The sequence below is a fragment of the Dasypus novemcinctus genome, chromosome 17, assembly GCF_030445035.2.
Source record: "Dasypus novemcinctus isolate mDasNov1 chromosome 17, mDasNov1.1.hap2, whole genome shotgun sequence".
NCBI classification, from domain to species: domain Eukaryota; kingdom Metazoa; phylum Chordata; class Mammalia; order Cingulata; family Dasypodidae; genus Dasypus; species Dasypus novemcinctus.
In genome coordinates, this window is record NC_080689.1 from 63,625,706 (window position 1) to 63,697,794 (window position 72,089).

Below are 72,089 nucleotides of genomic sequence, written 5' to 3' on the forward strand. Positions count from 1 at the left end.
ATGCTGTTATACCTTTCTCCAGAGTGTGTTTACTTTCTTCCCTTACAAAGTGCTTCCCACCCTAGAAAAGCAGGCCTGAGAGGCCATTTCTTGGCAACCATAACGTCTATGTCTTCCTTCCCCCATGTGAGGGTCAGGCTCTCCCCTAAATCACAATGTGTGGGACCCCAACCTGAAAGTTGGGTCATCACACTCAGAAAGACTGAAAAACATAGGTCTGGGAGAAAAGACTGTGGACACCAGGGTGGTGGCCTATGTCCATCCACCAATGCAGATTCACAGAGGGTGACAGCTGTGCAGGCTTCCCACAGAGGAGGCAGGGCAGAGCAGGCATTCCACAGGACAAAATGATAACTTCCCTCCAGGTCACCTGAGAGGTCACTGTCTCCTCAGATGGCTCCAGTCAGGCTAGAGAGAACTTAATTATGCCTTTTGGGCATTCCCTATGGGACAGTGAGAAGCTGCAATCCTGCCCTTGGTACCCATGGCAATGACTCCAGTCCCGGGAAACAATTTAGCAATGAAAACTCCGTATACATATCAGTCAGTCCAGAGAGATTCTGAAAAGAGTGATGCCAAATCTTCAATAAACTTAAACTTGTCCTCAAGGGGAAATATAATATAGCCTGTGCATGAATTCAAAATTATTTAATTCTGCCACCACAAGTGCATAGAAATCCAAAGAAGTAATACATACCCTGTAGACTTGGAATGTTCAGAAGGGATGTGTATTCAAGGGTGCATCAAGTTCCAATGTGGGTGATATGTTAGTTCAAAACCTATCTGGTACTCAGGCAAACACTTAGCTAACAAAGAAAGTCTTTTCCTTTCATAAAAGCACCATTTGTCTCCCCATCCTGTATAAAAGGAACTTGAAAACCTTGTTCAGAGCTCTGGTTTTGAATAGAAATGTCCTGAGTCCTGCTGGCCATAAATCTTTTTCCTTCCCAAGATCATTCCAGAGTCCTGGTCTTTCTATATGCAAATAATTGAACCTCTCTCCACTTCTACAATATTTTGGGGGGCTTGTCTGGAATTGCAAATGAAGGCCAGAGATGGTAGCATTTCACTACCCCATCCGGATCCCTGAGGAAGCTGGTAGGACTCAGGAGAACCCCAAATCTGGGTGCCCCTGGGTTAAATTTAGTACAGAAAAGATGTGGGCTCCACTGGAATTTTCCTGATGAAAATTGAGGGCAATGGAAGGTCTGAAGAAAATTCTGGGAACGAAAAAGACTCCAAACATGGAAGTAAGTAAGACTCCCCGGGGGAGCTTAGTCAGGAAAATCAGGGCTTTAATTGCTAAGTAGTGGAACCTGATCACCTGAGAGACAGCCCCAGGACCTCCGGAAATGTAGGGGGAAGCCATTCTTTTTAGGTCTGAAAAAAAAAAAAGGAAAAAAGCATGGTGTTTGGGTTTTGTCTAACTGCATGTTAGAATATGGTACTGGTCTTGTCTCCACTGAGGTAACAAAGGCTTAATTATAATAGGAAGCGATGTTTATAGGTTCGAGTCCCAACATACTGGAACTTGGTCTGGATTTTGAAAAACTTGGTTACAGGAAAATGAATCGGCCCTTTTTTTAGTGGTACTTGGTCTGGGTGTAAAATTAAACAGTGGAAAAGGTCTAGCTAGAAACTTTTGATATGGTGCTGAATTGCAAATGAATTCGCTTTATATCAGATGTTAATGTTAGGTGTTCTCTCTTTCTAAAGTTTGTAATGGCTGTGGGGCAGCCATGCTGAAGAAGATATATATAGAACTTATGGGTCAGATTAATGAGGTTTGTGCTTCTGTCTGTGTCAGCTCAGTGCTGGTGTTGGAGTTGTGTGGTTATGTAAAGTGGAATCTGGTTGAGCTGGAGCCCTCCCTTGCCGTTGGTGGACGAGTGAAACGATTGTAGCTTGTGAAGCAAAACCGCATGCAAAACCAGGTTCTTTTGGGCTAATTTTAGCAACTGGAGCTCACCACCACGATCTTCTCTCCCCTGGTCCCTGGGAAGGGGGAGCAGCTTGCCCCTTTGCAATCAGTCCACACCTTCTATTCATAACCAACATTCCTATCAAGTCACTGACCAACTTGGAAGTGGGGAGGTAAGGGAAATATCTCTCTTTGTAAGTCTATGCTTTGAAATGTTTAAACTCTAAATGGGTAAAAAAACCTTGGTCTAAGGAAGGAGGTTATTGCTTGAAAACGATAAACCTTTAATTACCTGATAGCCCTTTTGAAGGTTTGGATAAAAGCAGTCAGCAGTAAGGGTTGTAAAACTGCAGGGAAAAAAAAAGGGATAAACCTCAAATTTAAAATCTGTGTTGGACTTTTGTCAGTTGCTTGTACCAAAGAATTCATGGTAAAAGGTAGTTTAAAAATGAATCTTTAGATGCCAATACTCTGGTATTGCTGGTAAATTAAATGCATAACTCTCATATGAGAATTTGTTCTGTTACTAGGAAAAGGCAGAATTTCACAGAATTATTACTGATAAAATTCTTGTAACTTAATAAAGGTGTCCAATTCGCCTTAAGGTTAAAACATAATGAAAACTGTAACTAACAATTAAGATCATTTATAGATTCATTTATATTATAAAACAGTATAAGGATAATAACTGAAATTATAACTGGGTGAATTTAGCCTGAACCTACTATTCTAAGTGTAAATTCTAAACTAACCATACCTTCGTTTATGATCACTTCAAGCCTCGCCTCACCCCTTGCCTTTGCTTATGGTTATTTCATAACAGCTTCTGCCCCAAAAGTCCAGGGAAAAGCAGGTATGAGACATCCCGTCTCCTGTCCTGCTGGTATTAGTAACCCTGCTTTCTCTCATGACTCCAAGGGTGAACTAAATTGCTGCCTGGTGGAATTCTTGACCCTCAGGGTTGAATGTCCACTGGGATCTTTTGATCTTCTTCCTTGACTGTCAGGGCTCCTAAGAGTGGTGATTCATGAGAGAAACCAGTCTCCATGAAGCTCCAATAGCCTCTGTGACTATACATAGAATCAGTCTTGCTCATCCAAGAAATCTACTAAAGTCAAAGTAAAATAGAAAGTTCTGAAACACAAGAAAATTCTATTAAAGCATTGGGAACATTCTGGTCACAACCATTAGTTAAGAAGCAAAATTCTTGTGCAAAACTGCATGATCATAGTGCAAATTTAGAAAAAACTTTTCAGGAATCTTTGATTTCTTTTGCAGTCACACTTATTTTGTAAAGAAAATTAAAGTTTTAAAGTGACTAAGTTGTATTTCTGTGTCAAACTATTCACGTCTGCCTATTTGCTCCAATTGTTGGGGTTAAATATGCAGTTATATAAGTAATATGTATTTCTAAAACCCAAATTAAACTAAACAGTATATATTGTAAATTATAAGTAACATCAGTGATTTGTGTCGTATGCCTAACTCTATTTGGGTCTGCCTTATTTGCTCAGTGTACATTTTCATACATTGGGATAATAATATCAAATTAACAAATGAAAATTCTGAAAAGAGCTCTATTCAAATGGTTAAAAATTAAATATGCAGTTATATATATGACTAAATATTCCTGGAGTCCAAATTAGACTAAGCAGGATGGAAAGATCATATAGAAATCTGAGTATAGGAACTATTGGGAAAGGGCCATCTCTTTGCAAGAGTTTTGAGGGCAGGACTAGGTGTGGCAGATAAAAATTATATTCTAAGCTGGGGAATTAAGAATCGGTTTGCCCTGTAATTCCCCAGTTTAAACCTTTTAACAACCTTAAAATAAGGGTCGTTAATAATTCTATTACTAAATCTGAGTAAGTAAAAGAAAGTCCATAAAAGTTATGGAAAGATCTCTGCTAAATTATGATTAAACAAATTAAGCAATTATAATATATTTTGGAACCTAGTAGTCATAATGCCTTTAAAATTATTCACAGCTTCAGAACTTAAACAAAGAAAAGAGGTTTTAGCCTCCTGTAAAGAAAGGAAAGAGAACATTCCTTGTATAAACTGTAATGGTTTCAATTTTATTCAGCTTGGGCATAATCTCTCTTATATATAAATTACTCATTAAATAAATTAACATTATATGTACAAAACCTTTGGGGTAATGAAAATTGTTAAGTTCATGTGAACGAAATTAAGATAAAGAAAATTGTAGATATGCTCTCTTAAATGAATAGAGTAAACTTCTTTGGTTGGTATTTGTAATTTAATAAGTGTATTTAAATGTAAGGTAAGTAGTCTATGTGGTTGTGATTAATTGCAAAAAAGTTTGTAAAAACATCTTCCAAACTGAAATATCTAAATGGTTCTAGTTCTAGAAGTCATTGGAACTAAAAACCTAGATTGGTTGATGGCAAAAGGTAACCTGGTGCTAATAAAACCTGTCTGAAAGTCACCGCAAGGCGCATATTTAAGTAAATGGTAATGTAAAGTTATCTTGATTTAATCAGGAATCTTCCATTTTCATTTTAACAATGAAAAATAGTTTTTTTTCCTTTATTACTACGGTACAATACCTACTATTTTCTTCATGGTAAAATTGAATAAGTAGACAAATTCATTTGATATATGATATATAGATCAGCAGATCTAAGCATCTGTCCTCGGGCCTCTTGGCTGCCAGAGGTGAGGCCCCGCCAGTGGAGTCCAAGACTGCTTAAACAGCAGGGCGCGCCTCCCTGTCGTCCACCCCAGGGGTCCGCTCTCTGAAGCCTCAGAATCCCGGAGAAGCCCCCAAAGCTGTTAGAAAGAAATCTTCTTCTGGAAGAAAATAAGGCTCACCCGATTGTGGAGAAGAAAAGAATTTATTCTCAATCTTGCAAGAAGGGGCGCACAACCAGAAAACGTGGCTGGTGCAACAAGCAAAGAAAAATGATACAATTTATAGCCCTAAGCTTAGCACGCAAGCCCTTCCTCTGTTACTCCAGATTGGATACTTCAGAAGTTACAGCCTATCCGAGAAGATCTAACTTTCCCGTGCAAAAGTTTGTGATTCACTGCTTCCTCCATCACATTCCAACCATTTTAGGTTTACCTGCTCCCCTTTGCCAAATAAGGAGTGGAATTTAGTGCTGAATTGGTATTGACTTAGCTCTTTCTTGGGCATCTTTTTGACTGCCTGTAGGACTGGCTTAAGCTGGTTTCCTTTGTTTCTGCTTAACCCGGGAGTGGGAGACTGAGGCAGTAGGCTGCCATGTTACATTAAAAAATATTTTCTTCATGTGGAAACTAAACTAATCTTCATTTCTTACATTAGGTAATGACTACAACCCATGGCCAGCAGGAAGTAGTTATAGAGAAGAGAGCATCGCCCTTCAGCACCTTTTTAAGACTAAAGGTATAAACTCTTTAAGGGTAAAATAAAATTAATAGATGGATCTGGAGCAACAAGAAATCAGTGAGCTCTGGGTGGGAGGCTGTTTATCTCTTTGTAGATAACCCGAGTTGTCCCTATGGGACAGTGAGAAGCTGCAGTCCCGCCCTTGGTAACCATGGCAATGACTCCAGTCCCAGGAAACAATTTAGCAATGCAAACTCTATATACATATCGGTCAGTCCAGAGAGATTCTGAAAATAGTGATGCCAAATCTTCAATAAACTTAAACTTGGCCTCAAGAGGAAATATAATATAGCCTGTGCATGAATTCAAAATTATCTAATTCTGTATCCAACTATGCCTAGAAATCCAAGTAAGTATTATAGGCCCTTTAGACACTGAATGTTCAGAAAGGATGTGTATTCAAGGTTGCATCCAGACAGAATGTGGGCGATATGTTAACTCAAAACCTATCTGGTACTCAGGCAAACACTTAACTAACAAAGAAAGTCATTTTCTTTCATACAAGCACCATTTGACTCCCCACCAAGGTTTTAAAAGGAACTTGAAACCTTGTTGGGGCTCAGGGTTTGAACAGAAAGCTCTGAAGTCCACTGGTGTAAAAAAATCTTTTTCCTCCCCAAGATCATTCCAGAGACCTGGCCTTTCTATATGCAAATAATTGAATCTCTCTCCACTTCTACAACAATAAATGAAAAAACAAAAAACAGGAATGACTAAACTATCAGGAATTCAAATCCAGCAGCATACTAAAAGAATAATATACCATAACCAAATAGGTTGCTATTCAAGAATTGCAAGGATAATTCATCACTAGGAAATTATTAATGTGATCAAGTATGTTCACAGAGTAAAGGATAAAGATTATTATTTTCATAGACATTGAAAAACCATTTGGTACAATTCAACATTCAATCCTAATTTTAAAAATACACTCTTATTGATTTGGAACTGAAGGGAATTTTCTTTACTTTATAAGGGGTAATTATCCAAAATCAACAACAAGCAATAAGCAATAGTGCAAAACTAGAAACAGCCACATTAGTGGAAGGAAGGAGACAGGAAGGTCTGCTCTCCCTGCTGCCAGGCAACACTGTTCTGGAAGCTTTACCAATGCAACAGCAAAAGGAAAAGGTCTAAATTCTGGAAAAGAACAATCATCATTATCATTGTTGGCATAGAATTTTATTTATAAAGAAAACTCAATGCAATTAACTAGAAACAAATATGAGAATGAATAAGAATTATGATGTCTATATTGGTTAAAGTGAGTACATATGAGATACACAAAAATCACTAGCTTTCCCTAGTATCCTAATATCTTATTAGAAAATATCATGAATTTCCAGTTAAAAGGGCTAGATTAAATATATACTTCATACCTGCTTCCTCCCAGAAACAATTATAATGACAGTAAAGGAATAAAGAAGAGAATACCCCATAATGATGAAGACAATGGGAGAGGAATCAACAGCAGACAAGAAATGTCAACAAAAGTTTGGAGGCTAGCAATGGGTAAATGAATGGTAAGTGATTTAGCAGTAATGGGGGGAGTGAGTAAAAAGTGGGACAATCCATGCTGTAGAACACTGGCAAGCTCACAACTCACAAGTACCCATAACCTCTAAAGGCAGGATAGGCTGAAAACAGGAAAATTGTTTATAAGAGTTTTATGGAGACCATTGAGACATACCCATCCCCTCCTCTACCTCCCATAACCAGGCATTAGCCCCTTACAGAAGAGAAAGGAGGTTTATACCAGGAGAGGTTTGTACAGCCAGGCTGAAAGCGGAGGGATTCAGGAGACATCTCTATACCAAACGGTAAAATGCCGCATCTCCTTACCCCACTAGGCCAGTAGAAGACTGGCAGCTGAGCTTCTATCTTTCTAGCAAAAGACTGGAGGACTCCTTTGTGATGAAACTGACAGACTTAAGAAAAAGGAGCAATAAAGAATAACATGTAGGAATGTTCCAGCCAGCCACCTGTGGCCCTTCAGTGAAATTCAGCAGTCACCAAGACCTAAACCCCAGTGGAATCTAAGCCTCTTCTTGACATCGAGGTGCAATGGACACAACCAATCCAAGGTCCACAGAGAAAATGTGGCATTGGTGTGGGAAGTGGCCATGGTGGCTGCTGGGTGTGGGGGAATGGGAGGAAGAGATGAGATGTGGAGGCGTTTTCGGAACTTGGAGTTGTCCTGGGTGGTGCTTCAGGGACAATTATGGGACATTGTAGATCCTCCCAGGGCCCACTGGATGGAACGTGGGAGAGTATGGGCTATGTTGTGGACCACTGACCATGAGGTGCAGCGATGCCCAGAGATATACTTACCAAATGCAATGGATGTGTCCTGATGATGGGAGAGAGTGTTGCTGTGGGGTGAGTGGTGGGGTGGGGGCCGTGGGGTTGAATAGGACCTCATATTTTTTTAATGTAATATTTTTAAAAAATGAATAAAAAAATTAAAAAAAAAAAGAATACTTTAAGAACAAAAAAAAAAAAGACCTAAACCCCAAACAGAGCTAGAAAGTTTTGAAAAAGCCAAAGGGGCTTGCCCCAGGTGATAACAAAACATAAAGCTACGATAATGAAAATAGTGTGGTTCCAATAAAGAAAAAGTGAGCTCAATGAAATGCAGTCAAGAATCCAGAAACAAGCTCATACATTTCATATTAGATAGAGTTAGTGTTGGAGGAAAACAGTGCTCACTGGGACACGGAGACTGATATGACCACAGGCAGAAAATTTACTGAGGAGCTCTCCCATCGGAGGGGGTCTGAAGAACAGACTTCAGCCCCAACACCACCATGGTGGGGGTCTGAAGAGAGACCTGAGCCCACTCCTGGAAGGGGGGAAGTTGAATTTTTGAATTGATACAGAACTTTCCTAGGTGGGGAAATGATGGTCAGTGGGAGAGGGTTGAGGGACACAGTGAGGTGCAGGGGTCAATAGGAAGCCCTAGAGGTGAAAATTTTCCCTTGTATGGCTAGAGGGTAGTGGCATAGGGAGTTAGGTTTTCTTGGAAAGCTGGAGGACTGGCTGTTTCTTAGATCTGTAGGGAGTAAAGGGTTTCTTTATCTCCCTTTGACATGCAGGCACTGAAGGTTTTCATCTCCCTCTCACATGCACATCGCCAAGATCTCTGTCTCCCTTTACTGCCCCCTCTACCTGGTTCCTTTGTTTAACCTGTGGGGAAGTGCTGTGCCCTTAGACACATAGGCTTATGGGGAGGGGGCAGCCTTTCCCCAGTGCATATGAGGGTAAATGAGCTACAGCTTTTTAATTACTGCAAACCTCTAACAGTTGGCTTTCCAAATGAGTGAAGAACAGGTTATGATTTAATGATATTTGAGAAAAAGTAGATGACAATCTCACAATAGTCTCAAAAACAAATTCCAGGTGATTAACCATATAAAGGCAAAAATAAACAAACAAACACTTAAATAAAGGTACTAGAAGAAATATAGCAAAGTGTTATTTCAAACCTGGGACAGAAGAGGAGTTTCTAAGATTGATAAAAGAAAAATCCAAGAAGCCATAAAGTAAAAGATTGATAAACATGAATACCATAGAATTAAGTTTCTGTTCATCAAAAGATATCATAAAAGACAGAATATTTTCCACTCCTGGTTATGGTGGAGTAATTGAACTAGCCCGTTTGCTGTGAGCAACTAGGAACTAGACAAAACAGATGAAATAATTGTTTTTGGACATTGAACAGAAAGAGCAAAACTGAGACAAGGAAGCCTTCCAACCCCCTGCGTTTCTTCCTGGAGGCTCTTTCTGGATCAGGTCGTGCAAGAAGGGGGTTTCCAAATGGGGCATGACAGTCTCGCTGAGCTGAGGCAAGGGCCAAGTGGGATGGGAGCTTCAGGAGACGAGAGCAGTGGAAGTTTACAGAGGAGGAACGCTGCAGAGGCTTGTCTCCAGAATTCTTCATAGTGTTCCCTGTGCATGCACACAATGGCTATAAGAGAGAAACAAGCAAAAGCCAAGGGGAGGAGCTAGAATCTGGAAGTATATGGAAGCTGTAAGACAAAGGAGAGAGCATCTCCAAAAGATCAGAAAACCAAGGAACCTGAGGATTGTCAGCCAGCCAGAGTGCTGCTGACCCCGGGAGGAAGCAAGCCTTCTAACCTCTTTTACTAGAAGTAGTGAGAAGTTCAAAATGCTGATGCATCTGCTTCCTAGTGAGCCTTTTACCTAGACAAGGTGAGAATGTCACCTTAGTTCAACCCCAAGTTATATCCCACTTAGAATTCTGCCTTAAGCAATGGAAACAAGGAACTGATTTAGGGAGAGCATAGCCAATTTTCCTGAGAGTGTATCCAAGACTGTTGTGTTTGGAACAAAGAATGATCCTTCTTTAATCAGAATAAAGTATCATGTCCTAACAGAGATGTGCAATGTCTGCATCAACAATAATGAAATGAAAACAAGAAAAACTGCATTTTCAGTAAGGACCCAAATGTTTTTTCATGTCTTTTCTAATAAAGAGAAATAGAATAAAAAATAAATAAACACACAAAGGGCTTTCATTCACTCATCTAGTGTACTGAGGATCTGCTGTGTGACAGCCTATGCTGGTTCTGGAGGTGGACACTGAGGAGCACACCAGGGCACACCACTGGTCCCCCTGTTTACATGGGGTCAACGTCTTGAAAGTGTGATCAGAGCCAGTATCGACGTCCTAAGCTTCTTCTCGAGAAAGAATTCAAGGATGAGCCACAAATTAATCAGGCAAGCAAAGAATTTATTGGGGGTGAAGCAAGAGAAGGAAAGTGCACCTGCAGGGGTGCAGGCAAGGGGGTGAAATGCGAAGTTCTGCCCTGGGGTCCCATGATATATGGGGGTACAGGTCTCCAGTTGTGCCCTGATTGGCATACTTGAGACACAGCAGGGGAACTCTACTAGGTGATCCAATTCCCTTAATGGGTTAGGGGCTGGGTTAGGGGATGCTGGTGATTGGTGATTGGCTTCTGGCTGTTGTTCTCGAGCTCTGCAGGCTGTGCGGACCACCGGTGATTGGCCTCTGGTCACTGTCCACAAGGCAAGAGGTAACCTGAAAGTGAGTGGGGGTGGGGGTGCTGCCCCCCTCGCCCTGTCCCTCTTTCCGCCATGTAATGAGGTTGCCTCCTGATCACAGAGCCGCTGGGTGTGTGCTGTGTGCTGTAAGCTGCAGAGTGTGTGCTGTAAGCTGCCCCTTCCTAATTTGCCCCTGTGCTCAGCACATTCATGCTAGCCAGCAGGCCAATGCCTCAGTTTCTCTTGCCAGGCTTATTAGGTTTTTCTGCCCCTTCCTCCTTAGGTCCCTATTCTATCCTGACTGCAAAGGGTTAAACAACATTTCAAGGCAGGACACCCAGGAGGCCAAGTGGAAGCCCCAGAGAGCAAGCAGAGGCCAGAGGCTGGAGGCTCACAGGCAGCACAGAAGAGGCCCAGAGCTGGCCGCAGGGAGGGACCTGTCAGCTCTGCTCTGCCCTCAGGCCACATTGTGGCCCACGGATTTCTTGCAGACCCACTGGTAGGTGGCATCACATTATACATCACTCCACATCTGCTGAGGATGGACACAGTCCTCCGTGTGCCCGTTCCCGTTGTCCAGTTGTCCAGCTGCTCCTTGCTCAAAAACCTGGAAACAGAGGGACATTATTCAGCTAGACACAGGCAGTGGCCCTTGTCCCTGCTGTGGCACATGGAGCTAAAGTGACACAGCTCCCCAGTCCCCTTGCAGCCCTAGAACAGGGACAGAACTGCGATGCCTGCAGGCCTGGGTCTGCTGAGGACATCCTGAGTCACTGATGATCCAAGGATGGGGAGGGTGTCTGTGAAGCAGCAAGTTGGGGAAAGGAGAGGGGAGGGCCTTTCAACTTCCACCCCAGAACTCGCACTCAGATCCCTATCAGACAGGGCCCCTTTAGATTGACTTGCACCCCTGTGGAACAGGGGGTGTCTGGGGGGGTGCTGGTGCCACCCGGACACTGCGCACCAGCCCATTTTGCTCTCAGGGCAGAAATTCCCAGGCAAGCATGAACAGATAACAGCAGAAAACAGTGCTGGAACGCGGGACTCGGCAGTTTTGCACAGGAAGCTTTGGGACATGTGTTCTCTCTAGTCTTCTCAAAGTTGGGACAAAACTGAACAAATGAGATGAGCTGGGTGCTTCAGAAAATGCAAAAGCTACTAGCGAACTCTATTCTCCTCTATCAGGAGAACCAACAGAAATTTATGAAGTGTTGCAGAAAATCCAGGACTTGTCAACAAATCTTGTTACCCAGGTGGTTTGCTGATCAAGAAGATACTGAGTAAACTTCAGAACTTGTTCAACTAAGGAGTGAAGGAGCATTTGAGAAATACGTAAAATCTATGTAGGAATGAAAATAAACTAATCTGAAGCAACTTATTCCAGAATAGTTATTTTAAATTGTGGTGGATAGAGATTTAAAATGGCGACTTGTAGCAATATCAATGGAAAAGCTACATGTTGCAGTTACATTATTGAAATAAACTTTCAAATGATTGAAGATAACCATAATACAGGGTGTTTCTTTTTTTTTTCCACAGCACTCTGTGACTTAGGCTACAGTCTAGTTATTATATTCACAATTCACAATATGACCTGAAAACAAAAAATACTTCTGAAAATTATGTAATTTAAGGGTAATACTGTTATCATAAGCCTTATATAATATTGTAACTATTGCTTATTATCCTACTAATAGAACATTCAACTTCTTCATTTAAAAAAGTCAAGACTGGGAAAGCAGGTGTGGCTCAATCAGTTGAGCTTCCATCTACCATATGGGAGGCCCTGGGTTCATGTCCTGGGGCCTCCTTGTGAAGGCAGGCTCACCCACACATCACCGAGAGCACTGGCCTACAAGCACTACAGAGAGCTGACTCAGCGAGGTGACACAGCAAAAAGCAAGGCAAGTAAAAACACAGAAAAGCACTCAGCAAATGGACACAGAGAGCAGACAACAAGCAAGCCTCAAGGATGGGGTGGGATAAATTCAAAAATAAATACAGAGATGCAGAAGAATGCACAGAGAATAGACACAGAGCAGACAGCGAGCAAGCCTCAAGGGGGATGGTGATAAAAAAAAAATCAAGCCTGATGACTGGAGAGGAAGCCCAAAGGGACCTGAGGGGCTGAGGGAAAAGCATGCTCCCTCACGCTCTCAGGGTGCTGCCCCGCCACCCGCCTCTGCCCTGCCCTGCTGCTGGCATCTGTCCACCTCTGAGAATCTCCCCGCTCATTGAGGACAGTGGGGTTTGTTGTCCAGGTTTCTGCCTCCAGTGCAAGGTGCTCAGAGGAATTTAATATTGTTCCCTGCCTGACTGGAGACATGAAGGTTATAGGCTGTGCCCTACCCTAGAGGAGGAAGGTCAAAGCACCAAAGTCTCTTGTCACTCACCAACCCTGTCAGAACCACCCCAAGCCCCCAGCTCTGACCTGCTCTTCCTCAGAGGACACCGATGCCAGGTGAGCTCCTTGGGATGCACAGAACTGCTCAGCCTCCTCCGAACACTTCTTGACATCAAAAAAGTAATGCAAGCTCCGACAGTAGAACTTACAGCAATCCTGGAGAAACTGGACATACTGAGCTGGAGCAGAGGTGGGAAGAGAGGGAACCAGGGGCTGATGGTAGATGTCCCAGAGCTGGCCTTCCTGAACCCGCCAGCGGCTGGCCACTGAGGCCCACGTCCTTGAGGCTCAGTTCCACAAGGGTAAGTGCTGCTGAGACCACGCCCCTGTCCCACTACCCAATTCCCCAGGGAGCAGCAGCTCAAGACGCCTGGCTCAGTACTCCTGGGACACTCAGCTCTGCTACCCAGAAAAACTCTCTTCTGAGACATGTGCTTTCTGTCACTTTATTTCCCATCTCACTGCTGCCACCGTACAGTCCTACCATCTCAATTCCCACCATCTCTCGAGGAAGTTGTCCATCCATCCAGAGTCTTCCTTACTTCCTTGACTTGATCTTCATCCACTCTGGCTGCCCACACCCAGGACTGTCCCAGGACTTCCTCATCACCTGCTCTACCTGCCCTCACAGGTGTCACACACTAAGAGCTCATCCTGTCACCAGGAGCCCCAAGTCTCAGCTCTTTCCTCCCTCCTTGTCACCACATTCTGCTCTTTAGTATCATCTCTATCGCAGCTATTGAAATGGAGCCACAACACTCATTTCTTCATTCATATCTTCAACATTCATACATTCATTGTTCGACATTCCTTAGCTTCTATGAGCCAGGGACTGTTATAAAAAGACCAATAAGACAGGATTCATGCCCTCGAGGATTTTACAGTCTTGTGAAATGAGACAGATGTAAGAAGGGGATGGAAGATGCACTAAGTAAATGCCACGTGCAGGTTAGAATAGAGGCATGAAACAGGGTGTCGTCTCTGTCACCTGGGCTGGAGGGGGGGGCTTAGCAAGGGAATCTGGGATGAGATGTTCCTTGAGATGAGTCTTTAAAAAAAAAACTGAGGGGTGGGGGATGGGGAATTAATACTTACTTGGTAAAGTTTCAGTTTGGCTGAAAATGGGAGGATTGCATCCAGCATCCAGGTGGAATCTGAGCCTCCTCTTGACATAAAGGTGCAATGGACACAACCAATCCAGTGTCCACATAGAAGAGGTGGCATTGGATTGGGAAAAGTAGACATAATGGACAAAGGGTATGGGGAAAGGCAGGAAGAGATGAGAGGTGGAGGCATCTTCGGGACAGGGAGCTGCCCTGGATGGTGCTTCAGAGGTAATCACCGGACATTGTAAATCCTCACAGGGCCTACATGATGGAATAGAGGAGAGTATGGGACATGATGTGAACCAATGTATATGAGGTGCAGAGGTGCCCAAAGATGTACTTACCAAATCCAATGGATGTGTCATGATGATGGGAACGAGTGTTGTTGGGGGGGGGAGAGGGGGGGTGGGGGGGTGGGGTTGAATGGGACCTCACATATATATTTTTAATGTAATATTATTACAAAGTCAATAAAAAATAAAAAAATTAAAATAAAAAAAAGTTTCAGTTTGGGGCCAAGGAAAGCTTCCAGCCAGAAAAGATCATGATGGTAGCGCAATATTGTGAATGTATATACTGAAGCAGTTAAAATGGGAGCTTTTATGTTATATATATATTACCACAATAAAATATTTTTTAAGAAAACATAGAACTGTACAATACAAAGAGTGAACCCTACTCTAAACTATGGACTATAGTTAATCATAAGATTATAATAATATTGGTTCATCGATTGTAACAAAAGTACCCACTAAGGGAAAACGTTAATCATGGTCAAAGCTCTCTACCTTCTACAGGATTTTTCTGTAAACCTACAACTGCTCTAATATTTTTTTAAATTTTTAATCAGAAAAACACTAAAAAAAACCCAAAAATACTGAGGAAGAGTTTGCCAGGGGATCAGGTCCAAGAAAAGCCTTCCAGACAGGGGAAATGGCAGGTGCAAAGGCAGGCAGGCAGGAAACGGCATGGCACAAGCTGATCTGTGCAAAACCTGGGGTGTGGCCGGCATGCAAGGGGTGGGGGAAGAGCCTGGAGAGGCTGCCAGCACTAGATCTTATGCCCATGACAAGGAATTTGGATTTTTCCCTGTGAGCAATGGGAGGCTCTGAAGGGTTTTATGGATGGTGCAGATTTGCACTATAAATATTTCAATGTGGTGCAATGTGAAGATACAACAGGGAAAAAAGACCACCCTGCTTGGACCAGAAACATCCATCAGAACCCAGCTGCAAAGATCTCAGGAAGAGACAGGCCACGTGGACCACGCGTTCTCAAAGTGTGTTCCCTGGAACAGCAGCATCGCGCCAACTGGCAACTTGGTAGAAATGCCCCTTCTCAGGCCCAGCGCAGACCTGCTTTTCCAGAAATTGCATCTGAACAGTCTGTTTTACCAAGGCCGCGTGTGACTCTTATGCTCTCTGAAGCCTCAGAACCAGTCATCTAAACCCGGGGAGGATCAATTATGGCCCAACACCAGCCTCTTTTTATAAATAGTGTCATTGGAGCAGCCACGCCGATTCATTTACACGTTCTCTTTGGCTGCTTCAGCAGTGCAAGATGCAGCACTGAGGAGCCCTGACAGAGACTGTGGCCCACAGGTCTCAATTTTACTATTTGGCCCTTTAAGAAAAAAGTTAAATAATACTCCACCCTGACTGCCCATGTTTTAAAACTTCGTGGTGCTGAGGCTGCATCCCAGACCAAAGTCCATAACATTTTGTACATGAGCCCCAGGCATGTACTTGGGTGACCCCAATGCACAGCCAGGATGGAGCACCTCTCAGTCCATACTAAAGCAGAAGGGCAGCAGTGGAGCTCGAGGAGAGGCAGGAAGGAGGAAAGACTTCCAGGAACTGGTCCGCATGGCCAATGATTCCTTAGACTCGACTGGAAACAGGGGCCAAGAGCAGGGGCTCGGCACTGCCTGCCAAGTCCTCATTTCTCAGCTCCCATCTCTCCAGCAGCTTCTCCCAACCATCCCTTCTCTCCCCCAGCTCCCTACAGGCATCCTCCTCCTTAGCTAGTGACCTCCTATGCCACCCAGAAACAGATGTGGTTAACAGCAGCTCTCGCAGTCTCGTGTTCCCACATCTGCACAGTAGGGTGCTCACCAAATTCCACACCTGCTCCCTTCCCAGCCTCAGAGATTCAAGTACCATCCCAACCCTCTTCAAGGGCAATCACTCATCGTGCATTTCACTCTCCTCCCTCTCTCCTCCCCTATCTTCAACATCCACCTCTTTGCTGTTTCCTTTCTGTAAACCTCAGCTGAAGCCTATGTGATTCTAGAAACACTCTCTCAAGTTCACCAAAATATTAGCAGGGGTTCACATGGAAGTCTTGCAAATTTTCATGGCAATACAGATGCTTGTTTTCTCATCTTGCAATTTTTCAATATTTGCCACACTGTTTATAATTAATAGAAACATGTTGTAATGGAGAAATAGATGATGTGCATTGTTTTTTACTGTTCCCTTCGTCTCTCCTTCCCTGTCAGCTCTGTTCCTTGACAGACTCATATACCTGATCGATTCACGGCCAACAGCAGTGGTCTGGCTTCCACTGAAACTTCATTCTAATGACTTATTAATTGCTCAGCCTCAGTGGATGCTTTTCAGTTCTGATTTTACATGGCCTCTCTGGCATGTGCCAGAACTGACTGCTCCCATTGGAATTTCTTTCCTCTTTTGGCTTTCCCACATGCACATCTCCCAATTCCCCTGTCCTCAGTTGGTACACACACACATCTTTCCCTTCTTGCCTCCTGAAGGTTGATTCCTGGCCCCACCCTCAACACTCTTCTGCATTTTGTCTCATGCAATCCCCCACATCCACTGCTGCAACCAGAACCCCCACACCCAGGGCACCCAAGCCTATGTCTGCAGCCCCGGCCTCTCTCCTCAACTCCAGACAGCCTGCAGGTGACGTCCACTTGGCTGTCCCCTAGTGCACCACAGCCAGCATGTGCAAATCTTGCTGCTCCTCTTCCTCCATTATTTCTCAGTTGGGGACCCCTCCATTTGACCACTCAAGTCAGAACCTCAGGGTTCTCCTTAAAACCCTTCAGTGGCTCCTCATTTCCTGGAGGATGAAAGCCAAGCTCACTCAGAGCCCTTCCAATCTAGCGTGTGTCTCTCCAGCCCTGGCCACCCCTCTACCCAGTGTTTTTCAAACTGCAATCGCTGACCCATTAGTGGGTCATAAATTTGGTTTATCAGCTTTTACATGCTTTGCTCTTTTTTTTTAAAGAATAGAATATAAAATGTCTGAGTGAGTTCATGCAGTTAAGGTTTTGCTTTTTAAACTTGCATAGATAGATTACATAGATGATTAGATAGATAGATAACAGATAAGTAGATTTCCTCCCCCCCCTTCCACAAAAGGTCCCTTCTCCCCTTTCTATTTGACTCCCCCCTCTCAGTTCCCAGTACTTGCTTCTAACTTAACACCTCTTTCACCAATCTATATGACTTTGCTTACAGGTTTGTCTCCATCTTGCATCTCCCAACCTTCTCAAGAGCAGGCGTCATGTCTTATTCATCTTTAACCCCTTGACACGTGGTAGATGTTCATGAAAGTTTGTCAGACACATGCGTGAATGCTGCCTACTAGCTTAAGTGTGTTACCTGTGTTGATTCATTTGATCCTCCCTGTGAAGCAAATCCTATTGCCCCCATTGTGCAGGTGAAGCTCAGCGAAGGTAGGGAACTTGCTCAGGTTCACACCGTTTGTGATAGCTGGAAGTCACAAACAGGTTGTCTGGCCCCACAAGCGCACTATGCCATTACCACATGCCTTCATCACAAAGATCTGCTTTGCCAAAGGAGAAATTTGGTGGAGAGATTATAAGCCACCTGAGAGTAAGGACATAGATTCTCACATCTTCTGTGCTACCGCCTGGGCAACAGAGGAGCCGCTTTCATTGGATTTGTCCTCTCTCCACCACCCTTGCTCTTTCCCAGAAGGGACACATGCTTGAGGCTAAAGGGGCAGAAACATCCCAACCACTCCGCCCTCCCCATGGTGGACCCTCCCTACCACTTACTTTGGGTCCTTTGTAGCTGCTCCTGTGAAGCGCAGGCTGTGCGGAGGGTCTCCAGGCTGCTCTCCTGCTCCTGGATTTTCACACTTAGTGAGTTGGTATTACTCACATTAACTTTTAGCCTCTGGATCTCATCCTGTGCCTCCTTCAATCTCTTTTCTAACATCTGGGTCTGGGAATTAAAGGCAGCACCCTTCATTCCTTGTTTTAGGGTCTCTAAAGCTCTCCTAGCATTTTCCAACTCTGCTCTTACTCCTGGGGGCTCAGCTTTTGTCTGCTCCACACCGCCCTTTGCCATTTGGGTCTGGGCAATGGCAGTTTCCAAATCTCTTTTTAACAACTGAATCACTTCATCAGCCCTGTCCAAGGGACCTCTTAATAACTGGATCTCAAAAGTGCTGTTGTCTACACTGCCTTTTATACAGGGCTGGGTCTGCAAATTGAAAGCACTTGCATTTCCCAGAGCTCCCCAGAGCCTCTGGATCTCGGCATTGGGCCCTTCCAAACTGCTGCTTAACACCTGGTGCTGGGTCCTTAAAACTTTGACACTCCCCAGATTGCCTTTCAAAAGTTGGGTCTGAACACTGGCATTCTGTAAGCTCCTATTTGCCAAGTGTAAACCTACCTTTAACAGCTGAATTTCAGCATTGGCATCTTCTAGGTCTTGGCTTAACATGTAGAGTGCAAAGCTGGTGTTTTCTGAACTGCTTTGTAAGAAATCTTGGGTCTGGGAATTCAATGTGTTTGCCTTTTCCAGAGCTCTCCTTAGGCCCTGGATCTCAGCAACAGCCCCCTCCAAGGAATTCCTTAACATCTGGGTCTGGATATGGCAGGTGCCAGCATCCTCTAGAACTCCTTTGACCATCCGGATGTCAGCACTGGTGTTTTCCAGGTGGCCACTGAGCATCTGGATCTGAGAACAGACATTGTCCACCTTGTACTTCAGCATCTGCATCTCCACAGCCAAGGTGCTAGAATGTTCTTTAAATAGCTGGAGAGGTTCCTTATCTCGGCCACCACGCCAAAATGGTTGGAACCTGCAATGGAGGAAATGGAGAGGTCAGGCAAAGAGGCCCATTTCATGGTGAAGCATAAAGATCTACCAGCGTGTTCTTGAAGATTTCCGTGGGGAGATGCCTACACCATGGCCCTGAGAGCACCCCTAGTGGCCTGTGGCCCCCTGACCTTGGACCAAACAATAGCCAAAGACCTAATTAGCCATCACACCAGAACTAACAGATCGAAAGAATTGAAATTCTTGCTTACAGTAAACTACCTACCCCACACATACCCCAAAGTCATGCTGGTGAGACTTGGATTCTTTTGCCATTGTAACAACTTGAGAATAACTCATTATACAATTTAGAGCTGTGGAAGTTTAATTCCACAGAAACTTCACCATTAGAAGAGTTATTGAGGAAAAGAAGATGTGAATAAGGCCCCTGTTTTGTTCTGAGCTGTATTTGTAAAACAACCATTGAGCCTCTTGATTCGTCATTGTTACTCCTGAAAACCATGTAGACCACAAACATAAATTCTCTGATTACGAATTCCAGGGGGGTCGGGGGTGGGAAACCATAGGAACAAAATAGGTGCTCCTGGCAGAAGGCCCCGTTCAATCCACAGTACTATGATAGAGGCGTGCCACACCTTCAGGTCACCCGGGGCCTCTGAGCTGTGATTGCTTCTGAAAGGGCTGGGCACCCCTACAGAAAACGGAGGACAAGAGTCCCTTCAGAGCAATTTGGGGATATGAGAGCCCTGAGTGAGAGATCTTGGCCGCCAGGGCCGTTCAAGGAAACTGCAGCCCTTTCCTCTGCAGGGTCTTTCCCAGCAAGCCCAGCGGCCACTGCCCCTGGTCTTGCCATCACCCTTGGCTCTCCTCATGAGCAAGAACTCAATTTCACACATCCATGGTCACCGCCTGGTTCCATCCTCCCCTCAGGACCCCTCCCCTATTCCTCAAGCCCTGGCTAGGGGAAGTGGGAGACCACCTGGCCTTTGGAGGCGTGAGAAGAACAGAAAGGAAGTCCAGGTTGATCTTCAACAAAGAAGCAAAGGCAATTCAGTGGAGAAAGCATAATCATTTCAACAGATGGTGCTGAAACAATTTAATAGTAATATCCAAACAAATAAAAATGAACTTCAGGGAAGAGGCCTTGGCCCAACAAATAGGGTGTCCACCTACCACACAGGAGGTCCACGGTTCAAACCCCGGGCCTCCTTGACCCATGTGGAGCTGGCCCATGCTCAGTGCTGATGCGTGCAGTGAGTGCCGTGCCCTGTAGGGGAGCACCATGTGTAAGGTGTACACCCCGTAAAGAGAGCCATCCAGTATGAAAGAAAGTACAGCCTACCCTGGAGTGGTGCCACCCACACACAAGAGAGCTGACACAACAAGATGATGCAACAAAAAGAAACACAGATTCCTAGTGCTGCTGATAAAGACAGACCTGGTCACAGAAGAACAGGCAGTGAATCAACACAGAGACAGACAACTGGGAAGGTGAAGGGGGGCGGGGGGAAGGGGAAATAAATAAATAAAATAAATCTTGAAAAAAAAAAAGGAACTTCCCTCCAAACTTCACACCTTTACACAAACACTAACTGAAAATGAAAATTTAACCTAAACTTTAAAATCTTTAGAAGAAAATGGGAGAATATCTTCATGACCTTGGGTAAGGCAAGCAGATTGAGAGAAGATATTTGCAAATCACACATTTGATGAAGGACTTGTGTCTAGAATACATAAAGAACTCTCAATATTCAACAAAATAACACACCCATTTTTTAATTAGACAAGAGTTTGAACAGATAAATCTTTTTTCGATGAAGTATTTAACTACATGAAATAAAATGCTCAAAATCATTAGTAATTAGAGAAATGCAAACTAAAACTACTGTGAGATATCACTACATACCTACTTATTAGCCTGGCTGAAATGAAAAAGACCCATCACCCCAAGTGTTGAAAAGGATGTGAAGGAGAAGGAAATCTCATCTCTGTGGGTGGCACTATAAATCCTACAACCGCTTTGCAACTTGGCAGTTTCTTAAAAAGTTAAACATGCACATACCCTGTGACCCAGCCATTCTACTCCTAGATGTTTACCCATGATAAAATAAAGATTATTCAATAAAAGGACTTATAGATGAATGTCCACAGCAGCTTTATTTGAAATCAAAAACTGGAAAAAACCCAAATCCCATCAACAGCTAATTGGGTAGCTCGTGGCGTAGCCATAAAATGGAACACTACTCAGCAATAAAAAGAAATGAGCTACTGTGCACGCCACGGCATGGGGGAAACTCAGGATAGTTATGCTGAGTGGAAGAAGCCAGAGGAGAAAAAAAAAAGAGTATGTCCAGTTGATCCCTTATATGTTTATAAGGAGAAAATGCAAACTAATATACAGAGACAGAAAGTAGAGCCGTAGTTGCCTGGGGAGGAGGGAAAATGAAGCAGAGGGATTACAAAGGGTTAAAACTTTGGCAGGGGGAGGGCAGGTGGTGAATGTGTTCAGCGTCTTGACTGTGGTGATGGTTTCATGGGTGAACACATATCAAAACAGGTTGTGCACTTTATGTGCACTTTGTAATGCACATTACACTTAATATAGCTACATTGAAAGAAAAAAGATTATGCCCTCCTCTAAAGAGGTCAGACCCACTGAGGGGCCTGGGGATGGCAGGGGAGAGTCTTGTCCTGGGTCCTGGGCCTCCCAACACCGGCTCCCTTCCGGCCCTCCCTCCCTCCACTGTGGCTACTCACTGTCTGGTTCCACAGGTGGCGGCCAGGTGGTGTCTCCCAGGTGGGACTGAAACTCCTGGAATGAGGAATCTGCCCGAGGTTGTTGAACTGAAAGACCCCACTCCTGGGTCAACACCACCTCTCACCTGGGGCCTGGGGACAGGGGGCACACACACCCTAGTGGTTGGATTCCAGAAGGAGGGAGTTGGCTCCAAGCCCGTCTCAGGGTCTTCCTTCATGAGCTTTGGTTCTGGAGAGGAGCCTCCCTCCTTGGATGGTGGCCTCTGTCTGGTCCCAGGAAGCATCTGGCCCAGACCTGGGGCTGGAGGTGGAGTGACCCTCTGGGTGCATTCGGGGTCCCTAGAGGGCTTTATGCAGGACGAGGAGGAAGAGCCATTGGGGTTCAGATGCACGAGGGGCTCGCCCACAACAAGGAGAGCCACGAGGGGGGAGAGCACGGCCACCACCGCCAACACCAGCGTGGCCTCAACTCGCCTCCTCATCTTGGGGCCACAGAAACCACTGCCGCGGGGCCTGTCCCTGTGGGAGAAGCCAGTGTCCAGGACGAGTGTGTGCTCCGTGCTCCTGCCCCCTCAGTCTCCTTGTCTGTCCTGTGGGTGAGAACAACGGCCATGCTTATCACACAGGGATTCTGGAGAAGAAAAAGGAGCACCTGAGACGAGAGGGGCACCTGGGGCATTGTGGCATCACACAGCCAGGTAGTCCAGCTGGGAGCACAGCACCCAGCAATGGAGGAGGATGGCGGGGGCGGGGGGACCCACAGAAGAGGAGTTCTGCAAGCCTGTCGGAAGGAAGGATGGAGGAAATGAACAAACAGGAACAAAGCTGCTTCACGGGTCCTGCCCACAGCAAGCTCACACTCTGTGGGGCTGCCACCACCCCACACCCCGGCACAGGGTCCCTGGATCCTGAGAAAGAGCCTCTGCCTCAGAGTGTCAGCCCTAGAGCCTCCCTGCTGGAGGTCACAATGCCCCCTGGGCTGTGAGATGGGCCGGGCCTGCAGCTCTAGCTTCAGAATAAAGCGTGTTCAGGGAAACCTGCTAAGGGTGGAGAGTGAGCGAGTCCCAGGACCCTGAGGTGAGCAGCTGCGATTTAAAACCAGGTCCATCAAGTTTACAGTTCACCCCCTTCCTCTTACCAGGGTGTCATCCCCAAGGGAATGGGTCTGGGGACTGGGTGTGTGCTCCAGGGTCCTCGGCCTGACCCTGTTTATTCTTCAGGCCAGAAGAGCAACAAGCCAAGCTCTGACAAGCCAGGGAGGGGCTCAGAGAAATGGCAGAAGGCTGGGGACACCCCAAACCATGGAATGGGCTTGTGAAGCTCTTGTCTACAGCCCTTTTATCTGGTGGTGAATCTAAGCAGGCATATTCTGAAGAGCAGTAGTTCCACTGGCAGAGACTTTCAGGGCAAAAGGAGCAGCAGAACTCAGCACTGTGGGTGAACCAGGGGGTACGTCTACATCATCCTTTGACCGTCCCCCACCTACTGGAAAGGGCACCCACTGCCCTGTGGTAGAGAAGCACTAGGAAGTCTTTGTTAAAAACTCCAAGTCAACTACACCAGGATGGAAAACCCCCTCCCCCATTCGCTACCTTATAAAGCCTGTAGGGTGTTTAATCACTCAGCCTCAGGTTGTTTATCTGCAAAGTGGAGGACACCAACCCTGTAGTTTTTTGTGGTGAACAACGTAATGGACACATAGAAATACCTCACCAAGCATCGCACACTTAGAAAGTAATCAATAAATGGCACTGATGACTAAAATCGACACACACTTGTCTACTCAAGCACTGTGCCACCAACCCTTCAAACTTTTCCAGCTGAGCTAATGTTATAGTGGCCAAGAATCTGTAGTTGATGACACTTGAAACGTAGAGTGAGGTCAATCATTTTCTTGTCAGACAGGCCAGAGGCCCTGGGCTACCAGCACCTCATTTCTCTGGAGTGTGACACCTCGCCCCCTTCTTTCCCAGCTCTAAAGTCCTGGAACTCTTATGACCTTGCCCCTGGAGGACACAGGCCCTAGAAGAACTGGCTCCCCCTGGGAACCATGCAGCCAAGATCCTTATTTATACTGATCCCCTTCCACCCCAGAGTGGTAAAGTGGGCAGTGGGCATAGCCAACTAACAGAACACAAGGACCGCACAAGGATATTCGAAAATATTTAATTTAAATCAAAGTACTACAAACTAAAATAGAAACTAGATGCCATTTTGTGTCTACCAAGCTGGCAACATTTTTAAAATCATATCCAACATTGGGGAGAGAATGAAAAGGGAACAGTCTTCTTCCTATAAGAGGGTATATCAATTGTTATGTCTTTCTAGAAAGCAATTGGGCAACTTGTATAAAAAAAAAAATCAGATGAGCGTACATGTTCCATGTCTCAGTAATTTTTCACTTCTAGCAGTTTATTCTAAGGCAGCAATCTAACATGTACACGTGGATGTTCCAGTAAAGAGCTGCAGGTGACACATATGCCCAACAAGGTACTGGATAAGTTACAGTCCATCTATACGACAGACTATGCAATCAAAAGCTGTTCTTTGAAGGAAAACCTTAAGAATGAAGAAATGCTCTCGATAATCTTATGTGAAAAAAAGTTAAAGATGTATGGAATATTACACTTTTACACACAACTAGAGGGAAAAAAGACTAGAAGGATACACAGAAATGGTTTGAGGTAGTTCCATCTGGGTTATGTGTCTCAAGTCCCTCTTTAGTCATGTCCATACTTTCCAGGTGATTTAATTTTGTTATAAAGAATGAACGTCACTAATTTAAAAGCCATGGCTAAAACCAGGGCCGGGTTTCTGAAGAAAATTTCTTCAGAGTGATAAGGCCCACTTAACACAAAATATTAGATCTGAATCTCGTTTTAGAGGTACCAAGTCAGATAACAGGATTCTTTTCATCAAGGGTCTAGTTCCTGGTCAAAGCAGGCGGCCCCAGCCCTGCAATTTTCTCCACTTCCCCTCAAGTCTGCTCCTCTTTTCACAAGCCTTTCTCCTCACACCTTTTGCCAAAGGCAAGCTCCTGGTTCGCTCCCATGCTCCGTTTCTAAAGGGCCTGGGGTCTTCAGGAACAGCTCCCAGCAGAACTTCTCCAAGCCCGGTCCCAAAGGCACGCACCCCTCCCTGGGCCACCGGGATACGCCCCTGCAGCACCAAACCCAAAGACTGCAGAGGCGGGAATGAGACCAGATTTGACCTGCCAGCGAGGGTAAACCAGACCCAGGTGGCACTCGAGGAGAAAGACGCGACAATAAAAGCTACCAGTAGATGCCGCTCCAACAACAGCCCATGGAGCACTGCGTTCAGTCAAGACCGTGAGCACCCACAGGTGGTGGAGGGGAGCCTGGTGCACGCAGGCGCGTGCGCTCCTTACTCAAAGGAACCGCCCGCGGCTCTCCCCCCACTGGGATTTGCTTTGAGACCGAGATGCAGAGAAAGGTGGAAGGGGGCGTCCTTTGCCACCTGAGCACTGGACCAGCACACACGGCCGGGAAACTGAGGCTCCGGGTACCTTAACTAATGATCTTTAAAAGCACCTTTCGGCGGGAGATATTTTTGCAGCCGTCGCGAGCCTCAGCTGTGCTCATCCCGGAACCGGTTCCCGCGCAAGCCCACGTGGTGAGGAGGCCACCCGCGTGGCGCGCAAAACCAGCCCGGGGACGGTAGGGGCTCCAAAGCCACCGTCACTGCCCCACCAACCAGGCGCACGAGGGGGACCTCAGGAGGTCTGAAGCCGCGGCGAGCGAGGCCGCCCGCGTAGGCTGAGAGGGCAGGGCCAGCCCGCCCGCGGGAAGGGGTCGGAGGCGGCGGAGCAGCGACGGCCCTGGACGCCCGCGCTCCTTGGCCTTGGCCCCGCGCCGCCGCTCCAGCGCCAACTGCACGTCCTAGGTCGCCGAGTAGTCGCCGAGGGCAGACGCCTGAGCCGGCAGGTGGCAGCCAGCTGGGCAGCGGCCCGAACTGCTCCCGCAGCACGTCCTGCAGCACCTCGGCCAGAGGCCGGGCCCGCCCGCCTTGAATCACCCCCGCTCGGGGCGGGGCCCGCCCCCCACAGCCTCTGCCCTGCTGGGTCAGAAGAGAGGCCGGGCTCATGGAAAATTGGGCAGCTTGGGTTAGGGGCAGAAACCCGTGTTTTTGTTTTTGTTTTTTAAGATTTTTATTTATTTATTTTATTTATTTATCTATTACCCTCCTTGCGGCTTGTTCCATTCTTTTGCTGTCTCCACTCTGTGGCCATTCCTTGCGCGTCTTTTGTTTTTTCTGTATCTGCTTGTCTCCCTCCGCTGCTCCTCTTGCTGCCCCAGCTCTCTGCGGCCCCCAGGCAGGCAGCTCTCCGGCGCACAGGCCAGCTCGCCCTCACACGGAGGCCCTGATGGACATGAACCCGAGGACTCCCATATGGTAGGCGGGAGCCCAACTAGTTGAGCCACAGCCGCTTCCCAGCTTTGCCTTTTTCTATGTCTTCCTAGCTGCTTGAGAGAGAAATGTGAAGACCTTGAGGCAGGTGTCATTTTAAACAGAGTTCCCCCAGGAGGGACTTTAAATGATACTTTTTTTTTTTCATTTAAAGCTAAGAAAGGGAGAATTAAGCAGGCAGCAAGAAGTAACACCCTGAGAAGCAGATTTGATTCAACTGATAGAGCATCCGCCTCCCATATTGGAGGTCCAGGGTTCAAACCCAGGGCCTCCTGACCCATGTGGTCAGCTGGCTCACACGCAGTGCTGATGTGTGCAAGGAGTGCCGTGCCACACAGGGATGTCCCCCGCGTAGGGGAGTCCCACGCAAAGGAGTGCACCTCTCAATGAGAGCTGACCCACTCGAAAACAGTGCAGCCTACCCAGGAGTGACACCATACACACAGAGAGCTGATGCAACAAAAAGAGACACAGTTTCCCAGTGCAAGAGGATAATGCAAGCACACGCAGAAAAACACACAGCCAATGGACAAAGAGAGCAGACAATGAGGGTGTGGCTAAGTCACTGTGGTTGAGGGAAATAAACCCCCCTTTGGCTAAGTCACTGTGGTTGTGTTTCTGCTTCAGGTAGCTGGATGCAATCTTTAACCAACATAGAGTGTTAGACAAAAATTACCCTGTTCAATATGTTTGGCAATTAATGGGGTAAACACAAATCTTCATTAGAGGACCTCTGCAAGCCTTTTTATCTGAGATGCTCAGTGACAGTCCAAGAGAAGGGTACAGTGTTGCCCAATTTCTTTTGACTATGGAAGCTTTTATTTCACATTACCTTTCTAGGGACCAGTGTCCTACCAAATATATTTTGGGGAACAGTGTTTTGGGTGCTTTGTCCAGCTTTCTCTCCTGGGCCCAGTGAAACAACATGTGTTTGTAGGACATAAGCATAAGTTCTTAGTAAAAGTTTTAATGTAAAACTTGATCGCAGACTCTTAAAATCATTTTAACTTTTTCCAGCCCAGGGATGAGAACTTGGGTCAGCACCAAGGTCTGGTTGCCCAGAGAGCCTGTGTCTTCCCCACCCATCTCCTCTGCCAAATCTTATTCTTTCTTTCTCTTTACCGTGAAAACAAATAACATCTTAAATTCTGACATTAAACAAGGGAGAAATTGACATTAAAAAGAAAAGCCCTGAAGAGGCACTTTTCAGAAACCCTGCATTTGGCATTAGTTACCTGCCTGGCCTGGGGTCAGAGCCCTGGGCCTTTGTGCACTGAAAGTTCTAAATGAGAGGACTGATTCTTTAGATAGGGCTGTGTTAGAAATTACTAACACAAAAATGAGTGTAACTCTCTCTTACCCTTAAGAGAAACTTACATATAGCTTTAGGTAAATTATTCACATTATAAAAGATGTCTTTAAGAACAAATTTACTAAAGATTTCCTTTAAGTAAACAGCATCAAGTATTTCCTTAACTTGCTCTTCTCCAACCTAAACCCAAGTGTCTTTAAACTTTCTTCATACGAACTAGTTTCTACCTGCTTGACCATTTAGGATGCTTATTCCTGAGCCCCTGGCATTTCTCATCACCTTTACAAGCATGATGACTTACAAAGATCACAATAGTCTCAGAATGGCTGAACAGAAAAGAAAATTATGATAGAAGAGGAAAACAATATTGGAGCTTGAATGTCATTTCTCAGTATATCCCATAGGTTACAGAATATGCAGTGATGTAATGAGAAATAAAAGAATCACTGCTTTTTGCAAGTAGACAGTGTCTTAGGAGGGTGCATTACAATACTGTAATTAGACATAAATACTTTTGATGTCTTAAATGCATACAGATCTTGTCAAAAAATGGTTTGAGGAAGCCACAGTGAGTATAAATTCTAACAGGCACACAATTTGGATATTTGCCTGTGAGCATTTTCAATCTAATTTGCATTTAGCAAGGACACAGATGACTTAAAATATGATACTGGCTCTCTAATCTCAAAGTATATCAATAACACTAGTGACTATTTTATTTTTAACAAAGGAGAAAAAGAAACCAAAAGAATGAATTGGGGTTAAGTCATACACCATAGGTAGGTGTTATCTAGTTATAAGTTAAAATTTATTCTTTAATGAACCCACAAATATTTATTGCCTGTGTGTCCATGTTTCTCACACAAAAGAGATTAATAATAGCATCTAGTTCGTGGGTTTTTTATTATTAGACTTTAAATGTATATAAATTTTAAAAATCTATCATTAGCAAACAGCTGAACATTTGGAAGTAATCAACGTCTGCCACTGCTGTGATTATGGAGCAAGTGGAAACACCAGGGGTATGTTTGGGTCACTGAGACAACAAAACTTACTGATGGATTGGATGGTAGAGTGAAGGAAAGAGAGAAACCAAGGACAACACCAAGATTTTGGCTTGAGTGACTGGGATGCTGAGGTAAGGAAAATGCAGAGAGAAGGAGCTATGAAGAAAGAAGCCAGGAGCGCTAACTGGGCCTTGTTCATCTGGTTCTGAGATGCCGACAAGATGTCCATGTGAATATGTAAAGGAGGCAGTTGGACATAAAACTCTGCAGCCTCACAAACTCAAAGTAGGATCTAAGGATCAGCAGCAGCAACTGCGAGCTTCTTAGAAATGCAGAATTCTATTAAAACTTGACAACCCATGGACTAGAGTTCTTGGGAGATAGCTCGTGGACTATTAGCATACAAAGGGAGTCTAATGCCAGATTAAATGAGCTCTCCCAGACAGAGGCTGGAGTGAAAGTAAGTGACCCTGGGCAGAGTCATTGGCCTTCCCACACCTACAGGTCTAGAGAAAGAGAAGGGAACCACAAAGATGATCAACAGCCAGTGAGGCCAAGGGAAAACCAGCAGAATGAGGTACCCCAGAAGGCAAGAGACCTGAATGTTTCAAGAAGTGGTCAATTATGTTAAATGCTGCTGATGGCATGAGTAAGGAAAAAACAGAAAAGAGGTCATTAGACATGGCAATGTAGGGGTCATCAATGACCTTAACAAGAGCAGGGGATAGAAGCCCAAGAGCAGACAGCAGGAAGAGCAATTCAGACAGTGAACAAGGGCAACTCTTTCAAGGAGTTGTGTTGGGAAGATAGAGAAATGGGACCGTAGCTGGAATTATGTAGGTAAGGAATATTAGAATATGGCTGAATGCCAATGGGAAAATTACAAGAGAGAGAAGGATGGGAAGAGGGAGGGCAAGAGGAATGGAACTGATGCAGGAAGGAGCAGGACCAAGTCCTGGAGCAGTGTTTGAGAAGGTGACAAAGAAGGGGCCCAGAGCCCAGGAGGAATGATAGCCTCTGATAGAAGGCAGGCCACCTGACCCAAAGCAAGAGGTGGGAAAGCAGGTATAGATGCAGGGAGGCTGTAGATTTAGCAGTAAGAAGATAAGGGAGCACCTGGCTCATTGCTCTAATATTTCTTAATCATGTCAAAGGCAAGAACATCAGCAGGGAGAGAGGAAATGGGAAGGGAAAGAGATTTGGAGAAGAGGGATTAGTCCTTTAGGAGAGTGTAAAAGTGAACAACCTCAGAAAAGCCAGGTAGTTTGGGGTATTCAGATTCTGGGCATGGATATTATTTTTCAATCCATGTTATCCTCTATCATGTTTCATTCCTCAGGAAGTGTTCTGTTCCAAGGCATACATCCACAAATCACTAGAAAATACAGCATCTTCCCATCAATCCTCATTAATCCTATAATTATTTTATTACATTCAAGGTCACCATGAGAACAGAGCTGGACAAGGGAGTCATCTTGGAGCCACAGCAAGATGATGATGAGAAAGGATAGATGCCTTCAGTCATCGCCATGAGATTTATGGCTGAGGCTGGAAGGATACAGGAATTAGTGACATGAGAACAGATGCCTCAAGAAAGGGAGTTTTTCTCCTCTTCTTACAGTTCACAAGAACTGCTAGGAGGTCCTTCATGAGACTGATACTTTGACAAACAATACCAGATACTGTTAATTGCTTTTAATAGAGTTTTCAATGATCCCAAACTCAATAATGCCTCCTTGGGTACCTTCATTTCTGCTTGGAAACCAATCTCATTGAACAATCATGTAACGCTGTGCAGCACCCCCTAATCCAGCTATGTAAAGCCCATTTACATGATCCAAAATTCAAGCCTCTCAAGCCAGGCTCACCACGGCACCTTTTCCCTACAAGCACTGTCCTGTGGCAGCTGGCTCAACTCCCACATTCCACATGCCCTAGGACCGGGACAAGGGTACATAACCTCCTTGGACCTTACAGCCACTTCCATCCTCTTCTCCTTCAAAAACCCCCATCATCTTGGAAGCACCCATCCTCAAACTTGAACTCCCATCACCCCTCCTTCTTCCACAGCAGCCTCAGCCACGCCTCCCCGTGGTCATATTTCCTAGATCTCGCCTTCACCAAGAAGATCTCCACTTCCAAAGTCTGGATTTTGACATCCTACTTTCCCTGACCAACCCCTTCCAGCCCATGTACTCTGGCTGCTCCACTCCAGCAATTCTCCCATGCCTGAGAAACTTCCTACTCTTTCCCTTCTCTCCCCACAATCTCCACTCTTTGCATCCCTCCTCATCTAACTTAAATCAAGCAGTCCTTGCAAAGCACCTCTAATTCCTCTTCTCCTCTCTCCCTCCACTCTTCCCACCCCACAGAGTCCTCAGCTTGGTTAACCCAACATCAACTTGCTCCCCGTCTGCATCTGAGCAGTTGGCACTCGCATACAACTGTGCTGACTGACTCACTTCAAAATTACTTCTATCCACTTCAGAGGATTTCTCATTGCCAGACAATCTGCCCTTCCCTGGTATAGACGCTTCAGGAGGACCATTTTCCACCTTCTCACCTCCTCCTCAAATCTCATCACCCTCCTTATCCCCACTCAGCCCATGATGACATCTCAAATCACATCATGAAAATGGCTGCAGTTGGCCACACTACCTAATCCTCTGACCCAATCCCACCAACCCACCTGAGTCAACTCAATGCTACCTCCCCAGAGAGGCCTTCCCTGGCCACCCTGCTAAAGCACCCTCCTGTAATCACTCCTTCATGTTACCTGAATATTTCCTTTTAACAGGGGTCAGTGATTAGCATGTTGCTTTGTTTGCACAAGTAGCATCTGCCTCCCTGCTCCTGGCATCCAACACTGCCCCCCTCCCCCCCACCACTGGGAATAGTAACTGCACATAGGGGGTGTTTAGGAAGCTGTCTCCTTAAACCATACACAAGTGTCCGCTATACGTGATACTTTACTCATTGTTGCTAGTATATCTCAATTTTTAAAAGTTTTCATGGATATGTTTTATGGGATCTTTCTTTACCCTTCCCAGCAGAATTAACTGTAGGGCTTCTATCTGGGCCAAGTTTATTTTTGTTTAAGAAACACTTAAATAAAACTTTGTTTTTGACATTTTGCTTTTCAGCACATTAATAGGTGTTACCCTGCATGTACAGTGGCAAGGCAATCTCGTCCATTCCTTCCTCAGTGTCTACATCCTTTTTTTCTGAATTTGACTTCTAAAAAGTTTTAGATCACAGTAAAGTCACATATACAATATAGGAACACCTGTATACCAAACATCAAACCTTTTTCCCCACTTCCCCAGCAATGATTTTATGATATTTTTCATTTTTAAATACCACAACTTATTTTTTATTTTCAGTTCTTCTAAATTATTATATATTCTATTTCTAAATGAAACCTGTCAATGCTATTTCATTTTCCTGGTAATTGAATTTGGCAATATATTAGGCTTCATTTTTGAGGAAGTTTTTGACTACAGAGGGGTTCAACTGTGGCACAGGAGGAGCACTGAACTGGGTTGTCATTGGTGGGGGTGCATGGGTGGAAGGGAGTTCTTCAGGGCATGCATATAGGGTATAGATATGTTCAGATGTTCACTGGGTCTTGTCATAGTGGATAGAGTTATACATGACAACTAAAGGACTGCTGAGTTTCCATCCTGGAGAGCTCTGTTGCATTCCCCTGGGGAAGAACAACAATCCCCCAAGTGCAAGGACAAAGACAGTGAAGAAGAATGGTCCAGTGATGGGTCCTTGATACTGATGACTATGCTCATGAGCCTGTGTGCTTGAAATTTCAACTAGGCCTAGAGCTGCAGGGTGCCTAAGAATTACCTCCTGAGAGCCTCCATGTTGCTCAAATGTGGCCACTCTCTAAGCCAAAATCAGTATGTAAAGGCAGGACCTTCCCCCAAGTGTGGGACAGGACTCCTGGGGATGAGCCTCCCTGGCACCGAGGGATTACTACCATCACCAGCCTGTGATCCAACTAGAGAAAGACCTTGACTAAAAGGGGGAAATGGTAAAGAGAAATGAGTTTATATGGCTAAGAGACTTCAAAATTAGTCAGGAGATCATCAGAGGGGTCACGCTTATGCACATCTGAGCAGGATCCCAGAGACAGTCAATGAAGATACAACCCCAGGAAGTGGTGCTCCTGAGAGCTATGAGACACACAGGTTCTGTGGTCATAACAGATGACTCCATAGAGTTCACTGCCTTGCCAGTGGGTCCTTCTGCAATTTGTGCTCCGGATTGTGATGGAGTTGGTCTCAGATGTATCCTCTCTACACATGCCTCATTTGTCACTTTACTGAACCTCTGACTTGCGCTGGGGTTTATGTATATGCAGGAGACTTGAATCTCTGAACTGTCCATGTGCCAGCTGGGCCCTGAGCCTCAGCAGAGTTGCAACAGCTGCTCTCCAGTTCACTGGACGTACCTAGGTCCGCTGATGGGCAGGTGAGAATGGTCAACCACAACACCAGGGAACTTAGAGTGTCTACAACTGCAAGGAGGAGAATCACATCCATCAGCCATGTGGGGTCTAAGTCTCCTCTCAATTTAGAGGTGGAGTGGGTATCACCATCCCAGGCTCCACAAGATGGAAGAATATGGATTAGAGTGGACTTGCAGGTATTCTACTGTAGAACTGTTGTGACACTAGCAATGGAAGAAATTGTACCACTGATGTGGAGACGGTGGCCACGGGAGTTACTGAGGGCAGGGAGAGGCAGGAAGAGGTGTGATATGGGGCATTTGGGGACTTGAAGTTGTTCTGAATGATATTGCGGGGAAAGATGCAGTACACTGTTTATCCTGCCATGACCCACTGGATGAACTGGGGAAGAGTGTGAACTACAATGCAAACTATGGTCCATGAGCTGTGGCAGTGCTCCAGGGTGTATTCACCAAATGCAACGAATGTGCCTTACTGATGAAAGGGGATGTTGACGTGGGGGGAGCAGGATTGGGGGGTCGGGAGTGGGATATATGGGAACCTCATTTTTTTAATGTAACATTTTGTGTAATCTATTTCTCCATTAAAAAAAAGACAATAAAAATATTTTTTAAAAATATATAAATAAATAAAACCATCCCTCAAAAGAAAAAAAAATTTACAGTGGGAACAGGTATGGCTCAGGCACTTGAGCCCCTGCCTCTCACATGGGAGGTCCTGGGGCTCCCAGTGCCTCCTGTAAAATACGAAAACAAACAACAAGCGTAACAAATTAAAAAAAAAACAACTCAGGGGAGACAATGTGGCTCAGTGGTTGACCACCAGCTTTCCACATGTGAGGTCTGAGGTCCAATCCCTGGCCCAAAATTTACAGAAAAAAAAAAACAAAAAACACAAAATTTACTAAACTAAAGGTATAAAGTTCACAAATCAGAATAAGAAAAGAAAAAAAAAAAGGAATCAATATTATAGCTCATTTCCCTTCCTCCCTTCCTTTCTCCCTCTTCCCACTCTCCCTGAGGAAATAGCCCCCTCATTATGCAAACCACAGAATCCTCCAGAGAAGAATTCCAGAAGCAGCCTGAGCAGGACTCAGATGACCCAGCTCCCGCCTTCATCCCCTGAACATCACCTTTCCTTTGGCCTCTCTCCTCCACTCCCCCATGATGGCCTCCAGGGCTGCACCTGCTCCCATTCTCAGACTAAGGACACAAACACCCTTCCCCTGTCTGCTGACATTTAAAACACCAACAGACAGCTAAGAAGAGATATTGTGGAATGAAGCCCATGAAAAGATGTTCAGCATCATTCAGCATAGGGAAATGCAAATTAAAAATTTGCCCCACACCAAAGTGATTTAATTTGTAAAAGACAAAAACAACTAGAATTCTCATACATTGCTGATGGGGATGGAAAATGGTACATTTTGGAAAGAGTTTGGCAGTGCCTTATAAAGTTATATATACACAAAAGACAGCCCACTGCAATCCCATTCCTAGGTATTGATCCAAGAGAACTGGAATCTTACGTCCACACAAGTCTTTATGCCAATTTACACTGCAGCTCTAGTGATAATTGTCAACCACTGGAAACAACTCCAAATGTCCTTCAATGATGAGTGGTTAAATAAACTGTAGTGTATCCATACGTAATCCATACATATGGATCCATCGTTTATATGTAGTACACCCAATAGGTAATGTAGTACATCCATAGTAATCTGGATGAATCTCAAGCATTGTCCTCAGTGAAAGCAGACAGACACAAAAGCAAACACTGTATGATTCCATTATATGCCTTTCTGGAGAAGATGAAACTCTAGGGACCGGTGGCTGCCAGGGGCTAGGGGTGGAGGGAGAGGATCCACGACAAAGGGGCACAGGGGAACTGTTCTATGTCTTAACATTGGTGGAGATCATATGACTGCGTTTGTCAAAATTAATAAGACTATACATCTAAAAAAACGTGGATTGTGCTGTATGTATATCTCAATAAGCTTGCCTTAAATAAGTAAGCAAATAGAAAAGCAGTCGATTTTTTTTCCTCAGGAAAGAACAAAATGATAACATGCTTTTTCTGGGCTTACATCCACCTGTGCTTAAATCTCTATGTGAAGCAGAAGTGGCTCACGCAATTGGGCTCCCATCTACCATATAGGAGGTCCAGGGTTCGATACCCAGGGCCTCCTAGTGAAGGCAAGCTGGCCCTTGTGGTGAGCTGGCCCATGTGGAGAGCTGGCCTGTGCAGGAGTGCCAGCCAAGGTGGAAAGCTGACGCAGCAACATCACGCAACAAAAAGAGACACAGAGGAGAGACACTAAGAGACTCAGTAAACCAGGGAGCTGAGGTGGTACAAGAGAATAATCGCCTCTCTCCCACTCCAGAAGGCTCCACGATTGGTTCCTGGAGCCACCTAATGAGAATACAAACAGACACAGAAGAACCACAGCAAATGGACAGGGAGAGCAGACAATGGAGGGAGGGGGGAGAAAGAAATAAATCTTCAAAATAAACAAACTATGAACCCAATTTGCAACACTAAAGGAAAAGCTCTTTTGCATAAACTGGAGCTAAGGATCTGTTTCATTACATTTTCAAGTTAATTACTACTTCTTGCATGTCGCACTTGCAGGATCCATAGATTTTTATCCCATTATAAATTGACTGAATAGATATGTCCTTTAACAATATTCTCTAGGTATTTTCATTTTGTGTTTGAAGTTAATTTTTAACATCACGGTTCAGGAGGAAAGTCTCCCATTTCAAGAAGACAGCAGACAATGCAAAACAGACTTTTTTGCAGCTCCATGGATTTCCTTTCATAATGGAAAGTTTTTAATTATGGAAACTTTTGAACCTATGAAAAATTAGAGAGAATACTATAATGAATCCCCAAGTACCAATCATCCAGTTTCAGATTGGTTGGAGTGTGCCAGTTTAGATGATAATTCATCTCTAATTTATCACTCCCCCAAAAAATATTCTTTTGAAACAAATCCTAGACATTTCATTTTCATCTATAAATACTTTTTAAGAGGATTTTAATTCTTTGACATCCTTAATCTTGATGTCTTCAATTCAGAACCAAATATAAATTCAAGCTTCAAAACAAGAGTTTGACAGTCTATAACTTAAACAATTTTAAATATATATATACATATATATATATATATATATATCAGGATCCCAAAGTCCATCTTTGGTCTTAGTGATCATTGCTAAAGTTGAAAAATTTGGCAACTTAGCTTAGAAACAGAGACAACCGTAGTTCCTCATGCATAGAAACTCCAGACTTACTTTCTGAACACACATCCCTTCTAGTCCAGGTGAAAACAGGCAGCTGCCGTTCCCCATCATATGTGAGTTCACTGAGACAATTCCTTAGTCTCCTGGTCTAAATCAAATGTTGGAAACCCTGACCAATATCTTCCATAGCACTCAGGCAACAGCTACCATCTAGGCTCCCAGGAGAAGTTTTTAGTTTCTCATTGCTCATTTTTACCCTATTCCCTCTTAGAGGACTAGCCAAACTTATTTTTACTTTGCCCCCTTCTACTCTGCTGGAGTCTCTGAAGAGAAATAATTGAACTTGTTAAGAGTTTCATGTAAACCAAATGTCATTAACCTTTAAGTGGAAGGTTGAAGAAGGTGGGTCAAAGTGTCTAGACTATTCCAGATCAGAGAACATGCTGGAGCTGAGTTGACAGGTCCTGCTGCGATTTGAAGACATTCATAACAGAGAAAAGTTAACTTCTGCTAGGCCTTGAATTTAAATCATGGCCATGCCAAAGGTCTGTTTTATCACTATGCATGGCACGATTAAAAATTAATGCCCCAGGCTTCCAATTCAAGATGGCAGGCCTATTCCACCAATCCCTTATGTCTTTTGACCCTAGACCCCACAAAACTGATCATAAGGAAAAAGAAATGTATAATCCTGCAATAACAATGAAGAATTGGATCATCACTAATGGAGATGTTTCTGGAGAGTGAAAAGTAGATGGTAGGCTGGTGACCAATGTTTGAGCAGCCTCAGTTTAGATTTCAGACAAAGGATGCTGAGCCAAGGAGGCAGTTCATCTGTCTGGCAGAGCCCTGAAGATGTCTGGAACTTCAGGTCTCCTAGGGAGCAGACCAGCCCCCTGTCACACCCCCTCCCACTCCAGGGGCCTACAGTTAGGCACTGGCTGAGTGGTCTTCTCTAGAGAAGCAGCACACCCTGCAGGGGGAGAACCAGAGCAGCTCAGTTGACGATGGTGCCCCAGCCTACAGCTCTTCTCAGTCAGTCACTCAGGGCACCTGAGTCTAAAACCCATTTGAACTTCACCCCGTAAAGCTTTCCACTTAGTGACTGAAGGACTGAGAGACTGGAGCCCCTGAGAAGGACATGAAATCCTAGCAAGCACTTTATTTATCAGGCAGTGAACAGTATCAACCTAGTCAGATAATGAACTGTTTTCGGCTTTTAGAATCACCCACAGACAAAGCACAGAAACTCAGCTGTGCTTATGAAACAGAGTGGACACCTTCTCAACTCTGATGATGGAAAAGAAATAAATGTACAGCTAGCAGGAAGGAGCAAGCAGGCAAGGAGACGGATCAAAGTTAAGCTCAGAAATTGCAGTATTTGCATATTATTTTGAGACATTGAGTTAACTATAGCAGAATGAAAAACATAGCTAAAATAGGATGCCTGTAAATAAGGGATTGGGGGAAACGGACTTTGGCCCAGTGGTTAGGGCGTCCGTCTACCACATGGGAGGTCTGGTTCAAACCCCGGGCCTCCTTGACCCGTGTGGGCTGGCCATGCGCAGTGCTGATGCGCGCAGGGAGTGCCGCTCCACACAGGGGTGTCCCCCACGTAGAAGAGCCCCACGCGCAAGGAGTGCGCCCCATAAGGAGAGCCGCCCAGCGTGAAAGAAAGTGCAGCCTGCCCAGGAATGGCACTGCCCACACTTCCTGTGCTGCTGATGACAACAGAAGTGGACAAAGAAACAAGACGCAGCAAAAAGACACAGAAAACAGACAAGCGGGGGAGGGGAGGGGAATTAAATAAATAAAAATAAATCTTTAAAAAAAAATAAGGGTTTGGGGTGGGGCAGTGATTGTTATTTGTCATTAGAATTGTTCATTCCTATTGATTAACTGTGCACATGCGTCAACTTAAAAATAAAAATTGGGGGACAGGAGAAGAAAATGCCATCTTTTAAACAATAAGAGAAAGGAAATCTCACAGTACAGTAGAGACAGCATGAAACAGGTTAAGCTGGACACTGCATAACTATGGTAACAGATGGAGCTAATTTAGGACACAAATGAGGGTGTTGGAAGGATCTAAGAGAAAGGTGGTGCTAAGCGGGAAAGAAAATAAATTCTAAATAAAGGAATACTGAGACAATCAGTACAGATGCTCTGCCATCTAACACAAGGAAAGGAAGAAAGAATTGAACCCGCCTTCACTTTTCCTGTGTCTTTTCACCATGGATTTTGAAGAGTAAAAGTCAACAGATTCTTATGTGAGCTCCTTGCCGTGTAGAGAAAGCAAACACAATAGAACTCATACTCGATAAAGTAACATGGGCAGAAAACCGTGCCTGCTGTTCAATGAAGTTCTATCTTCATAAAGTCGCCATGCATTTCAAAGTTTAATGGGCTATGGTGTGGACCATTGACCATGAGGTGCAGCGGTGCTCAGAGATGTACTCACCAAGTGCAATGAATGTCTCATGATGGTGGAGGAGGTTGTTGTTATGGGGGAAGGAGTGGGGTGAGGGCAGTGGGGGTATATGGGGACCTCATATTTTTTTAATGTAATATTAAAAAATTAAATAAAGACAAAAAATACCCATTAAAAAATTAATGTTTTTTAAAAAGTTTAATAAGCTCACTTGTTCAAGAAAAATACTTCGGTGACAAATGTAATTCTGTTGACTTTTCCTTAAGATGATTCGCATTTGAGCACAAGCATTTAACTACCCCTTCCAAAATTCCACAGAAAATTGCCAAAGGAATATAAAGATAGGAATAAACCTGCCTCACTTCTTGTTATCAGGAGGGCAGCATCCACGTGAGAGAAACTGTGAGAATCGACAACTGCAACATCGGATTTTCCCACCCAGGAACGTATTCTATTTCTTGAGTAAATACTGGCACTTTATATTTTCAGTGAACACTGGCCATTTTGTCAAGCTTTTCACACATGCTAGGATACGATAGTGCATGGTGTTACAGTTTCAGGTCTCTGCTCCCCTTCAATCTGCATGCCATTTCCAATATTGATTTTTTCTTTTTTGTCTTAAACACGTTTAATAGAAGTTTGTCTATTTTATTGGTTTTCCAAAAGAAGCAACTTGGAGGACAAAAAGTGGGGAGAAAGCACGTGAGACAGCAGAAGGAACCCGAGGAAGGCTGGAGGCTGGCTTCACACGGTCGGGAAGGACAATGAGCCTCAGTCTGTGCCCAGGGCAGAGCGTGAAGGAAGAGGTAACGCAGGAGAGGTGGGTGAGGAGCTGGAGTTTTATCCGTAGGGGAGTGGAGGGACAGATTAGATTTTTTTTTTGGGAAGACCACTCTGGAGGGAGGGAGGTCAGGCTAGAAGCAGGGAGGAGACCTGGTCTGCTCTGGAGCTGCTCTCTACCAGCCATCCCCGCCTCAAGCTTGTCTAAAACTGGCCACTGTCCTGCACAACCTCTTTCCCTCAGCTGTGCTGCTGCATCAGCCACAGTCAGACCAGCTGAGCTGAGGGAACCAGCAAAGGGCTCCGAATGCTTATGATGAATTTGATAAAAGTAGTCATCATGGAGCAGTTAAAGTCATAACCCTGAGCAAGACAAACTACAATTCCAATTTCATGAAGTTTCAAAGAAACAAGTCTGATCTACAGAGCACAAAACTACAAATGCAAGGAAATGATGACTATAAAAGGCAGGCAGGTGGAGGCTTGAAAACAGGAACTCAGTTACATGCACGCCCATGTTCACAGCGGCATTATTCACCACAGCCAACAGGGGGAGCCAGTGTCCAAAGATGAACAGAGACCCGAGCTCCAGCCCTACAAGCTATTATTCAACCATAAGAAGTAGTGGCGCTGCCACATGCCACAACGTGAATGAACCTTGAAATCATTACGCTCACTGAAATAGGCCAGGCACAAAAGGACAGATATTGCATGATTCCACTTAAATGAAATATCTGGAATAAGCGAATGCATAGAGACAAAGTTAATTTAAGCTGACCAGGAGCTGAGGGGAAGGGGCAATGGGAATTACTACTAATGGGTAAAGAATTTGTGTGAGCTGATGAAAAGGTTTTGGAAATGTTGGTAGATATGGAGGGTATGATACTGTAAATATAATTAATGCCACTGAATTATACACCTTAAAATATATGATGTACTTAATGCAGTAAAAATGACCTTAAAATGGCAAAATTTATATTACATGTTACCACAAAAAAAGACAAAAAGGTAGTCTAGTGTTTCACCTTGTAATACTCTGAGCTGTACATGTTTCGTGCATTTTTCTATGTATATTATACCATACATTTTAAAAATTTTTTAAAGAAAATAGGCATTAGAAGGGAAAAATCTTTTGTGGACTTTCGTGTACTGATTTTACAGATATTGCCAACAAACTTCTTTTCTGTAATACAAAATGCCAGAAGAGGAAAAAAAAAATTGCAGATGCAAAGGTTTAGATGAAGAATTATATGTCTCAAGATAATGGTATTACAGTGTGAGAGTAATATAAAGTTTATACACATGCAAGAACTAAGAAAATGTCCTGCTTTTCCTGAAAAAGAAATGCAATTAATCAAGGAATTAGTAAAAAAAAAAAAAAAAGATTAAGCATCGGATATGGATTGAGTGCTGTAGCCCATATAAAACTCAGTCTAAATAGCAGCTGATAATACGGTTATGAAACATAAATATGTCAAAAATAATTCTGGAAAGCAAAAGCATATACTGCTTAAAAAAAACAAAAACAAAAAACCTAGGTCTAGGAGTCGAGAAGGGGAAGTGGATTTGGCCCAATGGATAGGGTGTCCAACCACCACACAGGAGGTCCAAGGTTCAAACCCAGGCCTCCTGACCCATGTGGTGAGCTGGCACACACGCAGTGCTGATGCCCACAGGAGTGCCATGCCACACAGGGGTGCCCTTCACATAGGGGAGCCCCACGTGCAAGGAGTGCACCCCGTAAGGAGAGCCGCCCAGTGCAAAACAAAGCACAGCCTGCCCAAGAATGGTGCCGCACACATGGAGAGCTGACACAGCAAGATGACACAACCAAAAGGAACACAGACTCACGGTGGCGATGGTAACGATAGAAGTGGTCACAGAAGAACACACAGGGAATTGACACAGAGAGCAGACAACTGGGGGGAGGGGGGAGAAGGGGAGAAAAAGAAATAAAAAACAAAATCTTTACAAAAAAATAGTTGAGGATTGCTAGTTCCAGTACTATGGTAATTCTTACAGCAAATTTTTTTAAAGATATATTTATTTATTTATTCCCCCCTCCCCCCCATTGTGTGTTCTCTGTGTCTATTTGCTGCGTCTTCTTTGTTCGCTTCTGTGTTTCTTTTTGTTGTGTCAGCTCTCCATGTGTGGGGCGCCATTCCTGGGCAGGCTGTACTTTCTTTCGCACTGGGCGGCTCTCCTTCCAGGGTGCACTCCGTGCGTGTGGGGCTCTCCTACGTGTGGGACACCCCTACGTGGCAGGGCACTCTTTGCCCGCTTCAGCACTGCGCATGGGCCAGCTCCACACGGGTCAAGGAGGCCCTGGGGTTTGAACAGCGGACCTCCTATGTGGTAGACGGACACCCTAACCACTGGGCCAAGTCCGCCGCCCTCTTACAGCAAATTTGCTCCAAGCCTAGAAACTACATGTGGTATGTCATTTCAGTCATTTGTGTGTATTGTGTATGTGACAAGCCCTTTCTGAGAGAGCGACGCAACCTAGTATCTAAGAACCAATGTAGATTTATAGATTTTGGACCACAGATGGTCTCTCTTCAGAGGTTTTACAAATATGTAGACATCCTAGTAGACACTTTGCTTTTACTTGTGCCCTATTTGGAGGGGGAATGGAGACTGGGGGCAGTGAGGAGGGCTGGGCGAGATCCTGGTCAGGCATTGAGAAGAGTCTACTCACATTACAAAAACGAAGGCAAGGCATCATAAAGTAAAACTATTAACGAATAACTTACACCCCTTTAAAAAATCTCTAGTATTCATTATTTATATGCTAGTGGGAAGAGATACTTCCAAGTCTGAAATTCCACAATTAGTTTCTTTATCTATATCACTTCAAATGTCGACCAAATACTTTCCCTTAAAACAATTTCAAAATCCCATAATGGGAACACCTCACGCTGCACAAGTTAAACATTTCATATCCTCCAACCTGAGAAGAGCTGAGTGCACCCCCAGTGCATTTGCTTCTGTCGGGAGGCCAGACCAGCCCTCCTTAGGGGTTAGTCAGAAGACACAGGATGTCCATTTATAAAACTGATATTTGGTTTCTCTTATTTATTAGACTCATTTGAGTTAGTTAAATCTTAGATGACAAACTGCAAGAGGAGGGAGGAGTGGGTGTAAAGAAACAAATGGGCAATAGTCATGTCGTAGATAAACGAGAGTTTTTGGAAGAATTGGATAGGGTGTGGGCTGGAGCTTTTTTCATTTTTAGGGGATGGAGATTAGGGGCGAGAAGAAAAAAGGCAAGAGAGTAGGCCAGACCAGAGCGCCTGCTCAGCACCCTAAAGCTGCCTACCCTTCCCATCCCCCTCCTGCCCCCACCCCCAACACCAGGTACTCTGCGGTCTGGATATCAAAACCAGCAGACGTGGACCCGGACTCCCCGCTGCCTCCCTGGATGGAGGAGAGGAGGCAGGCAGGGAAACCGAGGAAAGGAGACGGAAGCTGAGAGGAACAGACTGTCAAGGCCTCCTCAGGGACCGTGGGGTTTTTTGTTTCCCCTCCAAAGTGGTTGAGTTGCACAAAAATTCAAACCCACCCGGGCCAGGTCACCTGCCAGCTCCCTTTATCAAAATGCTGGCGGCTGCAGACCTCACACCTGCTCACCTGCAGCTGCAACCACGCTGCGGATGCCCACCCGGCCCCAAGGGAGCGCGCCCAGGGCGGCGGCCAAGCGGGAAGGCAGGGAACCCAGAGGAAAGCCCCACCAGGCAGACGTCGTTCTCCTGACAAACCGGCGCACAGCCCCCCATGCGGAGACCAGCGCCTGGCAGCCCCGATTTCCGAAAAAACCTCCAATGTTACACCAACAGAAATCGGTAGGTGTGAAATACATACCCTGCCACTAGGAAGGGCTGCAGCGCAGATGCCAACAAAATCAGACAGGGCACTCCTCCATCTGCACCCCGCAGCTCTGGGAAGGGGAGGGATGCTGGAAGGCTCGGGAATTCCATGAAAATTAAGAAAACCAAGGCAAGCCTAAGGGTCTTACCTCCTGCGCGGCATCGCATCCATCTCTGGTCTTCCCTGTAGGATTCTCCTCTAAGTCAGCTGAATAAATCCACCCAGCTAACCTGCAGGACAATATTTCCTACCCCTCCTGCAGTCCTGCGCTGGTCAGAGCGGCCGAAAGGGTTTCTCTACCCACATCTGCCTGAAATCCCCCAGCCATTCGCTGCTTCTTCGGGTCAGTGGGGATCACAGACAACAGAGGCTGCTGCTCCTTGACAAAGTTTTCCTTCCAGCGCCTCCCTTACAGCGCTGCCATCAGAACTAAATCCATCTCCCACCCCGGGCTGCGAGGAAACGCGCTCCTCCCCGTGCGCGCGGACGACAGCCCGCGCCCCGGCGCCCGCACAGCCCCCTCTAGCGGCCGCGGGGCGGGCGCCGGGAGGGCGGGGGCTGCAGTGCCCGCCCCGCGCTGCCGCAGTCCCGGGCCCCCGCGGGCAGCTCCCCTGTTCTCACGCCCACCTTCACCCACTAGGGAGCCCTCACAGCAGCCGAGAGCTAATAGCAGTAACTTACCAGCGGGAAATCTGAATCCTCCCTGGGGTGAGAAATGAAGCCTCACTTAGAATGCTTTTGTCCAGGAAGTAGGTACATCTTCCCCTGAGAAGTAACGCTGTTAGTGATTTTCATAGGAACTTTGGACCATTTAAGCTCAAAGCCAAGATTACCCCTATACTAATTCTGATTCCATTTTCAACTAGGACAAAACTCTTTGTCTTGCTGAGCCCTCTGGGGTTATGGGACTTGTCCAGCTCCCTAAATTCTAGTTACTAACTCCCCTCACCCCTTCATCCTCGCTGACCTCCCACTCCTCAGGAAAAGGTGTGTAGTGAGGAGGAAACTGGATGCGGAGCCAGGACACCTGGTTGCAGTCTGAGTCCTGCCATTAATTCGCTGTGTGACCTTGATAAAGCCAGGACCTCTCTGGGTCTCATCTTCAACCGGAAAATTATAATGTACCTAAAAAGGCAGCTTCAGAGTCTAATACTTGCTGTCAGTGTTTCTCAAGAGTGCCCTCGAGGAGCAGGACATCAGTGGGTACCTTGGGTGTTAGACCCCCAGGCCCTCTACCAGCTCCTCATATTCCCCTCAGTCAGCATTCCCTCTAAGTGGCTGGAAGGCTGTGTCTGCAGGGCAAGCCCCCGTCACGGCCCCCAGATCGTCGCCCCCCAAGGACCTGAACCACCACAGCCCTCAGACCCCACCATGGGGCCAGCCCGAGCTCAGTCTCTGGAGGTGAGCCCAGGAACTGAAGTTTGGAAACAAGCAGCCCACGTGACCCCTTTGCACACTGACCAAGAGAACCCACCACAAGGGCCCCAGAACCACCAGCAGGCAGTCCCTGGCCAGTGCCAGGGAAAGCTCCTTCCTGCTCTAGCATCCTCACGTCCACTCCTGCACCTTCTCCCCCGACCCAGGGCTTCCCACTCATTCCCATTCCTTCTCCAGAAGCACCGAGTCCACAAGCCCTTGCCCATTCTGCTGTCAAAACCTGCTAGAAGACTCAGGGCAAACGCAGCTCCCCCCTGAGGCTCCCATCTGTGCAAAGCTACGAGGTGATGTGTCTGAGACCCTTCAGGGGGCTGTGGCACTGTTAGTGCCAGCGAGCAACAGCAGGGGGAAGGCAGGGCCCAGGAGGCACAGGTAATCAAAGCCCAATCACAAAATGAGCCCCTAAATGAGGAGTTTTCATTTAGTCCAGAAATACCAGGTCTGAGACTGCATGGCCACACACCTTCAGATGCCCTCCCTGGTGCATGCAGGGTTCAAGTCACAAGCCGCTGGTGGCTCCTGGTGTTTTTCTGAGGCTTTCCCTGCATTTCTACTCATTTAACCCACACAAGAGCTCTGAGCGTGGTACTATATTCCCATTTTTCAGGTGAAGAATCTGTGGACAGAGGTTTGGTAACTCGCCCAAGGTCACACTAGTGGGTGGCCCAGCCAGGATTCCACTCAGGGGCCCTGGTTCCAGAGCATTCCATGGCATGGCCTCTCAGAGACAAGAGCAAAGCTGCTCTAGGTTATCTCATTTCTACATGCTGCTGTGTTTCAGATTTAAGGCTGCTACCCTAAGATTTTATTAAATGTGATTTTTTAACAAAAGCAGTGTAACACACTGGTAACGCCACACTTTTCTATAAAGGAAAATGAGGGTACAAAGGGGGGCGGGGGTGGAGGAGGGAATAACTGTCCTCTAACAGAACCAGGTATAAAAAAAACTGCATCCAGGGATGCCGATGTGGCTCAAGTGATAATACCACTGCCTACCATACAGGAGGACCCAGGTTCACTCCCTGGGACCTCCTGGTGAAAAGAGAAAGCGTGCCTGCAGCCAGCCGAGTGCCTGCCCTACTGGGTCACACAGCAAGACGACACAACCAGAGAGAGACAAAGGGGAGAGTCAAAGTAAAGCGCAGCAGAGACCAGGAATTGAGGTGGCACAATTGACAGGGAACCACTCTCTACATCAGAGGTCCCTAAGACCGAATCCTTCTGAATCCTAGAGAAAGATGAGAAGAGAGCAAAGAGGAAATAGATGCACAAGATCACACAGCGAATGGAAACAGAAACAGCAGGGTGAGGGTGGGCATGGGGAAAAATCCTAAAAAAAAAAAAAAGTCCATCCAAATGCTAATACATACCACAAAATGGGTGAACACCAAAGACATGTTGAGTAAAACAAGCCAGACACTAGAGGACATACTGTACAGTCACTCCCAAAATAACTAGACTACACATTCACATGGAACAATGACAGGCTACCAGAGGCGGGAGTGGGGAATGGGTTGCTAATCCCTAGCACACAGCTGCTGGTTAGGGGGTGCGGTCACCCCTCAGGCTGAAGTGTGGTTTGCTGGCCTGGCGGGGGAGCAGCCGCGGCAGGCCAAGCCGCTGCCCCCATAATAGGGTGGCTGGTCGGACTCACCGCCACCCCTGAAGGAAGCTCGGCATGGGCGCAGAGTGCCCTCGGGTCTCCCCTTCTCGGCAGCCATGCTTCCGCGGCCGCCCCTCCTCCCGGATAGCGCCACACAATGCCTTGTGGGGCGGCACCCTTCTTCTTCTTTCTCCCTGCGCAGGCCCAGGGCGGAAGATTCCAGTCTGCCCTTTTCCCTTCCCCCGACAGCAGCAACAGCCAGGTGTGGGCGGAAAAATCCAGCCCGCCCTTTTCCCCTCCCCCGACAGCAGCAACAGCCAGGCGTGGGCGGGAAACTCAAGTCTGCCCTCCACCCCAGCAACAGCAGCCACCAATCCCTAAACCCTGCCCCTTCCCCCAGCAACAGCGACAGCCAATCCCTAACCACCACCCCTCCCCCATCCAGTACCGCCCACTGACCTTTCGCCGGCAACCAATCAGAACAGGGTGTGGCTTCGACCAATCAGCCTTCCCCAGCCCCTATAAAACTGTTGCCTCTCCCTCAGTAAAGTGGACTTGCGTGTTTACCTTGTCTCCGCGGTAGTTCTTCTCTAGGCCTGGCCTCCCTTGTCCCCAGTTCGTCGCCTGCTTCTCCGGGCGACCCCTTCGTCGCCTGCTTCTCCGGGCGACCCCTTCGTCGCCGGCTTCGCCGGGCGACCCCTTCGTCGCCGGCTTCGCCGGGCGACCCCGTCAGCCGAACCGCGCAACCCCTTGTGAGACTGATCCCTCGTCTGCTTCCGGACCGACCCCTCGTCCCAAGCGGGACCGACCCCTCGTCCCAAGTGGGACCAACCCCTCATCCAGAGCTGGACCGACCCCTCGTCCGCAGCCAGACCCCACCTCTACCGACCAAGCAAGCCGCTGCAAGGGGGAGGGAAGTTTTGGTGATGGATGGTGGTGGCAGCAGCACACTGTGTAGTTACTACCTGCGAGTTATATATGCAGAAGTGGTTCAGATGGGAAGTGTTATATGAAATGGCACAAAGTTTTAAAGTGTCTAGCTCCTCCCAGACACCACCTGATTACAGGTGCTGAGAAAGTGGCACAAGTCCATGTCCTTTGGAATTTTTCATCTGTGAGACAAGAAACAAGACTTCTTTCTTCTTTGTATTAGTTTTCACACCAATAGCCTATCAAAAATTCTTCCTTGAAGGTCCCATGCCCTCCCCCCGACACACACACATCCACCCAATTCCAAACTCACCTTGAAATTCAATGAGAACCATCACTGTTTGGCCCCACAGTCTATCCCTGTAAGACCATGAAGATTCAGAGCTCCTACAGCAGAAAGTGTGAGAGGCCTGGCCTTCAACTAGGCACAGCAAAGCACAGGAAAGTAGTACCAGACCCCAAAAAGTCACATTTGACTAGCCACCAAGTGCCAGGTCAGGATTTTAGTGTTAGATTTGATTGATTTGCACGTTTTTCAACCTCCAGGTCTTTCTGACAAGTGTTTCTAGCCAGGAGTCACTTGTGGAGAGTAGGTGGAAGTACGGGGAAACTCCAGCAGCACGAATGCTAGGTGGTTTCCAAGGTGGCTCAGTGGCCCCCACCTCCTGGCTTCACATTCTTACAGAATCCCTCCCGAGATGCCAGCAGAACCTGTGACTTGCTTCTAACCCATAGAACATAGCAGAGGGAATGGGATGTCACTTCTGTGTAGGTTACATAAAATTCATCATCCTGTCACACTCTAGAGCCTCATTGGCTTACATGCCTTGGTTAGGCTAGTGGTCATATTGGAAAGGCCGATGTGGCAAGGAACAGAGGGCCATTTCCAGCCATCAGCCAGCTGCAAACAGAGGCCGTGAGCCAAAGAGTCCCAGAGGAAGTGAGTTTACCCAGTTACAACTCCCGTCAAGCTTTTAGACGAGACCCCAGCTATGACTGACACCTTGAATTTTGCCTTGTGAGGGACCTCAAAACAGAAGATGCAGCTAGACTGCTCAAACGGACTCCTAAACCACAGACACTGAGTAAAACATGTTGTTTTATGTTGCTAAGATTGTGCTTTGTTTCACAGTAGTGGACAATCTTGCCTAGGATCTGAGGGTGACAAGGCACTACTCTGGCTGGCCTTCCCCTAGGGCAGGCCAGAAGTGCTGAAGGAAGCCACATGCCCTGGGATCTGGCCAAGTTCAATGATGGTCAGGCTTCGTATACACCTGGCTTCCTCATCCCTGAGTACTGAGGGGACAATGCTGGGACAAGTTCCACAGTGCCTCCCAGCATTGCCCACAGCAGTAGCCTGCTCAGTTATACATCTTTTATGGGTATTCCTCCCTCTGACCTGTTGGTGCTTCACGTAATAACTACTACTTAAAGCTCTGTCTCAGAATCTGCATTTCAGGGAACTCAATTTAAGGTTAAGAAGGCTAGAAGTGTTAATGGGGGGTAGTATATGGGAACTCTTCAGCAGGATGTAAGCCTACAACTTCTCTAATAAGAGGCAAGACAGTGCTTTCAAGCCAAGTCAGTGGCTAATTCTAAATCTAGATGTCCAAGAGATGCCACCCTTGAGATAAATGAACATTCAACCAATTCTGTGGTGAGGCCTGTGGAAAGAACAGAAAGTCCAGAGCCTAGAGCTCCAGACTCAATCCCAGTGACTTTATGGCATAAGGAGAAAGGGGTAACAGTGCATGCCCCCCTCCTATCCTATACCCCAGGGTTGTCATGCAAATAAAGTGGTACCCCAAGTACTTATGGTCCAATTACTGAATAAAGTGAGACAATGGGCAACTATAACTCCAGCCATACCAGAGAATAACCAACAGGCTCAAGGACAGGGGAGCGGGAGTGAGGACCCCCGGATTGCAATTCCCACCTTCATGGAAGCTCTACATGTCAAGGGCTATAGCTAGAACTGTGTTCAGCCTTGATGAAACAAAAGTCTCTCATGGCATGGGAGTGGGGTCCAGGCTACGTCATTATTAGTTCCTCCCTCCCAGTCCCGTGGAAGTTACAGGAAGGTTTCAGAACTTTTCCAGTGATGACTTGCCCAGCAGGACTTACTATATTCAAGAGTTGTTATTCTTGGAGTCAGTGTTGAGCCTTAGGGCTAATGCCTCTGAACAAAAGACCAGAGCATTTTGTTCCCAGGACTCTGGTTCTCTTAGTTCCCCAGTGTCCCTCAGTAGCCTAGAACCAGCAGACTGGTCTCATTCCACAGATCCCACTTAGGGCGTGTGACGTCAGTAGGGGCCTCCTTGTCCTTGCCCTGAGACCCAGTGACACACAGTCCCATGTTCAAAACAACTCCCACTTCCAACACCTTGGGAAGTTTTGCAAGTCTTTAACCAACTTAGTCTTATACCATCAGGAGTCCCTAGCCTTCCTCCTCCCTTCCTTTCTTCCGTGGGCAGCACCATTTCTTCTCTAATGAAGAAAGTTGGCTCTCCCCGATCCTTCTTCCATTCTTTCTGTTTCTATTCACTGCCCCCAATGAACAAATGCCCCAAATCCAAAAGATAGAAAACCAAAAACCCCTCTTTAGAGGTAAGGCTGTAGGGCACATTAAATTTAAGGCAACTGTAGGTATTGCCATTGATGAGGCATTTGGAATTTTCACCAGCAGGTAGCTGTTACCAAAGTAATTGCCACTTTCTATGTGACCTTGAGCAAGACCTAATACTTTCAGCCTTTCTGTGCCAGTTTGTTCATGTGTAAGACAGGGATGGGATAGTGGTACCTACTTCATAGGATTGTTGTGAGAACAAATTAGCATATACAAAGCATGGTGAACAAAACCCAGTGGACATTAAGTCCTGCATCATTGTTAGTTATTGAGAAAAGTAAAGACTGTCTTCATGGTCAAGGCCCTTGGGTGTCTAACTTGCACAATTGTGCCATATAGCCCTGGCTGCGTATTTACTTAGAGAGTCCTAAATTCTCACTCCCTTTGATCAAAGTGTACAACTATAGCTAACATTTTTAATCCTATTAAAGGCTAGTTTCCCCAGAAGGGTTACAGTCCCTTATTCCTAAGTGATGAAAATAGAATAAGATATTAGGTGTAAGTCCTAGAGAAGATAGAGAGCCCCAAAGAGTGGGAGGGGAGCTGGGGGACACTGCAAGGGCTATAGGCCCTGAAGCTTTTTTATTCAAGTTAGAAAGTTAAGATAAAAATAGAGTTGTGTAAATTTGTGACAAGCAAGGTCATTTAAAGGGTAATTATTAAATTGTCAGAGACTCCGAAACTTTGAAGACTGAACATACTTTTCTCTAGAAGGCAGCTCTGGGCCTTTTCACTTTTCATACTTGGGGAAGGCTGAAACAGAAGAAAACCTATTGTAAATGGCTAAAGGGTAAAAGCAGACAGAAGAAATGTAACTAAACAAAATGTAGAACATTTACCTTCAGCAATAGATGCTTCAATTTAAAGTTATCATTTTGTACCCATTAAAGTCCCATCACTTTAATATATCCCGCTGCTGGTTAGGATGTGAGGAGGTCAGGAGCCTTTTGGTATTAGAAGGTGGTATCGTACATCAAGTCATAGGACGGACCTACACCCCGTGACTCAGGAGTTCCACTTCTCAGGATCTATCCTGAAAAACAAAAGTACAAACAGAGAAAGGGCTAACCATGTCAAGTTATTTGCCATGTTTGAGAAGAAAACAAGCCAATTTAAATGGCAGAGAACTGTCTATTTGGTGGACTACTAAAATTTGTTAGAGAGATTATATAAGTAGTCTCTGAACATGCCAATGATAAAAGAAAACAGGACACAGTGTTATGTACCCTCAGAAAACTTAATTCGGTTGTATAGGGAAAAAAGCAACATTTAGAGTTTTTCCATCAGTGGTTCCACCAGGGTGGTAAGATCACTGAGTCTTCTCAATTTTCTGAAATTTCAACTTCAAAAGTGAATCCACGATTAAAAAGATAGTCACTCAAATCATAATCAGGCAGTTCAGATATTAGAAACCATGAAGAAACTAACTGATTACAATCAAATGCTTTAACTCAAATTTCCTAGTCCACTAGTTTACATTGAGTGTAGCTTGTCAGATTAAAGTATATCAGGAGGTAACATTATTATTACATCCTTTGCCCAACACATCACTGACTCTCATTCCAGCCTCTGTGTACATATATTCATCACTGGACTGAGGAAAGACAGAGGATGCTTAAGAGGCAAAGAACCCCCACAAGGATTCAGACATTGACTTTAAATCCTGAACACAGTTCTTTATTTACTCAAAGATGATGGGCCTTAAAGGGGCAAGTTAAAGGTTCTTATCATCTGAATTACGAGGGTTTATCAGGGAACTCTTTGACAAGCTGAGGATGCTACAGAAAGTAAAGTTACATTTCTTCCCATCTAATCATGTTCATAACTGACAATCATGTTTTGGGTGCATGAAAGTCCAGCAGGAACCAGAGACCAGAACCAGGCATTGTGGCCACAGCCAGGCCTTTGCACATCCAGAGGGAAAGTCACACAAGTGATCCTTCCCCAAACCCCTCATAACAAGTAGGGGTTTGGCCACCAAGCCTGATAGAGCCTTAGTCTCTTCCTGGGCTCCCGGTGCAGATCACACAATGCTGGGGGACTCTGCCACTTGGTTCCTCTCCCCCCAAACCCCCTCAACACAGAGAACAGACAACAGGGTGGGGGGAGAGAAATTTAAAAAAATAAATCTTAAAAAAAAAAAATAGGGTAAATCTTTCCAAAGAGAAAGTAAGTAATACAAAGAAGACCAGAAGACTCCCTAAAATAATCTAGTATTTATAACCCTCTACTCTTCCCATTAAGAGATCTACCATTAACATACTTCTTGGAGCCATTTTGTCCCTGATCTGTTCTGGACACCACAGCTATACCAAACGAGACATGCCTTTTATAAAGCCTCTCCTAGCGTCTCCTAGAAACATTTCCTCTAGAAGTCCACTAGGACGGATGAGGACTAACTTCAGTCAACTTAACCACCAGGCCCAGGATGTCAGAAATAGAATTTTTGGCTCTTTCGAATTATGCTCAGCTCACTGACAAGCTTGGGCAGCACACACCAGTGAGAGTTCTTGTCCAACATGCCAGACTTCATACCATAAACCTACTTCCACGATTAATTCAATTCCCCCCCATAGAAAAATGAGTTCCAACAAAGGGAATCTCCCTCTTAGGTTCAAGAGATAGAAGCCTGTGTTCCCTCTGACATTTTCTTATCTCAGTCAGATTCAGCCTTAAGAGTCTTCCTTGGGTGTCTGGTTTCATCACTTGCTCAGTGGCCCCAGCCTGGAGAATCCACCACTGGAAGGGGCATCACTCCAAGGTTACTTCCATCCCATCTACATGCTCTGGATCCCTCACCTTTTCAAACTGCCAGACAACTTCCAGAGCACATACCACCCCAGCACCAGCCCTTAAACCACCCCCAAGGATTTAGAAACAGTCAAGTCTCAGAGCCCAGTGAACCACTTCCCTCTGAGCCCTAACGTCTTTAGTCCAGGGCACAAAGTTAGATATCTGAACAAGTTAGAATGGGCTAGTGAGATATAATAAGGGGTGTGTGGGGCTCTGCCAAGCCAGAGAACATCTCCATCAAAAGCAATATTCAGTTTGGAATACTCTTCTAGCCAACCTCCTCAGAATATGCCCTGTGAGCCTCCCGTGGTCAGAGATTCTTAACGTTTCCTGTTCCATGGACCCCTTTGCTAGTCAGGTGAAAACCACAGACCCCTTACTAAGCCCACACTATACTGTGTACTATTTAATAAATATATCACACCCACACTGACATATCCCCACAGGAATGTCCGAGTTTCAAGTTCTCGGCCCCTTGTTAAGAAGCCCTGCCCTGAGGGAACGCTGGAGCAGATGAGCCGCTCCCCAAGCAGAAGCCTAGGGCAGCTTCAGGGGGGAAATTTTCCTGTCACAAGTAGCTCCTACCTGGGGAAAATGAGAGACAAGGAGGCTTCAGGGTGTTTCCAGGGTGCTAATAAGTTTATCCCAACTGTCTAGGCCATCTCATTTCAGAGCTTAAACTGTTCAAGGAAGTTTCCCCAGTGATCAGTTTTATGCACCGATGATCACAACCTGAGGAGGGGGTTAGTGGGACTCCAGCACCCACAGAGCAGCCTCCTCTCAGCAGCTTTCCAAGGAATCTCCTGTGACATGCCAACACTTGAATCTTTGACTCTGCCATATCCAGGGCCCACACAGGGTCTTCATCCATATGTGCCCCCAGCTCTCATGGCATCTCACTCCAAAACTGAATGGCTTATTTATTTTTTTAAGATTTATTTCTTCCCACCCCCACGTTCTTTGCACTTTCTGTGTCCTGTGTCTTTAGGAGGCACACAGGAACTGAACCCGGGACCTCTGGTATGGGAAGGCAGTGCCTAATCGCGTGAGCCACCTCCTTTCCCTGCCATGTATGTCTCAATGTTTCTTCTTCTTGTGTCTCTTCTTGCATCATCTCTTTACATCACCTTGTTGCGCCCGCCGGTCACATCATCTTGCTGTCTTGTTCATTTTCTTTGGGAGGCACTGGGAACCTCTGCTCCAAGATTTTGTTGTTTCTCTTATTATGTCTTTTTTCTTCTTGTATCTCTTGTTGCATCATCCCGTTGTGTCAAAATCCCCACCTATCCATCACACCAGGTCGTGGTCTTCTACAGTCAACCACAGACCTCCCACATGGTAGGCGGGAGCTCAGTGGCCTGGGCTACATCCACTTCCTGAGTGACCCTTTTCCAGAGACACAGCCTCGACAACATCAAAGACAATTCTGAACAAAAGTTACACTCTTGAATGATGAGACATACTCACCTCACAGCCATGCGTGACAAAGAATAAATAAAGTGAGGCAGCAAACACCTTTACCACCCAGCAATACCCAACCCCTACACAGTAAAAGCCTCCATCCTGAAACTCCACCAGTTCTACATGAGCCTCTCCTGGACTTTTTTAAATCCCCATCTCCAGCAAAACCACATGCTGTGGCTACACACAGCTCTAGTCCCTCTATCAGGACACATCCTTGCCAATTCAGTCCCCAAGTGAACCTGCTCTGACCACACAAGTCAATCTCCATCACTGCGATCAGCAAATTCTCATATACTTTAAGGACTTTGACTTCCAGCGACGTTGATTTTGTACTACCTGTTTTTACCCCCAGCCTCCCAAAATAAATGCCCATCCTTGCCAGCACCAGGATTCTACTTCCCAGGTCCTCTCCAAGGGCAGGAAGGGGAAACTACTCTGCAAACTGCCTCCCAAATCTTAGGCCTTTCTGCACACCAGCATTCAGTCCAATGTGGCGTATCAGCTGGCACCGGGTTTCCAGTTAGGATGTCTGACCAGGATCCTGAAAACCGTACATAGCTACCCCCTTTGGATAAGCTGGACAGGACTCTAACCAGAGCCAGGAACCTTTAGTCAAATAAAGGGCAGCCAAAAAATTGTGGGAAGACGGCAAAGCAGGAAGTTCTGAGAAGTATTAGACAGTAACTGTCTCAATCAACTATTTCCAAACTCTGGAGTCCAGTAGAATGCCGTACAGCATTCAGGGAACAATGGGGAGAAAATGCTCGTACATGGAAATAAATGCCAGTGAATCACACGTGCCACACAGCTGTTACAACCATCCAACCCCCATTCTCGTGGCAGGCAGCAGAGGGGTTCAGCCCTTGGCATAATTTGCTTATGCCAGAAGGGGACAAAAGCTAGTTCCAAGATCCAGGGGGTGGGAGGAAGAGAATGGTCCAAATGCTCCTTTGGATTAGCTACTTCAAACCACTAGGCACCCAGCACTGAGAGCTGCCAGTGTTCTAGCCCACGCTGGACAGAAGCAGTAGAAGAGACTTAAAAGACGACATACTTCTCAGAGCTGCAGGAGGACAGTGGAGGGGATGCATTTGGTAGGCAAATGCCAAGTCAAGAAAGCACAGCTTTGGGGAGCCATAGAAGCAGCTCTAGGTACCCACCCTGGCTGCCCCCTCAGGGCAGTTTGGAGTGAACCAGTGCTCCCTTTGTGGGGCCCTGGCCTTGCTCCAGCTGGCAAAGAGCAACTTAGGATATTCCTCTCTGGTGTACCCCCTGCCTCTTCCCAGAATCTGCCACCCAGGGGAAAGCAACTGGAGACTACAAAGGCAGTGAGAGAAACCATGGAGGCCAGTGGCTGGGGCAAAGGCTGCCAAGGCTGGCCTGCTTTACCCCCTGCAGGGGATCACCAGGGAGAGGGAGGATGTCTGTGGCCTGAGAAGTAGAGGACAGGGGGCTTTCAAACTCCATAAACAGGGAACTCCTAACACCACTAGCAAGCACAAGCCCAGCACAAGACACAGGCCAGAAGAGACAGGGAGGCCCCTGCACTTTGCATTCACCACGGGCCGACCTCCCTGATAAGAAGGCTCACCCCTGCAGAGAGTCCAGCCAATGCATATCCAATTTGCAAACTGCTGAAAGGGTTTCTGCTAAGGTTTATTTGGTTTTCTTAGCTCCTACATACAAGAAAACCTGTCATATCATGAGCTGGATACAAACTCAAGAAACAGGTCAAGGAATAAGTCTGAGCTAACGTTAATATATGAGTATGTATACTATGCCATGAGAAATCAAAGAAACTGGAAACAATGATCCATTCAAAGAAAAGAGATACAAATCCAGAAGACAATGAAGGTGACCTGACTGTGGATGTACTAGACAGACTTAAAGTGATTTTCAATTTGCTCAAGGAGATGAAGGTGGGGGGCAGGGGCGGGAGAAATGAAAGGCTTCTGGGGATTTAAAAAAAAAAATGAACATGTGAATCTCAAAGAGTCAGAAGTTTTAAAAAGGAACCAAACAGAACTGCTGAAGACCACAATAACGAATATGAAAAATTCCCAGGAGGCTTTCAACAGCAGATCAGAGCTGGCTGAAGAATGAATCAATGAACCTAAACACAAGACAAGTGAGTCAGGTGAAGAAGAATTCAAAAAAGCAAAAATAGTCCAAGAGACCTCTGGGATACCATCAGGCATACCAATATTTGCATTCTGGGGGTCCCAGAAGAAGAGGGGACAAGGAAAGTTGAAAGAAACAACAACTTCCTAAACTCAGCAAGAGATGTTAATATGAACATGCAAAATTCCCAGAGAACACCAAACAGCATAAAGTGGAAGAAATACACCCTGTCACATCCTGGTCAAACTGGGGAAAGCAAAGGACAAGGAGAATGTTCTGAAGCTGCCTGAGGAAAGCAATGTTATGTGCAATGGAGTCCCAATTAGATTAAGTGTGCAGCTCACCAGAAATGGTGGAGGCCAGGAGGCAGTATGTTGAAATACTTTGCGTGCTGCAAAACGACAAATGCCAACCAAGAATTTTATATCCGGTGAGACTTCCTTTAAACAATGAGGGAGAAAATAAGACATTTCCAGATAAAAAAAAAGCTGAGGGAATTCACCCCCACTAGACCTGTCCTACAGGTGATGCTAAAGGGAGCTATTTAGAGTAAAAGGGAAGGACAGTAGACAGTGGTTCAAACACACAGAGAAACAGAGACTCCTGGTAGAGGTAACCATAGGGGCAGTTACTCCAGTACTGTCATATTTTATGGTATGCAACCCTAACTCTTACCGCAGCAGCTAAAATGCAAATTAATAAGAACAGAGAGATAGAGAATAGATACAGGAATGGTGTATGTGGATGCTAATGAAGTAGGTACCAAATTAAATGACTGTTAGAGTTAAGATGTTAAATTTCAGCTCCACAGCGTAATCACCAAGTAAACACATGAAAAATATCATCAAAGGAATGTTTTTCAAAATGGCATAGTACCAAAAGCCAAATATGAGAGTAGGCATTAAAAGAATTGAGGGTCAAAATATATATATATATATATATATATATAACTTGCAAATTCAAAATAGGAAAATGGCAAAAGAAAGTTCCACATTATCAGCAGTTACTTGAATGTAAGCAGATTAAACTCCCCAGTCAAAAGGCAGAGATTGGCAAAAGTGGATAAAGTATTACCTAATTATATGGTGTCTACAAGAGACTCATCTTAAATTCAAAAGGCATAAGTAGGTTGAAAGTGCAGTGATAGAGGAAAAAAAATATGCCATGCAAGAAGTAATATAAAAAAAGGGGAAGGGAGGGAAATGTATGTGATTCAAGTGGTTGACCATCTGCTTCCCTCACGGGAGGCCCCAGTACCTCCTAAAACAAACAAAAACACAAGCAAAATTAAAAAGTCAACTCAGGACAGCCAATGAAGCTCAGTGGTTGAGCACTGGCTTCCCACATACAAGGTCCTGGGTTCAATCTAATACCTCAAAAACAACAACAATAACAACAACAAAACAGAGCTGATATAGCTATACTAATAACATAAAATAGACCTTAAGTCAAAGCAGCTATGGGGGACAAAGATGGTCATTATATACTGGTAAAGGGGTCAAGGCAACTAGACAGTTATAAATACATACATATACTTAGCAGCAGACTCCTAAAATATATTCAGCAAATATTGACAGATTTGAAGGGAGAAATAAACAAAATAAACAGTTCTACATTAGGAAATTTCACTATACCACTTTCTTTTTTTTTTTTTTAAAGATTTATTTATTTATTTCTCTCCCCTTCCTCCCCATCCCCGCCCCGGTTGTCTGTTCCCTGTGTCTATTTGCTGCATCATCTTCTTTATCCACTCCGACTTTTTATCCACTTCTGTTGTTGTCAGCGGCACGGGAATTTGTGTTTCTTTTTTGTTGTGTCATCTTGTTGTGTCAGCTCTCTGTGTGTGCGGTGCCATTCCTGGGCAGGCTGCACTTTTTTCACGCTGGATGTCTTTCCTTGTGGGGCACACTCCTTGCACGTGGGCATCCCCTATGCAGGAAACACCCCTGCGTGGCACGACACTCCTTGTGCACATTAGCACTGCGCATGGGCCAGCTCCACACGGGTCAAGGAGGCCCGGGGTTTGAACCGTGGACCTCCCATGTGGTAGACAGATGCCCTAACTACTGGGCCAAGTCCGACTCCTATACCACTTTCAATAATGTCTAGATCATCTAGTCAGAAGATCAATAAGGAAAGAGAAGAATTGAACTATACTCTCCACCAACTAGACCTAACACACATATACAGAACACTTCATCCAACATCAGAGTATACATTCTTCTCTAATACAAATGGATTATTCTCCAGGGTAGGCCATATCTTAGGTCATAAAAGAAGTCTCATTCAAAAATATTGAAGTCGTACAAGGTATCTTCTCTGAACATAATGGAATGAAACTAGAAATATCTGAGGGAGAAACGGAAAATTCACAAATGTGGAAATTAAAGAACCAATGGGTTAAAGAAGAAGTCACAAGGCAAGTTAGGAAGTAATTTGATGTGAATGAAAGGGAACACACATCATACAAAAGCTTAAGGGATGAACAGGCAGGGCTGAGGGAAATGTTTAGCTATAAATGCTTAAATACGAAGAAAGATCTTAAATCAGAGACCTTACCTCAAAACTGGAGGACCTAGAAAAACAAGTAATCTCTAAACAAGCAGAAGAAAGGAAATAGACATTAGAGTGGAGTAAATGAGAATTAAATAGAAATCAACCAGAAGTTGGTTCTCTGAAGAAAAAAAAAATTTTTATCTAGAAGAGAGAGGGAAAGGGGCCAGAGAGGGGTAGAAAGAGGGAAAGAGGGGAAGAAAATCAGAAATGGAAAAAGAATACCACTAGCCCCACGGGAATAAATAGGAAAACCTAGATGAAATGAACAAAGTCCTAGAAACACAAACTACCTACACTGACTCAAGAAGAGATAGCAGTGATCCAATAACTAGTAAAGAAATCAGATCAGTAAGCATCTCCCAAAGAAGAGCCTACCAGCACATGGCTTCAGGGGAATTTTACCAGTGTTCCAGAACAATGAACACCAAACCTGCTCAAACACTTCCCCACACCCCAAAAACAGCTGAAGAGGAAGGAAAACTCCCTAACACGTAGGAAGCCAGTATCATCCTCATGCCAAAGCCAGATAAAGATACTGCAAGAGAAAACTATACACCAATATCCCTTATTAATAGTGATGAAGAAATCTTCAGAATACTAGCAAGCTGAATCCAACAGCATATTAAAATTATACACCATGATCAAGTGGGATTCCTAACAGGTATGCAAGGGTGGGTCAACATAAGAAAATTAATGTAATATACCACATTAACAGAATCAAGGGGGAAGAGCTAAATGATCATCTTAGTTGGTGCAGAATAGGCATTTGGTAAAATCCAGCACTCCTTCTCCATAAGAACACTCAAAATTACAAACAGAAGCAAACTTCAACACGAAAGGGGGCATCTATGAAAAACTCACAGCTAATATAATTAATGGTGAAAGACTGAAAGCTTTTTCCCCTCTTAGATCAGGAACCTGACAAGGACGTCCACTTTCCCCCCTGTTAATTCAACATTGTACTGGAAATTTTAGCTAGTGCAATTAGGCCTTAGAAAGAAAAGCCATCTATGTTGAGAAGGAAAAATTAACTTCCTGATTTGTAGATTGCATTATCCTATATAACAAAAAAATTGAGGGGGGGAGCGGGGAGAGAAGAACCATAGAGCTGCTGGAACTAATAAACGAATTCAGCAAAGCAGTAGGGTGCAAGATCAATATGCAAAAGGCAGTAGTGATTATATGCACTAGTAATGAACAATCATTCAATAGCAGCCACAAGGATCAAATATCTATGGGAAAGGAAAAAAAAAATATCTAACGAAGGATGTAAAGGACTTCTACAGAAAACTATAAGACATTGCTAAAAATTCCAAGATGGCCAATGGAAGGGCATTCTGTGTTCAAGTATTTGAAGACTAAATGTCATTAATATCTCAATTTTACACAAAGAAATTTACAGATTCAAGGCAATCCCAGTCAATTTCAACAGACTTCTTTGTAGACATGGAAAAGCCAATCACCACATTTATATACAAGGGTAAAGGCCCTTGAATAGACAAAACCATCTTGAAGAACCACCAAGTTGGAGGACTCACAGTTCCCAATTTTAAAACTTATTACAAAGCTACAGTCATCAAAGCAGCATGGTACTTACAAGAACAAAGACTATGGAATCTAACCCAGTTCAGAAATTAACCCTCACATCTATGATCAACTAATTTAACCAGGATGCCAAGTCCTGTCAATGGGGAAAGAAGAGCCTCTTCAACAAATGATTCTGGGAAAACAGGATGTCCATGGTGCAAGAGAATGAAAGTTCACCCCGATACCTCATAGCATATACAAAAAAAACCCTCAAAATGGACCATAGACCTAATATAAGAGCCAGAACTACAGAACCCCTAGAAGGAAACATAAGGAAGCATCTTCAGGACTTTGTGTTAGACGAAGGTTTCTTAGACTTTAGACCCAAAGCACAATTAATAAAAGATAAATGAGACTTCATCAAAATTAGTTTTCATACAAAGGTTTTTATCATGGAAGCAAAAACATAAACTAATCAGGGGGACAAAATATTTGGAAGCCATATATCCAATAAGTGTTTAATATCTAGAATATATAAAGAAATCCTACAACTCTAAAAAGACAACCAATTTTTAAAATTGGCAAAATACTTGAATAGACATTTCTCCAAGAAAATATACAAGTGACCAAAAAGCACATGAGATATTCAACATCACCCATTATGAAAATGCAGATCAAAACCATAATGATACACCAATTCATACCCATTAGAATAGCTACTATTAGAAAAAAGCAAAACTCAAAGTACTGATGAGCGGAAATAGGAACAAATTAATTCATTGCTGGTGAGAATGTAAAATGGTGCAGCCACTGGGGAAGACAACTGGCAGCTCCTCAAAGTATAGAGCTACCATGTGACCCAGCAATCTCACTTCTAGGTATATATCCAAAAGAAATGAAAGCAGGGACTCAGATATTTTCATACCAGTGTTCATAGTGGCATTATCTACAGTTGCCCAAAGATGGAAACAACCCAAGTATCCATCCACAGATGAAGAAAAGGGGATATATAAACAATGGAATATTATTCAGCCTTAAAAAGGAAATTCTGAATCATGCCACAACATGCATAGCCCCTGAAGGCATCACGTTGAGTGAAAAAGTGAGACACAGAAGAATATTGTATGATCTCATGGATATGAAATAACTAGAATAAAACTCAGTCAATCTAGAATATCCTTTACCAGGGGATTGGGGGGGGGTAGGTAATACTAGGAGTTAATGCTCAAGATGTACTCATTTTCTCTGTGGGATGATGAAAAGTTTTGGTAAAGGATGGTGGTGATTGTAGTGATTAGAGCACAACATTATGGACATATCTACATACTTGAAAGTAATTAAAAGGAAACTTAAAATTTTAAGAATATTTTTAAAAGGAGACATTTTATTTTGTATGCATGTTACTAGAATAAGAATTTTTTAAAATCCAAGGAACACAGTGAACCGCAAGTGAAATCATTGACTACAGCAAGGAGAACAATTACATAAGTGTGCTTTCATCTATTTTAAATGGATCACACCAATGCAAGGTGTGAACAGCATGGTAAATTTTCACAAAATTGTTGTAATGTTTGAGCATGGAAATAGCCACACTTCAAGTTATAGACTTTGACACCTAGATGACTTTAAGAAGGAATACTTTACCAGTCTCCTGATGGGGCAGATAACTCTAGTTGTAGACAGCATACTCTGGTGACAAGTGTATGCTGAGTCACCACTGCCGCCCTCTGCCCAGAGCCTGTCCTCGTTTTTCAAGCCCACCATACAGCTGGCAGGCAGGGTGATGCTTCTGGATGATTCTCTAACCACAGATACATGTGATGCAGAAGTATTGTTCTATAGTTCAGGCCTGGGTCTTGTTTCTAGGAAGTATATTTGGTATCGAACAGTATATTATGACAAACTTTGGTTATTTAAATCAATATATTTCAGAGGTTTAACTGACCACAGTTCAATTAAACAGTAAGGGCAAAGTTGACGGTATAGAGAAAAAAGTATTACTCAGTCAACTATTCTGATATTCTATAATCTTAAGACCTTCTGTCCTGGGCATCTAAATATTACAGCATAGGAAAATCTTAACTGCTCTGCCCTTAAGCTGAAAAAAAATCATCTCTGTTGCACAAAACACAAGGAATACATAAGGCAGCACATGCACAAGTCTAAACACTATGACTACAGCACAACCCAACCATTCACTTTGGCCAATAGGACAATCCATCCCCATTGCAGGACGTGTCCTCCCAGCACCACCTGACCAGTACTGGGGGACAAGCAGAAGAAAAGAACCAATTCAGCAACACATTGTACACCTGGCTGTTTCTGCCCTAACTTGACGTAATATTTCTCTTCTCTTTTTCCTCTCTCCCCATCTGTCTTTAAATACAAACCTATGACCTTCACTTGATCTGACGGCTTTTCTCTTGCTTCCATTCTTTTGATCCCTCTTCTAACAGACTTACAGGTTGACTGGAACTTGAACTCCACCACTTCTCTCTGTTTGATTCCAAATCTTTACCAATAATATTCCCTAAACCCTCTCTGTACAAGTTGACTTCCAGCCCACTCCTCCACTAACAAATGCTGAATCTGGTTGCTTCCTCAGCACCCCTGTAGCTTCTCACAGCTTCCCATGGTGGCCAAAAGTCTCTCCTCCTTGATCTTTTACCCCACCTTGGCTCCTCTACCTTCTTTCTCATGACTCCTCCTTCCTCTAGCCAACAGGTATTCCCTGGGGCTCACTTCTAAGGTCTCTCTTCTTCCCTTTATTAATCCATTTTCACACCTTCTGTGGAACAAGCCCATAAAACCAGCCCAGCCTTCCAATGCCTTTTGGACACTTCGGAGCTATGCCACCCCGATAACGGCGGTGATACCCAGGGTTTCATTTTGCAAAGCAGGCTCTCTACATGCCAAGGTTCACTTAAACATTTAGCAGTTAGGATCCAGGTGCCCTGGACAGTGACAAGAACTAAGTATACAGATGGTTCGGAATGTGACCAAAGCTCATGTAAACCTGGATTCAAATCCCAGCCTTGACATTTCTTAGCTCTGTGGTCTTAATTTTAGTTGCTCCTTCTATAAAACAGGGATTGGGACTAGCCAACAGCCTTGTCAGACACGAACTGGAAGTATACATCAAGTACCAGGCACACAGAAAAGGCTCATTAGATGATAGCTAGTGACATTCTGAATTCTTAAGCCTTTACCTCAGCATCTTTGGCTCCTTCCAACACATCACTGAGAATTTGAATGTATTCAGTTGCCCCTTTAAGGACATCAACTTTGCTAGGCTTCCTGCTTTGTGGAGGAATGGCACAAGTGCCTTCAGTTTGGCAAAACCACAATTGAGATTTTTTATCTGGAAAACAAAAAGGTACAGTCACACAGAGAAGCTAATTTGTACATATACCTCCCGAACCCATGGAACGGGGCTGTGAAGCTCATTTCTACAGCCCTTTGATCTGGCTGGTGAATCTAAGCAGGCATATTCTGAAGAGCAGTGGTTCCACTGGCAGATACTTTCAGGGAAAAAGGAGCAGCAAAACTCAGCACTGTGGGTGTACAGGGGGTACGTCTACATCGTCCCTTGACTGTCCCCCACCCACTGGAGAGGGCACCCACTGCCCTGTGGTAGAGAAGCACTAGGAAGTCTTTGTCAAAAACTCCAAGTCAACTACACGCAGATGGAAAAACCCCTCCCCCATTCACTACCTTATAAAGCCTGTAGGGTGTTTAATCACTCAGCCTCAGATTGTTTATATACAAATAAGGAACACCACCATTGCAGCTTTTTGTGGTGAATAATGTTATGGACACGTAAAAATACCTCACCAAGCATCGCAGACTTAGAAAGTCATCAGTAAATGGTACTGATGACTAAAATGGACACACCCTTGTCTACTCAGGCACTGTGCCACCAACCCTTCAAGCTTTTATAGCTGAGCTAATGTTTTAGTAGCCAAAGAATCTGTAGTTGATGGCACTTGAAATGTAGCTTGAGGTGACTCATTTTTTTTGTCAGACAGGCCAGAGGCCCTGGGCTACCAGCACCTCATTTCTCTGGAGTGTGACACCTCACCACCCTCTTTTCCAGCTCTAAAGTCCTCGAACTCTGACGACCTTGCCCCGGGAGGACACAGGCCCTGGACACCACCAGGGATTTGCTTAGAGACCGAAATGTAGAGGAAAAGGTGGAATGGGGCGTCCTTTGCGACCTGAGCACTGGACCAGCACACACGGCCGGGAAACTGAGGCTCAAAGTACATGCACTAATGAGCTCTTTAAAAGCACCTGTCCGCGAGAGACATTTTCGCAGCTTTCACAAGCCTCCCCTGTCCTCTTCCCGGATCCCGTTCCCGCGCAAGCCCAGGCGGTGAGGAGGCCACCCGCGCGGCGCCCAAAAAGCAGCCTGGGGACGGTAAGGTCACCAAAGCCACCGTCTCTCCCCCGCCAACCAGGCGAACGAGGCGGACCTCAGGAGGTCTGCAGCCGCGGCGAGCAAGGCCGCCCGGGGAGGCTGAGAGGGCAGGGCCCGCCCGCCCGCGGGAAGGGGTCGGAGGCGGCGGAGCAGCGACGGCCCTGGACGCCCGCGCTCCTTGGCCTTGGCCCCGCGCCGCCTCTCCAGCGCCAACTGCACGTCCTGGGTCGCCGAGGAGTCGCCGAGGGCAGAAGCCTGAGCCGGCAGATGGCAGCCAGCTGGGTAGCGGCCCGAACTGCTCCCGCAGCACGTCCTGCAGCACCTCGGCCTCCGGGGCGTCCAGGAAGGCGGCGGCGCCGGGCTGGGCCCTGACGGCTCAGGCGCAGCGTCCATGGCTGAGCGCGAGGCCGGGCCCGCCCCCCGCAGCCCCTGCCCTGCTGGGCAGAGGAGAGGCCAGGCTCGGGGAAAATTGGGCCGCCAGGGTTAAAGGCAGGGATCGGCTTTTAACTAGCTCCAGCGGTGATTACCAGGAGCCTTGACTAAGGGCACTGGTTCCCGAACTTGACTGCACCTGCCATCCCCCGGCGGGGGGCGCGGGGAAGCAAGTCAATAGTAGACGATTCCAGCCCTATTTCTACATGAGTATTCAAAAAGACACCTGTACATATGCATAAATTCACATGCACGTACACGTATGCATAGACACAAATTGACTGCACATGCAACTTTCTAAAAATCCATTTTCACATAAATGTTGTAGAAAAGGTGAAAGAATAATAACAAAGAGCTCCTGCCTCCACTTCTCTCTACTATTTAATCACATTTGCTCCATCACCCTTTTCTATGAATTGTCCCATTTTCATTATTCTATTTGCTCCATCACCCTTTTCTATGAATTGTCCCATTTTCATTATTCTTTTTCTGAACTATTTAAGTGGCAGAAATGATGTTCCAACAGGGAGGGAGGAAGGAAGAGGAAGAAGAAATCTTCATTGTGTCTGGCCTATGCTGATTCCAGAAATTCATGGGCCCATACTGATACTAACTGGAGAAGGGAAAGTGCTCTCTCACAATAGATGCCACCAATTTGGCCACCATCAGAGAGTGAACAATGGACACCAAGGAGTTGCTCCTCACGAAATAGTTCTCAATGACAAAAGAAAAACTAGTCAGTTTAGGGTGAAACCACCTGGCAGGCACCCCTTTGACCAGGTGATCAAGGTTAGCATCAGCAGTGGGGGCACAGGTAACATCATGCACCTCCTGATGAGATGCACGGAGAAAAGCCGAGCTCCGTTTCTATGGGATCCCTGCCAAGAAGGCCTGACCTAAGTCTCAACATGAGGAAACACTGGGCAGATTCAGCCTACAGAAGGCTTGTGTGCTTACACGTATACACATATATCTACATCTATCTGTGTGAATATCTCATGCATGTGATTATTTTTAAAGCCATGAGTGCACATTAATATTTCCAGTTCCAACCCAACACCTCAGATTTCTCTCTACTCTTCCCCCTTTCCTTATTTTTAATTCCCTTCTCCAACAGTGAAAATCCTGACCCCCATTATCCTCAATATATTGATTTATTTGCCCAGTCGCTGTGCATAGCCAATTTCCTAAGCACACCAGCCACTCCCTTGGCTCCCTGCCATCTGCTTGGCCCCACCTCCTGCCCAGCTCCCAGCCATGCCACTCTCTAAGGGAAGGGCAAAGGAAAAAGAAAAGGACACACCAAATTGTAAACCATGGTTCCCGAGCAGTGAGCCTGGGATTGAGGTATGATCTGTGCATCACATCTTTTACATTGTTTGCATTTTTCACAGTAAACATCAGCCACTTTTGTAAAAAAAAAAAAGAAAAAGAAAAAGAACAAAGGATTTTTTTTAAAGAAAAACAAGTTTGTTTGGCCTAGGTACATTTGATGTTATCTTCTGGTAGGCAGACAGAAGGCAGCAGAAACCATCTGTGTAGGAATGAAGATTAAAATGGAGATAGTTCACCTATTCACTTAGTTTTCCTTGAGAACAGCAAAAATATCATTATTCTAATTTATTGCCAAACCCTTGAGTGGGCAAGCTGGTGTACATCAGGAGTCCAGTGTGAGAACCCCAGAATTTACCTCCTCTTCCTTTCTTTTTTTAAGATTTATGTATTTATTTCTCCCCTCCCCCATTGTTTTTGCATTCCCTATCTTCTTTCGTGTCCATTGGGTGTGTGTTCTTCTGTGTCTGCTTGTCTTCTCTTTAGTTGGCACCAGGAACCAATCCTGGGACCGTCCAGAAAGGGAGATGGTTGCTCAATCTCTTGTACCACCTCAGCTCCCTGTTCTGCTGCATCTTTTACTGTCTCTCCTCTGTGTCTCTTTTTCTTGCATCATCTTGCTTGCATCAGGTCTCCATGTGGGCCTGCTATCCTACTTGGGCCGGGACTCCGCTCATGCCAGCTCACCACACGAACCAGCTTGCCTTCAGCAAGAGACCCCAGGAATGGATCCCTGGACTTCCTATATGGTAGATGGGAGTCCAGTCACTTGAGCCACATCCTTCCTGTTATTCCTTCTTCCTCCTGCACCAACCCCAGCTCTAACTTTTGGCCTCTTGTGTGTTAGCCATCTGTTCTGAAGGAAAGCAATCATAAACTCATTTGAGCTAACATGTTAAACATGAGAGTGACTGGTGTTGATACCTTGACACCACATAGCATTTAGTTGACACAAATATTCATCTGTGTAAATCTCATTGGTTCCTCATAATCCTGTGTTAAAGGCAGAAGAAGTATAGTTACTCCTAATATATTCATTCACTCAAATATATTCATTGATGACTCATATGACAGACATTGTCTTAGGATCTGGGACATAAAGGACTATTAACTTACTTTTGGCCTGGGACTTGCCATGGAGTAGGTTCTCTGGGGTTGCTTGGCTTTGAACTACAGCAAGAATTGCTAGCAGTAGAGATAGAGCCACTTGGATTTTGTGAGTGCAAAACAAAGACCTACAAAACGGATATGTGTGCTACTTTCCTTGACTGCTTGGAATTTGCTAAGTCCAAGGGTGGGTATCAGTGCTGTAAGAATTTTAGAGCACTGGAGAGCTGGGGCATTAGTTGGTAGAAGATAATCAAAGTGGCTCACTATAAGCATGTGCAGATTTTCCTCTAAGCTAGTGATTTCCCTCATCCTCAAAATGCTGTTATATATTTCTCTAGAGTGTGTTTACTTTCTTTCCTTAGAAAGTGCTTCCCAGCCCTAGAAAGCCAGGCCTGAGAGGCCATTTCTGGGCAACTATAAAGACTATGCCTTCCTTCCACCATGTGAGCGTCGGTCTGTCCCCTAAATCACAATATGTGGGACCCCAACCTGCAGTCTGGGTTATTACTCTGAGAAAGACTGAAAAACAGGTCTGAGAGAAAAGTCTTGTGGACACCAGGGTGGTGGCCATTGTCCATCCAGCAATCCAGAGTCATGGAGGGGGACAGCTGTGCAGGCTTCCCACAGAGGAGGCAGGGCAGAGCAGGCATTCCACAGCACAAACTGATGACTTCCCTCCAGGTCAGCTGAGCAGTCACTGTCTCCTCAGAAGGCTCCAGTCAGGCTACAGAGAACTTAATTATGCCTTTCTGACATTCTTTTGGGGAATTTTCAGCATTATTCAGAAGGAGCAAAGGGGCCATTCCATGCCTGAGAAGTGGCTCTGGGCGTTAGCAGGTAGGGGGGTTACAGTGGGCGTCCCCTCAGGCCCACCTGCCTCCTACAGGCCACCTCTCCCTGTATCTTTGGAGAGCCCCTGGCTAAGGGGGCTGGATTAATGATGAACAGCTGCCTGCTCCTCCAGACTGTCACACCCCCACATATCCAGCTCCACAGGACTCCTTCCTGAGGCTCTGAGGAGGGACTTGAGCTGCTCACTACCTCGCCTCCTTATGAAACACAGGCTTCATTGGGGGCGGGGCTTTTTATCTGTTTGGTTCACTGATGAATCCCTAAAACCTAGAAGAGTGTTTGCTACATAGTAGGGATATAATAAATATTCCTTGAATGAATGCATATTGCTTAAAAAGTACAATTCCTGGGAAACAGACTTGGCCCAGTGGTTAGGGCATCCGTCTACCACATGGGAGGTCTGTGGTTCAAACCCCGGGCCTCCTTGACCCATGTGGAGCTGGCCCATGCGCAGTGCTGATGCGCGCAAGGAGTGCCCTGCCACGCAGGGGTGTACCCCGCGTAGGGGAGCCCCACGTGCAAGGAGTGCGCCCGTAAGGAGAGCTGCCCAGTGCGAAAGAAAGTGCAGCCTGCCCAGGAATGGCGCCGCCCACACTTCCCGTGCTGCTGACGACAACAGAAGCGGACAAAGAAACAAGATGCAGCAAATAGACAAAGAGAACAGGCAACGAGGGTGGGGTGGGGGGGATTAAATAAATAAATAAATCTTTAAAAAAAAAAAAAAGTACAATTCCTGAGTGCAGATTTAGCTTAGTAGTTGAGCTCGTGGTTCTCAGATACGATGTCCTGGGTTCAATCCCTAGTACCTCCTAAAAAAAAATAAAGAGGTTTTTAGATTTAGTGGTTATAAATCTTTACATATTAAATAGTAACACTGAAATATATACAGGAAAAGCTATTAGAAATACAAGGAGAAAGTGGCAAAATCATCATATTAGGAGAGTTAAAAAAAATCAGAGAAATCGACAGGTTGAGTAGACAAAACATAAGTTTTATTGTAGTCTCTTTGAATACTAAAAATTACAATCCTAATCTAATAAATATTTAGCCCATGGAGCAATTTTAGAAAATCAACATGCATTAACCACAAAGAAAATCTCAGTAAATTCCAAAAACGTAGGACATGTTATTGAATACTGGCTTCTAATGACGCAAAGCAAGAAAACCCTAAAAAAAAACAAAAGAAATACAGGCCAAGAAATCAATAAACACATCTCATTTACAGTTATAAATGACACAAAATAAGAAAACAATGAATAAACTATCAGGAAGTCAAATTCCAGCAACATACTAAGAAAATCATACACTATAACCAGAAAGGTTACTATTCAAGACATGCAAAGGTCATTCATCATGAGGGAATTTTTCATGTGATTCACTATGTTAACAGAGTAAAGGATAAACATTATTATTATTATTTTGATAGGCATTGAAAAACCATTCAGTAAAATTCAACATTCAATTGAAATTTTAAAAATACCTCTTTTTGATTTGGAACTGAAGGGAATTTCCTTTACTTTATAAAGGGTAATTATCCCAAATCAACAAGCAATAAACAATAGCGCAAAACTAGAAATAGTCACATTAATGTAAGGAACAAGACAAGGATGTCTCCTATCACTGCTTCCAGGCAACATTGTTCTGGAAGCTTTACCAATACAACAACAACAAAAATGTAAAAGATGTAAATTCCAGAAAAGAACAATCATGGTGTTAGACATTTGCCATGATTACCAGGTCATCAGGCTGTGGCTCCATTCTGACTGACTGAGCAAGCTGCCTACGTGTGGAAGACACCGTCCCCCCCAAGAATGAGCCATATCACTGTGAGTATGGAGCAGAGAAGGACCATCATCCGTTCCAGGCCACCAAGCTCTCCTGCATTCCAAGAAAACCCTACTTCCTAGCCCACCACCCCAAGCCATACACAAGAACTCACTCTTACAGCCCTTTATTGACCCAAGGCTGTACTCGGACCCTAAACCCCTCCCCCTGAACCAACATTTCCCTGCCTACTGATGTGCTGTATAAATTCACATCTGCACCTTCCACGAGGGGGCTGAGGTCTCTCTTCAGACCCCACCATGCTGGTGGGGGGGCTGAGGTTTCTCTTCAGACCCCCTCTGTTGGGAGAGCTTCTCAATAAATTCTTTGCTTATGCTCAGTCAGTCTCCGTGTCCCAGTGAACACCATTTTTCTCCAGCATATGGTGCCAAAAGCCGGGGACTGGGGTCCTGTTGAAACTGATTGACTGGTGAGGGGTCTCCCCTCCTCCACGGCTGAATGCCCATCCAACAGCGGACACTGAATCTCGGCTGGGTGAATTACGGATTTCTCCACCAGAGGATCCTGCTGTCTCTCTCTGTCTCCTTTCTCCCTGTCCAGGACAACCCACTGGGAAAACCTAGTGGTAGGTCAGGATCCTCACCATTCCCCAAGGGCCACGCAAGGTGGTATGCCTGCGTCCTTGTGGGAAGAAACCCCTTGGCTCCAGGGATGTCTGGCTGCAAGAGCGGTTTCCCATTTCCTTGTAGATATCTGACTGAATCTCAGGGACGCCTGTCTCTCTCAGAATCTCCCCCATTCTAGAGATCCCTGGTCTCACCCAGGCCACCTAAAATAGGGAATTCAAGTTCGCCTCCCGCCAAACCACACCTCTAGGCTGTTTCCTTCATAAACTTAAAACTCTGTACCCGAAAGGAGATATGAGACCTAAAAAACTCATTTTCTATTCGACCTCTGTGTGGCCGCAATACTGATGTAGGCTCTGGGTGGGGGCTGTTCATATTTTCGTAGATCACCTGAGCGGTATGTTTTCTGAGCGGTGCCTTTGGAACAGTAAGAACTGCAGCCCTGCCCTTGGTAACTATGACAACAACTCCAGTCCCGGAGAAACACTCTATAAACTTTAAATATTCAGGGGAAATGCAAACCAATATGCTAAAAGCTTATATAGAATGTATAAAGTCCATGCTAAAAGCTTACCTAGGATGTGAAAGATATATGCTAATTCAATCCTACTGAGCACTGAGACAAAGAACCATTGGCCCTTCCTCTGTATGAAAGGAACTCAAAAATCTTGTTCCAGCTCAGGTTTTGGAATGAGAAGCTCCGAGCCTGGGTGGTTGTAAATAATTCATTTGTCCTTCCCAAAAATTATTCCTGAGTCCTGGTCTTTCTAAATGCAAATACTTGACCCTCTTGACTTCTACAGCAATACCAATTGGACAATAAAAATCAATACATTTTAATTCCCAAGTTCTCCAAAACTTAAACAACTTTATCCAGACCAGTGGCAGACATGCAAGATTCCTTACGCTCAGGCCTTCTCTCATCTTATATCCTGTTCTTCTTTTACACCAAAAAACTCTTCAAAAGCTTTCTTCTTCCTTCTTTCTGCCCCCCAAATCCTCCAAAAGCCTTGACTTTGATCCAGCTGATCAGACTCCCCTGCACTGCCTCCATGTATTCCTGGGACATCACCCCCACCCCCACCCTCCTCATTCTCTGACCTCCCTTCTTCCCCTATTGTAGAAGTCAAGAGAGGTTCAATTATTTGGGTATAGAAAGGCCAGGACTCAGGAATGATTTTTGAGAAGAAAAAATGTTTTATTGATGGCCGGCCAGACTCAGGAAATTTCTGTTTCAAACCAGAGCCCTGAA

General features: G+C 45.2%; 1 protein-coding gene across 1 annotated transcript; it reads right to left on the bottom strand.

Moving 5' to 3' along the window:
* Positions 1–10,050: 10,050 nt before the first annotated feature.
* On the bottom strand, positions 10,051–43,689 carry LOC101410788 (C-type lectin domain family 4 member F-like). The gene is made up of 5 exons (XM_071208898.1): positions 43,372–43,689; positions 18,524–18,935; positions 17,902–18,070; positions 12,775–12,926; positions 10,051–10,950 (listed from the first exon to the last, which is right to left on the bottom strand). The coding sequence occupies exons 1-5, from the start codon at positions 43,392–43,394 to the stop codon at positions 10,858–10,860; spliced, it is 849 nt and encodes a 282-aa protein (XP_071064999.1). The 5' UTR covers positions 43,395–43,689; the 3' UTR covers positions 10,051–10,857.
* Between the last annotated feature and the right edge of the window lie 28,400 nt (positions 43,690–72,089).

What these genes read in the sequence shown, in the direction of transcription:
- LOC101410788 (XM_071208898.1), bottom strand. Translation starts at nt 43,394, where the DNA reads ATGGATGCGATGCCGCGCAGGAG. An exon ending in GATGCGATGCCGCGCAGGAG is followed by an intron (nt 18,936 to 43,371) that starts GTAAGACCCTTA and finishes CCTCCATTGCAG; the next exon opens with GTTCCAACCATTTTGGCGTG. An exon ending in CTGAAATTCAGCTGTTAAAG is followed by an intron (nt 18,071 to 18,523) that starts GTAGGTTTACAC and finishes TTTAATTCCCAG; the next exon opens with ACCCAGATGTTAGAAAAGAG.